This window comes from Cryptomeria japonica, chromosome 7, assembly GCF_030272615.1.
Source record: "Cryptomeria japonica chromosome 7, Sugi_1.0, whole genome shotgun sequence".
NCBI classification, from domain to species: Eukaryota; Viridiplantae; Streptophyta; class Pinopsida; order Cupressales; family Cupressaceae; genus Cryptomeria; species Cryptomeria japonica.
Window position 1 is genome coordinate 648,427,170 of NC_081411.1, and position 68,254 is coordinate 648,495,423.

At 35.3% G+C, this 68,254-nt stretch overlaps 2 pseudogenes; both read right to left on the reverse strand.

Moving 5' to 3' along the window:
* Positions 1 to 45,903: 45,903 nt before the first annotated feature.
* On the reverse strand, positions 45,904 to 51,217 carry LOC131856886 (uncharacterized; annotated as a pseudogene).
* Positions 51,218 to 54,328: 3,111 nt separating this feature from the next.
* Positions 54,329 to 60,303, reverse strand: LOC131856887 (uncharacterized; annotated as a pseudogene).
* Positions 60,304 to 68,254: the final 7,951 nt, after the last annotated feature.

A 68,254-nucleotide genomic window follows, 5' to 3' on the forward strand; every position in this document is an offset into this window, starting at 1 on the left:
GAGTGCACCTTTTTCATAATAAGTATACTCGTTATCTATTACCTTAAAATCTACCCATGTTTTTCTCCTTTAGTTTTTAATATTAGAAAAGAAAACTTACCACTTGTATGAATCAATGATTGGCATTAGTTGCACCTATCATTGTGATTTTTGTTTCTTCTTGACTATATTCACAATGTAAGATTTACCATCTAAAATTAACCTATAATGATTAGATCTTTTCCAACATCTAGCATCCAAAGGTAAAAGTATGAACTTCCAAACATAAATATGAATACATCGAACAATATTATATCAACCAACACTTCATCTTTGAAATACCTATTGAAAACTTAAATCCATTGCTTCTTCACCTTGATATCCACTCCATCTTTTAGCAAACTAAATGAGTAAGGTTACAAGTAATTTACAACTTACTTCCCAATTCATTTACCAAAATTTGAGATAATAAATTACCCATGAACATGTAAAAAATGTGTCTACCTTTTTGTGTCTTTAATACAAATATTGATACGAAGGAGCTTTGTCATCCATTTATTCTCTTTTTCTTTGGAGCTTTCACCCACCACACACATCTTTTTATGCACAAGATGAAATTTTCTATTTTAAATTGGAACCATCATCAATATATTTTCCTTTGTTCATTACCATTATGTTGGTCTCTTAATTTTCACTTCTCTAAGATGAATATATAGGGGAGAGGACCCAGTAGTTGAGTGTGTTCCAATTGTTGTGATTGTAGTTGTTGATTTAATACCCATAATTGTTGATGTAATTTTTAATTTTTTTGACAACATTGCACCAATAGTTGTGAAATTAATACCCATAATTGAATTAAATGTACCATTAGTTGCAAAAAGAAACCAGTCATGTGATGTCACATCAACTGCAAATTATGAAGCCCCTTATTCATGACTATTGGTCTCACCTTTTTTTTTGGTTGTTTTGGCCACATTGGCAAAAAGCATGCTGATGTGGCCCTAAAATCTTAGTTGTAAGTAGGGGACTTGCCACATAAGTTGTTGTAAAAAATTGGGAGTGATTTGAAATTTCCATGTAAGATTTTGAGAAGCACGAAGTTATGGTGCTCAACTACTAGGTCATCCCCCATTTATCGATGTAGCCTCAAGTATTTTTCTTCATAGCACCCTTTTCAAATATGGGCAGATTATGATTTGCCTTTACTATGTCGTTTATCTTTCTACACTATAATGTAACATTCTTTTTTACTTTACTTGTTATTGTCTCTCTCTGTATTTTTTCCTCAAGTCAACTGGTACAGAATGGATCATCCCCACCGAAACTATTTTGCCTATTCTCGTTCCCCCACTCAACCAACTTTTCTCTCTCAACCCACCCTTCAAAGCGTACTTGATAGATTCTAGGATCTAGTTCCCACCCAACCCAAGATAAAAACTAATTGCTAGTTAAGGGAGAGGGATTGATCAATAAACTGATTCCCCTAGGCAAGGATGAGAGAAGGAAGGTTGGCTCCATGACTCATCTTTACTCAATGTGTTTGGGATTGATTCAAAGGTTGATACATTGCCATTTTCATCGCCTATTGGAGCTAAAAGGACTCAAATCCACCCATTTATTCCATTAGCATTACTTTTCTCTTGACTCGAAAAAAGGATTCGACCTTCCATAATTTGCATCCAAGTGTTCTCAAAGTGTTGGGTAAAGAATAAACCTATCACCCAAAACATAATTATTCATGGCCACTAACCATGATATTTTATTTACCATATTTTAGCCAATCTAAAATCTTTACATGTTGGTTGAGAGGGAGGAGAAGTGATGTTTGTTACATATTTTGAGATCTATAATGTTACTTGTTCATATCTTTATTTAGTAGTTGTTGGGATTAAGGTGTTTCAACCTTAGAGTCCAAATATATTTATTTAATTATTTATTTTATTTTTCACCCACTTTGGAAGTCCTAAAGTTTAGGGAACTAGTTTCATAGGTTGCTAAGTTGAGACTATGACAATTTTCAATTATAACTATGACGGTTTCTAGTTTGGTGGAAGAGTCATGGAGAGTTAATGTTTGGCAACTTGCATTTATGGTTTGAGTTCACTTTTGGCAAGTGTGTGTGTGAGGTAAAGAAGGAACCTATTGGTGATGAAAACTTCTATGTTGTACTTATATTACTGTAAAAGGTGGAAAATTAGGGTTTCCACCATGAGAGGTCTAGTATCCCTTCTTGATCAGCCTCTTTTTGTATGTTTTGATTTACTTCAGTGACTGTTCAGTGGAACATTATTGTATATTGATTTAGATTTTATGCGATGTTATTTCATGCTTTATCTGGATGTATGGTATATGCTTTTATGCAGTATCTCAATGCTTATGTGTAATGCTATTTTATGGATCATTATCATGGACTAACACTTTTACCTTATATTGCAATGCGTTATTTATATGTTGCATGTTTGCTAGTGTATTGGGATGCGAGGGGATGATTTTCCTTCACTCACTTCGGTGAGATAGGGAACGCAATGATTCTCCTTCATCGGTGTGCATGTTGTGTTTGTATATATATGAATATTTGTCTATATGCACGTATGGATTCTTTTGGTGCAGGACATTGCAGGTACTAGGACCGGGTAGGTACGGGGTATCCACTCCACCTGGTTTCACAGGTCTAAGCATGCCTTATATATCTGATGGGAGTGGAGGAGATAGTTGTTGTATCCTAACTTGACCCGTAGTTACACTCATGTGAGTGTTGTCAGTCGGTTGTCTTTCTCGTCTGGCTAGTATACGAGTCATAGTGCTTTGGTTTGGTCATTTGTGATTCGTCATTTGATCATCCTTTGTTTTGCATTCTTTCATTTATTTAAATGGTTATTTAATTAAATGGATGATTCTATCTCATGTTGGCATAATTAGTTAATTATTATGCTCTATGATTATTGATTTAATTTAATTAAGGATTTGCTAGATTAAATGGTTAAAGGGCTTATTTTATTGTGTTAAGTTGCATTAATATATTTTGTGGAAGGAAATAAATAATTGCCTAGCCATTTAAATGATATATGCTAATGTTGAAAGAAAGTATTTTGGAAAATAGAAAATAAAATAAAAAGCTTTTCTTTTTACCTTTCTATTTAACTTTTTCATTTTAATTATTGGAAAAAAATTATTTTTGGAAAAAGGTAAATCTGATTGTTTTTACTTTAAAAAGAGAAAATATGATTGGTTGGGAAACTTTTAACCTAGAAAGTTTAGGTTAAAACATATTTTTTGAATCTATTCCAAAAATTCACAAAAGGAGAAGAGGAGAATTTTTGGAGAGAAATTCTAGAAAACTTCCAGGAGGAGCTGGAAATTTGACCTAGTTTGCAAGACTTGAAATTCTTCACCTCTTTGCTTGCTATTGCTTCAAGGTTGGAGGATCTCTTCTTGTGTTAAAATTTGTTTTTTGATTATTTTAGTTTCTTCTTGTGTGTTTAAAAATGCAAATTTGCTCGTAGATTCTTGTAGAATATTTGGATTGAAAGAAAGAATGCCTGATATTGTTGATTTTGTGAAGTTCTTAACATATGGTTGCATATAGGAAAGAAATGGTTCATCTCTCTATTTGTTCTGAAAATCAACTTCTTGGTTTGCTTCTTCCATTTAAAAAAAGAATGAATTAGATTCAGTTTGCTTTGTGCTTCCTGGTATCTTATTGCCCAAGAATTGGGGTTTATGTTGGCAAAGATTAGTTTTGCCCTTTGAGTCTTATGCAAGGAATTCTTCCTGTGTATGGAAGTGTAGAAATTTGGTCTTAATCCTTCTCTTTTTGGTTTAAATCTTCTATTGTTGCCTAACCGATATGTATGGGGATCATTGTGTGATTTCATACCACCATATACCTTTCTAGGAATTATCCTTAGTGTTTTGGATTTTGGCATTGTGTATGTGCGTTCCTATGAAATGATCCGGGAATGAATCATTTTCATGTTTTAAATGATTTTGGGCGTATGGATTTTTTAATGTTTTGGATGACATGTATTTTATTTGTTTATCATTGACCTTACCTTACCCCATGGTGGGCTAGTCCCACCACGCGTGTTGGTAGTGTTTGCTGCCCGCAGGTAGTAGTACTACCAGTCGGTAGGACTGTTACTATTCGGTAGCAGTACTACCCGCCAGTAGGACTGTTACCAGTTGGTAGTAGTGCTACTGGACGATAGCGTCTGCTACCGGTTGGCAGCAATGCTATCGATTGGTGGCCTACTACCAAACAACATCAATACTGTTAGGATTCCCACATATATTGAGGGGGGGGGGGTGAATTAGTATCCGACCGATAATTAGAATTTCTTAACTTAAAACATGTAGAGCATATTATAATAGTGTATCGGTATGCAAGAAATAATGCAATAAATAGAAATGAAAGCAACCATAGAAGAAACAAACCATAACACAGTATTTTAATGAGGAAACCCGATGTGGGAAAAACCTCAATGGGATTTGTGACCCACAATATTCACTTACTGGCCAATAAGAGAATACTACTTACAAGAGGGGCTTGTACATGCAGGAAGGCCAATTGCCTAGAGCTCACTGCTTAATAGGAAGTCTCACTGACTTACAATGTGGATTATACAAATCCAATGTCTTGCATTTCTTTACAATAGCATCTATAATGCCAAATTTAGTACTGGTTTCTGCTCTGCTTCTTACATAAACCCTTTAACCTATATTTCGCATAATAGGTCTGCCTAATAATTTTTCCTTCTACATTCTATCTCTTACTGAATGTCTACAATGATCTCTCTTATATATAAGAGTCACTTTACAACTTGCCAAGTCAACTTTCAAAGTTTTTACAATAATAAACAAAATATAATTTATAACAAAAATCCTGTCGGCCTCTATGCTAGTATGCTTCCTTTCTTTGTGCCAGTGCTGGTGGTCTGAATGTCGGTGTAGAGTGTGATCTATTGATGCTGGTGTAATACCTTGCCGGTGCCATAGGATTGTAAAGTTGCCATCAATGACAAAACCTTCAATCACCTACAATGTCTCATTGGAGTGTGTATATGCCAACAATCTCCCCCTTTGGCATTGATGGCAACACTCATGAGAAAATTCAAAAGTGTATCCAAAACTTGTAATCCAAAAATATGTTACCAAAAAATGTGTGTGCTCCCCCTGAGCATATGATTCCTGTGATATTGGATTTTCTCATACCACTACCCCCCCTTTGGAATCAATGACAAAGGTTGTCAAGATGTCAATAGAGTTGTAGTCTCAACCTTGTACCTGTGTGGTCACCATTTGAAAAAGATAAGCCAAAATCAAGTTTATACTATCCATAAACTTCTTTCTATCCTTTATAGCTACATCTGTTCTTTGAACTATACTGGTGAGGTGCTGCATATGCTCTGCCAGTGCTCTCTATCCCTGTACAAGTGCCTCAGATATTTCCTTCCGCATGTATGCTAGATAGTCCAATCTTGGACTCAGTCTTAGTCTCACACTTTTTGCCTTATCCACTATTCTCTCCTTTTCTCTTCCCAACGTAAGTAACTCATCCTCAAAATTTGTTATTTGCTGTTCAAAGACTGATAGTGTATCTGGTGAGTTTACAAAATTGTTTGCAAGTTTATTTATTTCAACCTTTACCTTGCCCATCCACTTATCTATGTCAGTTGTTAGTAGGTTTGTCTTGCATATGTCTTTATACAAAGTTTTGAACTCTTTCAGTAAATTGCATATTTCCGGTAGAAGTGTGTCAAATTCCCTTGTACACTTCTTTATTTAATCCTCAAAGAATTTTTGCTTTTCAATTTCCATCTTATTCTTCAATGCCTCTTCCTTTACTTGCTCAATTGTCATTGTGTTCTCAGTGATGTACTTGGACAAAATGTCAATTTGGCTTAATGAATATTTATTGTCTATGCTACAGTTAGGAGCTAGCCTCTTCAAAATTAGGATTATGTCATCTATAGCTTTGTAAGCCTGTGAACTACAATCTGTTATCCTTTTGATAGAATCTAAAAGTACTTATGTTACTTTAGTTGATTTATAGCCTGCTAATGATGAAATAACATTCTGAATACCACCGATGGTAGAAGTAACCAAGCTTGTAGTGACCTCTAGTAGGTTTGTTTGTGTTTGCATTTCCTTAAGCAATGGTTTTTGTACTTCTCTTGTTGCCGGTTGTACTGTTTCCACATGAATTTGTTCCTGTTCCTGTTTTGGAGCCTATTTCTCTTCTTGTTTCTCTATTTGTTGCTCAGTCTTAGTCTCAGTCTGAGTCTCTACCTGTTGTTCTTTGTTATCATCTACCGATTTCTCTTGTGTTTGATCAGTTTGCTTAGTTATTGGTGGCTCACTAGCCATGTCTGTCTTACCAGTTGTATCTTTATCTACCACAATGTTGATCTTTTGTGTATCAACATCCACTGTGTATAAGACTTCAGGATTAGGATTTATATCCTCTTCATTCATACTTTCAACTGTCGGTTGATCTTCAGTAGTTGTTATTACCGGTGATGTAATTGGAGGCGGTGGGAGTAAGTTATCCTTTACTTTGATACTAGGAGGTCCACCAACTTTTCTTTTACCTTTTTCCTTGTCCTTTTGATATACCTTTATAGGTTTGTGGCTCATGTACTCTTCCTATTTTTCTTTTTCAACTAAGAATATATCCCATGCATTTTCTGTTTCTTCAGTTACCTCATTGACTCTTCCAACCATTAATGCAATGTGCCAGTGTGCAGTAGAGAATACTGACCGATTGGCTTATGCAATTAAATCATCTATTTCTTTAGGTGAGTTTACTGGGAAAACAACAAGTAATTTTTCTATCTTGATTTTCTTGTCAAGCTCTACAACAACTTGTCTTCTTGCTTCCAGTCTTTTGAACAAATCATCTGGTACTTCAACTACCACTTCCATTAAAAATTTCTTATACATGCCCATGTGCAAAATAACACTGTTCGCAACTTGTTGTTTTTCATCTGCTGTCAGAGTATCATACAATTTCTCTATATTCTTTAGTTTCCCTTCCTTTGTAATTTCATTTAGCAATATGTCAAGAGGGGCCAAGTTTTGTTGAGTCCTCTTCTTCTTCTTTGGTGTCAGCTTCTTCTTTGGTGTAGTTTTCTTAACCAGAGATCTCACTACTTGTTGTTTCTGTCTTGTTCTCCTAGGTGAAGGTGTAGTTGCCAGTGAAGGATCTCTTTTCCTTACAACTCTCTTGAAAGTTGTAGGCATGTCATTCTCCAAAGAAGTAGCTACCGGTGATAGATGAGTTTCAAGTTGTAAAGTTCCTAAATCTTCCTCAGTGATATCGGTTTGTTTCATCACATCTTCTTTAATAGCCTTTGCCTATCTAGAACCTCTTCTCACAATTGCTTCAACCTTTTTCATTCTCTTCTTAGATTGAATTTGTTTTTCTATGGTCTCAGCACTACCAAATACTTCTTCCTTTGGTTCATTTGGTGCTTCTAGAAGTGCTTTAGCATAAGTTTCAATGATAAGTCATCAGTCTCATAACCCATTTCTGTTACCCAAATTGTCCTTGGGATGACTGCTTCCATCTAGATCTCATCCTTTTTTATTACAAAGCATATGTTATCCTTATACTTGTCAACAATTTTCTATGATAATCTGATTCTCTTCTTCATTTTGGCCTTTAATGCTTGAAAGTATTCATGGATATTCTTTTCTTTGTCTTCACCCATGTTATTCAATAGTTCTGTTAACTGTTTCCCTACTGGTATATCAAATCCAAGTTCTTTATAGCCTATACCGGGAACCTATTTGGTTATGTGTAGCATCAAGCATACAAGCATATTTCCAAACCTAAAAGTTCCTTTCTTATCTTTCTTTATCTTGCCTAAGTTGTCAATTAACTCATCTTTTAACCACTCACATATATCAATTTTCACATTGTCTGTAATCATGTCATAAGAACTTTTAATGCATAAACTTGAAACTGAATTAAGTCTATTTGCATGAGTAGCCTTATACCCTAAAATCACACTAATAAATCTCACATTTATGTCGGTTACATCATTGACTCTCAAGGACCTTTTATCGGATGTTGCACCAGTTAGTTTAGTTACTAGGTCATTTGAGACTTTTTTAGTCTTGTCTGGTCTTTTACTGGTTGAGGGTAACCCTGTCACTGCTTTGACAACTTCCTTGGTAATTTTGTGAATTGCATCTAACTACAAAAATTCACCATGTACCCTGCTTAAGACTATCCTAATCACATCCTAGGGAAATTCAGGAATGCTAAAGATTTCAGTAAATCCTAGGGTTTCAATGATTTTATGTTCCCGTTTTACATTTCTGGAATTATCACATATGACAGATTTATACATGGTTTTGACCTCTTCACCTCCTAATTCCTCTATGTTGCAATGGATGTAAATTCTAGGGTCTTCAACATAAACAACTCCTTTTGGAATTTGAGAAAAAGCACCTATAGTATCATATTTCTTTACTACCTTGGGAACTAGTTGAAACATAGGCCAAGGGAATTTTACAACCTCGACTACAGTAGGGTTTTCTATATATTCAAGTGTGGAGGTGGATGCCATGATGATAAATACCTTTTTCTGCCTTTGGATGGATTGATTTCTGAAATGCCTTTGCCTCTTTGCTTGAAATGCTTTAGCTCTGCAAAATTTTGCGCTCTTTGAATGTTTGAAATCTCAGTGAAGTGAAATGGAGCCAAAATCACAAATTTATAAAGTCTATTTGCCATCTACCACATTTAATGCATGCCGGTTAAGTAGTCACTTAACATTGTCTACTGGTAATGAAGTAATTTCCAACTTCTTACCATTAACCGAGGGAATAATAGCATATGTCTCATTTATTGCCAAACCCTCAAAGAAGATTTTCTTTAGTTTGATGAAGAGCTTCCTGCCGGTGGAGTACTACTCTGTCCTACCGGTGAAGCACTATTCTGTTCTACTGGTGAAGCACTACTCTATCCTGCTAGTGAAGCATTGATTGGTTCTACCGGTGGAGGAGTATTCCCAACATTTAGGTAAGACTTTCTAATCCATTGTTTTGAGAATTCTTGCTTAACCTCTTCAACTTTTTCTTTTCCTTTCAAGCCAGAACTTTTGTTGTCTGTCGGTGATCCTTTGCTTCTACATAATTTTGCAATATGCTCAATCTTGTTACATGCATAACAAGTCACATTATTTTTTTGAATATCTTTGCCATAACCTATGTCGGTTTGTGTTCTACATTGATTAGATAGGTGTCCAAATCTTCCACAAACATAACATCTTACATTCATTCTACAATTTTCAGAGTTGTGACCAACTTTGTTGCATTTTGAACATTGACCGGTGGGTGTGTTGATGTTCTGATAATTTCTAGATCTACATTGATTTGCTCTATGCCCATACTTATTATAGTTAAAGCATTTTCCATTGAGTTTATAAGCATTAGGTTGCCTTACTGGTTTGTTGTGATCCTGAGTGTTTGTAGTACCAGAGCTTTCTCCTGCTTCAAAGCCAATTCCACAAGTATCAACATTAGGTTTTTGAATCTTCAACAAGTCACCAAGTTCTTCTAAGCTTTTCTTGAATTTGTCTTTGTGTTGATTTGCAATATCCAGTTTTCTTTGTAAGATCTCTTTCTGTCTCATTTGTTCATTGGAGTCATTTTATGTATGCATCAGATCTGTCTTCAATAGGTCATTTTCATAGCTAAGTCTTGTGTTATCATTTGCTGCATCACTTAGTCTTTTGGTCAATTCTTCTTCATTCTTCTTTCTATCTTCAATTTCTTTGCAAAATCTCATGGTCATGTCTTGCATCTCATTCTTCATTGTTATGTTCTCGAGTTTCAACTTGCTTATCTCATCATTAAGTGATTCCTTTTCATCATTCTCATTTTGCAAATTTTCACATAATTCTCTTCTCTTGTTTCTTGCAATGGTAAAATTCTCTTGAAGTGCCTGAATGATATCTTGAGCTGCCTTTAGATCATCTTCAAGTTTGATGTTTTTTAATTTTTCTGCATCATAGTCTGAGAGAGTTGCTTCTAGTTGCTTCATCAGATTTTCCATCTTTACTGGTGTCAAGATCTTCCTCAAGCTGTTAGGCTTCTAAAAATAGAGGACCAAGCTCTGATACCAATTGTTAGGATTTCCACAGATACTGAGAGGGGGGGTGAATCAATATCTGACTGGTAATTAGAATTTCTTAACTTAAAACATGTAGAGCATATTATAACAGTGTACCAGTATGCAAGAAATAATGCAATAAACAAAAATGAAAGAAACCACATAAGAAACACACCATAACATAGTATTTTAACAAGGAAACCCGGTGTGGGAAAAACCTTAGTGGGATTTGTGACCCACAATATTCACTTACTGGCCAATAAGAGAATATTACTTACAAGAGGGGCCTGCACATGCAGGAAGGCCAATTGCCTAGAGCTCACTACTCAATGAGAAGTCTCACTGACTTACAATGTGGATTATACAAATCCAATGTCTTGTACTGCTTTACAATAGCATCTATAATGCCAGATTCAGTACCGGTTTCTGCTCTGCTTCTTACATAAACCCTTTAACCTATATTTCACATAATAGGTCTGCCTAATAATTTTTCCTTCTACATTCTATCTCTTACCAAATGTCTACAATGATCTCTCTTATATATAAGAGTCATTTTACAACTTGCCAAGTCAGCTTTCAAAGTTTTTACAATAATAAACAAAATATAATATAACAAAAATCATTTCGGCCTCTATGCTGGTATCTTCCTTTCTCTATGTCGGTGCTGGTGGTCTAAGTGCCGGTGTAGAGTGTGATTTGTTGATGCCGGTGTAATGCCTTGTCGGTAGGACTGCTACCAGTTGGTAGTAGTGCTACCGGAAAGTAGTGTCTACTATTGGTCGATAGTAGCGTTATCAATTGGTAGGCCTACTACCGAATGACATCAATACTACCAATAGGTAGTGCCTGTGGCCTCGACAGTGGCTCTACTACGGGTTGGTCTTGACCCCTGAAGGACCTTGTACCCTTATCGATACAAACCAGTTTATGCAATGAAGTTATTTTTTAATAAAATTAAATATATTTAAAGTGGTTTTAAGTGTTAAATGAAATGATAATTTTTCATGTGATTTTTATTATGTGGTTTAATAAATTTATCTATGGAAATGAAGGAATGAATTAGGAATTCAAATTGGTTAATTTGGAGATTCATGTTTTTATTTAGATGAGTATTTGATGTGAATTTGATCCTTGATGGAATATTGATTTGGAAATTGAATGAGGTGTGAATGTCATGAAAGAGTGTTTTATTTAATTTTCAATCAATAATGTTGCAAGTGCTTATGATGCTGATTTTCTCAAAGATTGTTTGAGTGCGGACTTAGTGAATTAGCTATCCTTGCAAGTGTATATTGTGTTATTTTTGGTTTGTGGTTCAGTCATTCTGTGGTGGCGTATTTGGTACCCTTTACCAAGTGATATATGTTGGCTTCATTGTCTTACCCATGTAGTGTCTTCGCCTTATGGTTAGGCAAGAGTCAATATGTCCTTGTTTGACCACTTGTTTCTGAAAGTGGTGTAATGGATGTCTTCTTCACCATAGGGTCCTCGGGGAGTGACCATGTCTATTTAGTGTCCTTTGAGAGAGTGGCTTCGAAGCAAGGGCTACACCTAGAGTGGTTGGCAGGTTACCCCTCAAGAGTCAGATAATAAGTGATAATCTAATTAATTAATTAGATGGGTAGTTCATAACATTAATAAAGATATTGTACCTCGCGCATAGGTGAGTTCTTGTATTGAGGCTCATAATGTAGTGAGAAGGCCTGGAATGGCAAACCGACCACCTTGTCTTCATGAAAGGCTGGAAGGGTCCACATAAGACTTAGTTGGAGCCGGAGGTTTGAGAGAGGTTACTACGACAGAGAGGCGGGACCTATGCGGGCCTACCGAGGTAACCATCAAGCTATGCGATGTCACTCTCTCTTTAGGTTCACTTGTGTGTGTGATGTCAGTTCATTTGTGTTTTGTGACATTAATTCACTTGTGTAATTATGATGATGAGTCACCTGGATTATTGTGGAGTCTCCTTGTGCTGTCATGGTATCGTATTGTTTTGTCGACCATGTCATGCCTTTGCTTGCTTGAGGATCCTCAACTATCTCCTAGCACGGTGGGGTGATTCCATTTTGGGAATTACATGGTTAGGTGGTAGTGCAACTTCCTATCAGATGTTCTTGTTCGTATCTTCATGCAAGGATTGGCTTTATAGGTGCTTTTGTGGTTCATGGCTCATGCATAATCTCATGTTGGAGATTATTATTCTTTGGAGACCTAAGTGGTCATTGTATCATGATCTTTTGTAACCTTGTAATTGATTAAGTTGTATCTTTATATGTATATTGAGAAGTCATGTATTGGAAGAACAATGTAATCCTAAGATTGAGATGTTATTTTTTAGTTTCCTTTATGTCATGTGTACATGCTTATTGAGGAGAAATTATATTATATCCTTTCATTCTTTCAATGGTGTAATCTATTATTACTTACAACTTCTTGTGATCATTAAGTTAATAATGGATATTAGATTAATCTTATTGTGGAATTTATATTTTGGTTTAATTCTTCGTTGGAAACCCTTAAGGAATTTTGGTGTTAGTCTCCTGCTTGTGTTATCATGCATGTTGTGTGTTATGCACTTATTATGTTTATACTTAAAAAAAAAATGTTTCACCCTTGTTGTGGGTTTTCCTTCGGGGTTCCTAGCGGGGCATTACAAGAGGAATAAAAACCACTAATTTACCTTTACACTTAAAAGAGGGATGAATCCAATAGATATAGTCACAAATCAGTAATGATAAGGACTGAAATATTAATTAGATTCAAGGGAATGATGTTGATTTTCCATCTTTTATGAGTTGAAATGCTGAAATTAGGGAAAAGTGCTGAAAATGAAGGTAAAAATGTGGAAACAGTGAGTTACAATCACCAAATTGAGGCACACACTTGGATTTGATTAGTATATACATATTTGGACCTGATTTTTGAAAAATCTACAAAAATGTCAGACCAGAGCGCCCGTCGCTTTGGTCCTCCTAACTTTTGGCACACTAAAGAGGGTTGATTCGTCTCTGTAAATAATTCCTATTCTAAAGATCACAGCTCTGTACTTATTTCATGCACACAAAAATAAATGGAAATAGGGGCTTGCCTAAGTCAAACCTCGGCTAGGGAATTAACCTTGATTGAAATATTGTAAATACTGAAATAAATAATAAAAAACTATACCTCAGATCTGCAATGACTAATAATGATGCTTTACTTCTTGAATGTAATCACATGTGTTGTATGAAATGGCATGAACATAACAAAACCCTAATCACACTCACATTCTTGCAAATGAATGGTGTAATGTTTCTCCACAATTGATGAATGAAGAATGCAATCTTAAAGACCTTTAGAAATGCTTGATGTTGAATGATTCAATGCTTGAATGCTTGAGGATTATAATTTTTCCCTTCTCTTATGATGTCTTGTTATGCAAATGAGAGGGGTAAACCTCCTTAAATACTTTCCCATCGAAAAATGTATTAATTTTCTGACATAGGCTGACACGGGGAGATATTTCCTGCTCATTTTTTAAGATGCAAGAGGGGGGCCAAAGAGGGGCCTAGTTAAGGGGGACCAAAGCGTGCTACCCTAGTCCCAATGAGGACCAAAGTGCCACGCCTTGGTCCTATCCCTTTCTAGGGACATGACAAGGAGGTTATGCAATGTGTGAAGTGAAAACAAGGCCAAATTTGCATGGTATAAGCATAATCAAGCCTTAATTAGGCATTGAGGGGTGCACACTAACGTGAGGGCCTAAAATGATGATTAAATTGTAAGGGAGTACAATTTAGGATTCTGCAATTATATTTGACAAGATGACCATTATGGAAGACATAGTTGTTGTTATATTGAAAGTCGCTATGTGCAATGTGTCATGGGATTAACAAGGCATTGTTTGTGACATAACTTACCTCTTGGGAATTGAAGATGGTTATGGAAACCATTGGCGCATACTTATTTGTATTGAGCTCTATTTTTATGTTGATACTTTAGTTGTTTTTGAGACTAGTTGATTATTTTCTAAGGTGTTGTTATACTACCAAAATTGTTCTCAAATTCTTTGTTATAGCTTCTCCAGAAGAGCATTGGCTATGTGAATTGTATTATAACTATTGATGTTGTGGTTTTATTTGTTTAAATATATGATTTCATATGTGTTTATCTAATCTACAATAGTTTAAGAGTTTGTAAGAAGTATTTGCATCATCTCTCTTGTTAGATTTAGCATTTGAAAGCATTATTCCACATTTTGGCTTCCTTTAAATTGGTCTTAGAGCCACCTAACCAACTTTGTTATTGTTGTTGAGCTGATGGTTTTTTTTGTGTTAATCTAGTTTTAGTGGGAGTTTTGTAAGGGGATATTTCACAAATTTTTTGCAAATTTGACATGGCAAGAACATCCATCAGAATAGAGAAAAATAAATTTAATGGTAGCAATTTTGAGTTATGAAAACTTTAAATGGAGGACATGCTTAAGGATAGAGATCAATGGGATGCGGTTGCTTCAACAAAACCTCAATATACATCACATGATGAATGGGATAAAATGGATCAGAAGACCAAATATTTGATTAGACTCTATCTAGCTGATTTAGTGCTCTTGAATGTCCATGAGAAGAAGACTATAGATGCACTTTGGAAAAAGATTGGTGATATTTATCAAGGGAAATCCTTTGTAAATAATTTATTCTTGAGAAATAAGTTGCATTCTTTGAGGATGGTGGAAGGAGGGTTTGTTGCAAATCACATGAATACATTTAACATGCTAGTTACTCAATTGAATTATGTTGGTGACAAGATTGATGATCAAGATAAATGTATGTTTTTGTTATTTTTTTGTTGAACTCATGGGATCACCTTGTGATGTCTATTGGAAGGACAACCATTTTCAAGATGGAGGATGTGGTTGGTTCATTGTTATCTGAAGAGATGCAAAGTAAATCTTCTGAGATGGCTAAAGAGACCCTCATTGCTCATGGTAGAATGATGGAGAAAGGCAAGAAAAAAGAGAAGAAGGGTAAATACAAGTATCCAAGTAGATCTAAGTCTCTTGGGAAAAAATCCAAGGTGAAAGGTTGGAACTGTGGTAAATTTGATCATTTTTTAAAAGAGTGCAAGGAGGAGAAGAAAAAGAAAGGTAAAAAGGATTTCTTCGATCCTAACTTTGATAAATCCTCTCATGAAGTAGATTCTTTTTTTGTATCCTTGGCAACACATGCATCAGAAGATCTGTGGTTGATAGATTTAGGTTCCTCTTTCCACATGACCTCTCATAGTGGTTGCACTAGTAAAAATATGGCAAATAAATGACTACGTGACCAAAATTTTTAGTCACGACAAGTAAAAATGACCAAATTTTAGTCATTTTTTACAAAAAAGCTATAAATGACTAAATAAATGACTAGTTTGGTCATCGGGTGAGATCACACAAATAAAAATGACTAATTTGATAGATGATAGAGAAATGACTAGATAATTGTCTAGATCTTCTCTTAAAGAAATTAGGTACTTGTGGAAATGATGTAAAAAATTGATCCTAATATTTTTGTTTGCAAATTATTTATTATTAAAATACTATTATTATTTATAAATAATAAATTATTTTATTAGCAGATGTATTATATTATATATTTTTATTTCTATTAAAAATATAATAAGAATACAAGTATAACAATTTCACTTGGATTAAAACAATTTTTGAAGACAAAATAAACATTTTACCTTAAATATTTAAATTATTCTTTATATTATCTTAAATTAAAAATTAAAAAATATTCTAATTGTATATATATATATATATATATATTCTAATAAATATATATGTATATATACATCTTACTGTTTATCAAAATTGCATTATATTTTTTTATTGCAAATTACCCCTTTTTTATTGTCACCCATTTTTCATCTATCTAGATTAAAAATAGCCTATATAGATTTCAAGGTCATAATTGAAATTTTAAAAGGTTTTGAATTTTTTAAAGAATAAATAAAAAAATTATCTCCAAAGCCTAAGACCTCAAAAGGCTAATTTGTTTCCAAAAAAAATGACTCCTGCCAAGGAAAAAATTAGCGCGAAATCATAATTTCGATCGATAGTCGGAGTAAGAGGAGCTATGGAAACCATACCAATGGATGAAATGTTGTAATCAAAACTTTTTTGTGGAAAAAATAGGAAAACAGAAAGTGGTCTTTATCTACACTCTGCAGAATGCGCACGGTAGAAGAAGACCAAAGGAAGACATTGACAAACATAGTTACTGTACATTTCTGTGTTTTTGAATTATAAAACTTAAAATAAATTTTTTGTATCAAATAAACTACCCACCTAGAGAGGAGATTAATCATTCTAGCACGCCCTCCTATATCAGTTGGGTTCCCTCAAATTCAATCATAGCAGGGAGTCAAGGTCTTGGAAGAGAGGAATCAAGGAAGGATCTTTGAATCTGCCCACCCCTATCCATAGTCGATAGTAGGGAAACAACAAACCCCAAAAATAATACCACCATAAAAAGAATAGTAATTTCTCATTTATGTTTTCTCTTTATCTAACCATGACATGAAATAACTATATGGCCATGAATGCTCTTGTTATTGACAAGAAGAACCATTATATCTACAGTTTATGAAGGCTCTATTTATATGTGTTAGACTATCCTTTGGGCCACTATCTTGGTATGTATGACTCTTTATATAAATAGCAAACTCTTACTTAATTCTAGAAACTTCAGTGTGCTGCTCTCTTTGGGTTTGACAATATTGCTCTTTAAGGTTGAGAATCCCTTGTGACTTTTCACTATTATTTTGTGCCTTGATTGAAAATAGTTGTCCTTTTCTATTGTCATTTTGGCTTCATGACTGTAAGATTACTAAGAGTCTTTTGTCCTAATGACTATTGCAATTCTTGTTCTTATGGAATTGTTTCTCAGTATTGCTCTAGATTATTCTAGTCTACCCTTCAAACAAAGAGACCTTACTAAAACATTCATATAAAAAATTAATAGGCAATCTTTGTTGTTTACAATTGTCAATAACAGTGATTGACTACTTTAGACTTGTAAACCAATATAATATTACTACCATGATTATATTGCTTGTCCCTCTTGAGCAATCAACGCTTAACTGCCCCTGTATGCACTACAATAGATATCTCTTTTATGCCTTTAGCTATTTTTCTTTTTAGTTGTGATGTCCATTGTAGATGCTATAGGTCTCAACCTTCATTACTTGATCATTGACTCTTCTCTTCAATGTTTTGAGTGTCTTTGATCATACCTAAGTGTGTGCTGCCCTATGACCTCTATTCTATAAAGATAATGATCTCCTTCTTCTTGCTAACTGAGTGTTCTCTCTTTAATATCTTGACTACTCCTTCTTTGTCTCGTGGGGCTGAGTGGTTCTTTTAAATCATTAAATAAATCTCCCTTATGATCGTTCTATGGCTTCTCTTACTGTCTTAATGGTTGTAACTCTGTCCTAATACTGTCCTAACCTTGTCTACACCTTGAGTAGACTTGATCATGACCTCGTATATCTCTTTTGTCACCACTGGGTCTGTCTTGGAAGGACCATAACACTAGTAGAAATATGAAAAATTAATGACTACGTGACCAAAATTTTTAGTCACAACAATTAAAAATGACGAAATTTTAGTCATATTTTACAACAAAGCTATACATGACTAAATAAATGACTAATTTGGTCATCAGATGAGATCACACAAATAAAAATGACTAAATAAATGAATAATTTGATAGATGATAGAGAAATGACTAAATAAATGACTAGATAATTTTCTCACTCTTCTCTTAAAGAAATTAGGTACTTATAGAAATGGTAAAAAAAATTGATCCTAATATTTTTGTTTGTAAATTATTTATTATTTAAATATTACTTTTATTTATAAATAATAAATTATTTTATTAGCAGATGTATTATATTATATTTTTTTATTTCTATTAAAAATATAATAAGAATAAAAGTATAACAATTTCACTTGGATTTAAAATATTTTTTTAAGACAAAATAAATATTTTACCTTAAATATTTAAATTCTTCTTTATATTATCTTAAATTAAAAATTAAAAATATTCTAATTGTATATATATATATATATATATATATATTCTAATAAATATATATGTATATATACATCTTACTGTTTATCAAAATTGCATTATATTTTTTTATTGCAGAGTACCTTTTTTTTAATTCTCATCCATTTTTCATCTATCTAGATTAAAAATAGCCTATATAGATTTCAAGGTCATAATTGAAATTTTAAAAGGTTTTGAATTCTTTAAAGAATAAATAAAAAATTACCTCCAAATCCTAAGACCTCCAAAGGCTAATTTGTTTCCAAAAAAAAATGCCAAAGAAAAAATTCGCGCGAAATTAGAATTTTGATCGACAGTCAGAGTAAGAGGAGCTATAGAAACCATACCAATGGATGGAATGTTGTAATCAAAACTTTGCTGTGGAAAATAGGAAAGCAGAAAGTGTTCTTTATCTACACTCTGCAGACAATGCAAGGTAGAAGAAGACCAAAGGAAGACATTAAGAAACAAAGGTACCGTACATTTATGTTTTTAGAATTATAAAACTTTGAATAAATTTTTTGTATTAGATAAACTACCAACCTAGAGAGGAGATTGATCATTGGCACGCCCTCCTATATTAGTTGGGTTTCCTCAAATTCAATCTATGTAGTAGGGAGTCAAGGTCTTGGGAGAGAGGAATCAGGGAAGGATCTTTGAATCCACCCACCCCTATCCATAGACGATAGTAGGGAAACAACAAACCCCAAAAGCAATACCACCATAAAAATAATAGTAATTTCTCATTTATGTTTTCTCTTTATCAAACCATGACATGAAATAGCTATATGGCCATGAATGCTCTTTTTATTGACTAGAAGAACCATTATATCTATAGTTTATGAAGGATCTATTTCTATGTGTTAGACTATCCTTTGCGCCACTATCTTGGTATGTATGAATCTTTATGTGAATATCAAACTCTTACTTAATTCTAGAAACTTCAGTGTGCTGCTCTCTTTGGGTTTGACAGTGTTTCTTTTTAAGGTTTAGAATCCCTTGTGACTTTGCACTGTTATTTTGTGCCTTGATTGCAAATAGTTGTCCTTTTCTATTGTCATTTTGGCTTCACGACTATAAGATTACTAAGAGTCTTTTTTCCTAATGACTATTGAAATCTGTGTTCTTATGGCATTGTTGCTCAATCTCACTCTAGATTGTTCTAGTCTACCCTTCAAACAAAGAGACCTTACTAAAACATTCATATAATTAAAAATAGACAGTGTCTCTTGTTTACAACTGTTCAATAATAGTGATTGACTAATTTTATCTTGCAAACCTTTTAGACTTTTAAATCAATATAATATTACTACCATGATTATATTGCTTGTCCCTCTTGAGCAATCAGCTTAACTGCCCCTGTATGCACTGCAATAGATATCTCTTTTATGCCTTTAGCTATTTTTCTCTTTAGTTGCGATGTCCATTGTAGATGCTTTAGGTCTGGACCTTCACTACTTGATAATTGAATCTTCTTTTCAATGTTTTGAGTGTCTTTGATCATACCTAAGTCTATGCTTCTCTATGACCTCTATTCTATAAAGATAATGATCTCCTTCTTCTTGCTAACTGAGTGTTCTTCTCTTTGATATCTTGACTATCGTTGCTCTGTCTCATGGGGCTGAGTGCTTCTTTTAAATCATTGAATAAATCTTCCTTATGACCATTCTATGGATGCTCTTACTGTCTTAATGATTGTAACTCCATCCTAACCTTGTCTACACCTTGAGTAGACTTGATCATGACCTTATATATCTCTTTTGTCACCACTGGATCTATCTTCGAAGGACCATAATGATAGTCATAATAGGACTGCATGTGGCCCTTGTACATTTTAATGGTCTTTGGAAGCTCGTTGATGGTGGCTTTGTGTTTCTTGGAATCTCTATTGCTCCTTTGGGTAGATGACTATTATGATTGTATTTGCCTTTCCCTTTTGAGCTTTAACTGCTTTGTGTCTCGAGACTTTTTTATGACTACCATTCCTCTTGGGATGTTCATATCATGCTTTGACAAAGACTATCATTAAAGTCATTGTGATCTTTGAGCCTTAAGGCCTATCACATTGATGTTTGGTTGTCATTTTGAATTTGTGTTTACCAACAAGATCTTGGATCAATCTTCTCATATCTTTTCCTTGACTTTCAACAATAAGGATTATCATTTAACACCCCTAGATTCTATCTATTGATGAGTGTCAAACTAATTTTGATTGCTTCTTTGTGCTTAGACTGTGTTTCTCTACAACATTATTTTTGAGGGAGGAAACTCTTCAAACCTTCATAACTATTCTTTATCTTTTCTCTCTGTTTTGTATAGATCATGTTGTCGCCCCATGTAATAATTAATTGATTACCTTGATTCTTCTGTCAAGCATGACTACATTTTTTGTATGTTGCCATGTGACTATAATATGTCTCCTTTATACTTTGCAGATTTCCATCATGTCTATCATAGAAAATCTATTTATGATCTCTGTCACTGATTTTATGTTATTTAGACTTAAGCTCTCCATATTTTGAAATTGTAATATTTGTAGGTGCAACTACTTTATGGAATCTCTGCATTTTTTTACAAGTTTAGATAAATTAATCAAGTTTGACAGAAATTGTGTCAAGATTAAAAGTAATAGTTAAGGGATGAAATTCTTTTAACATGCATAGAATAATCATCAAGAATCTTCCCATTCCCCAAAATGTACAATCTATCGATAAGTTCTCTCCTGAGTGAAACAAAAATCATTATATCTATTCAATATCCAAGTACACTTTCCAATCTTTACCACTTCTTTCACCTGACAACTATAGTAGTATTTACCAAGTGCAATGACCTTCACATCTCCAATGCAGATGCATAGTTTTCAAATTTTGCCACATTTGCTTTTATAATTTGGCTAATGCTTTTTGGTGGAATATTTGGATACTAAAAAAAATTTTGGGAAAGAAAGACAATTGTGAACAAAGATCCCATAAAAACTACCCATGTATGAAAAATTTCATGCAGACACCCAAGGGCTACGATTTAACAAGAGTAATTACATGAAATAAAAGAACAAAAATATTGTGAATGGATCAAATCACGTACCAGACCAAGGAGGAGGAAGTGTTGAAGTGATTTCATCATTGTTGTTAGACACTCTACAAGAAGGAACCCTAGTTTCACATGAATGAACTACCATTCTTGCAGTAATGACACCGTAATTCAAATCTTGTCCAGCTATGGGATTATACCTTCCCTACACCACATCTTCAGCTACAATTTCTAAGAATGATGGAAAGACTTGAAAACATCATCTTGTTTATATTTTTTGATAGGCCTTTCCCGAAGCTTAGGATTAGAAGCAACCATAATAAGTTCCTTCTTTACATCAATAAACACATTGTCTATTTCTATATCTTCCATGTCCTCAATGCGATAAGTTCATAGATTACATAAAGCATCATTATAACCATCCTAGTTGATTTTGCAGGTCCCCTCAAAAATCTTACAGTACACTCCATAGCTACTTTGCAACACAATTTCTACATAAATTTTTCACTGTTAGAATCTCTACATATTTTCCTATTAAGATCCTTGAGCGACTGTAGAGTTTCTATGGTTTTCTCAGAAATGATGCCCTTTGAAAGGTATGAGGGAATACTCTTAAGCAAAATCATTTTCTTGAGCTTAAAATTTTCATTTGAAATAGGAAGAACTCTGATGAGTCCATAAATAATCTAATCCTCATTGTAGTGCCTGATAACATACTCTAAAATCCACTCTGCACTTTTCTTCTCGCTTCCAAATTAAGAAGGAGAGGCCATCAAACATTTGGAAGTTCCCTGTAAATTGCATAGCTTTCATCTACTTTCCATTAGTCATCCACAAAAGCCAAATATGGAGTCATAACATGACCAAACTCCATGATGTCCCATTATCTGTGCCTGCACAATTGACTCTTTGTGAACATATGAGGAAATACTCTTCAACATCATCATTTTCTTGAGCTTAAAATTTTCATTTGAAACAGGAAGAGCTCTGATGAGTCCAACAATATTCCAATCCTCATTGCAGTACCTGATAACATACTCTAAAATCCACTCTGCACTTTTATTGTCGCTTCCGATTTCAGAAGGAGCAACCATCAAACATTTGGAAGCACCCTATAAAGTGCATAGATTTTGTCTTCTTTCCATTAGTCATCCACAAAAGCTAGATATGGAATTATAACATGACCAAACTCCATGATGTTCCATTATTTGTGCCTGCACAATTGACTCATTGTGAACATATGAGGAAATAATCTTCAACAACATCATTTTCTTGAGCTTAAATTTTCATTTGAAATAGGAAGAGCTCTAATGAGTCCAGAAACAATCCAATCCTCATTGTAGTGCCTGATAACATACTCTAAAATCCACTCTACACTTTTCTTGTCACTTCTGATTTCATAAGGAGCGGCCATCAAACATTTGGAAGCACCTTGTAAAATGCATAGCTTTCATCTGCTTTCCATTAGTCATCCACAAAAGCAAGATATGGAGTTATAACATGACCAAACTCCATGATTTGCTATTATTTGTGCCTGTACAATTGACTCATTGTGAACATATGGGGAAATACTCTTCAGCAACATCATTTTCTTGAGCTTAAAATTTTCATTTGAGATAGGAAGAGCTCTGATGAGTCTAGAAATGATCCAATCCTCATTGCAGTGCTTGATAATATACTCTAAAATCCACTCTGCACTTTTCTTGTTGCTTTCAATTTTAGAAGGGGCGGCCATCAAACATTTGGAAGCGCCCTAAAAAGTGCATAGCTTTTGTCTGCTTTCCATTAGTCATCCACAAAATAACTAGCACTTGCACCAAATAAAGTGCAATGGTTACGTCGATAGTAAGATATATAAAATGTGATTTCAATCTTGTATAAATTTATGTATTAAACAAAACTTTCATGATTATGTTGTATTTGAATTTCTTTGCATCAGAGTATAAATCATTAATGCGTCATCATTGAATATCACTAGTTACTTGAATGTGCCTTGAATGTGTCATATTTGAATTATTTTTTACATTTGTTATTCTCATGGAAAGGCATTGAAGCACTTGCATGGGTGATAAAGCTTGTTTGGATAGGGCCTGGAGACTTTTGAAAAGGTGGGCAAGGAAATCGGAGTTTGCTGCAATGAATTTGAAGTCAGCAAGGCCCTCTACAACAAATTCAAAGGTAATTTGAAACCCTCATTGCTGAAAGTAAGATGATAGGAAACACACACATATTTCATTCTTAGTAGGTAAACTTCAAATGAATGTAAGATAGATCTCAAAAAAATAACTCATTGTATCCTCTTCTTTCTATTACGGTCTCTATTAAAAGTGACTATCAACAATGTTTTGGGATCTCTTTTTTCAAATTTATTTATTTTTCTTGGAATTAGAAACTAAATTAATATGAGAATGCAGAATATTACATATGGATCAGTGTCAAAGGTTAACTACAGAGAAATATCATGCACATGATTAAAGATTAGCTAATGATAGGAGCTTGGACAAATATCCATGTCCATGTAATGATTGTCTTGGTGGAAAGGTGAAAAAAGGAAATATGATTTATTGACATATGATAAGCTATGGGCATAGTGGTATAAGCCCTCAGGATTACAATTATTATGAGGATGTGATAGAATTGCAAACTGTGAGAGATGAAGAGGAAACAAACATAGATGAAGTGGCAGAAAACATAGATGAAGTGCCACCAAACATAGATGAAGATGCATAAGTGTTTGATGAAGGGTTTGAAGTTGATAGAATGTTGAATGAGGGTCTAAGAGATGATTGGGCCAAGCCAATGGAGGATGCTTTAAATCTTGTTTTTGCTAATTGTAAGTTAAGTCATTTGACAACAATCCTTCAAATTCTTAACTTGGAAGTGGTGCATGGTTGGACAAATGAGAGTGTAGATCAGTTATTGGCATTATTAAGTTCATTGTTACCAGTTGACTCCACATTGCCACCAAAAATAAGTCAATGTAAAAAGAAAATCAATAAGCTCGGCTTGGGGTATGAAAACATCCACACATGTGTGAATGGTTGTGTATTATTTAGCAAAAATCTTGCAAGTGAAAGTGAATGTCTGAAATATCATGAAGTGAGGTATAAACAAGGGTTGAAATCAGCTGTGGTTCCTAGAAAAGTTCTTTGCTACTTTCCGATAATCCAACGATTACTTTGAATGTATAGGAGCAAAAACATTGTTGAACTTATGCAATGGCATGCCCAAAATAAGAGCACTGATGGAAAATGAGAACTAGACCATTGTGGCCCAATAAGAATGAGATGGATGTATCCTATAGAATGATATATGAAGGTTTTGAAAAAATATGTCCGTACTAGGGAAAAACCAGAAGGTAGCATGTCTGAGGGATATTCAATGCAAGAGGCCATGGGATTTTGCACAGAATATATGAAGGATTTTAAAATTGTCAATAGATGTGTATGGGATGATGAGGAAGATGATAGAGTTGTAGGTGAAGTTTTAGAAGGCAATGGATGTCACTTCAAGCTATCATATCAAGAAAGAAGTGCAATACATGCCTTTATTCTTCAAAACACATCTTCATTCGATATGTGGTGCAAGTAAAAAAGAAATTACACAATAATTTATTTACTCAATTACATTTACACATTTATATTATTAATCTTACTATTTGTATGTCATGAATTTATGTAAAAAATATGAAGAAGAGAATCAAACTTGGATGTAACATCGACCTCAAAAGTGCAACTGTCATGATTTGATTGGAAGTGATTATTTTCCAAAATTTGAAGAGTGGATTGCTAATGCAATCAATGATACAAAAGAAGGAGGTCATGATATAACAACAGAGGAAAGTGAACTTTCACAATCTCCACATTTATGGGCTATGCATTTTAGTGGAATGTGGACCTATGGTAGTCACTTAAGAGTGGAAGAAAAAGACAAAGGAAAGAATAATTGTGATTGTGTTGTTAGTGCTGAATTTCTTCATGGAAATGAGAAGAAATTTTATCTTGGATTCATCCAAGATATTATTCAAGTGGATTTTGGTGAAAAAAGTCCTATATTATTAAAATGTAAGTGGATCCGACCATCTGTGGTACAATTTGATGATCATGGATTTGTGCGTGCAAATACATGACAATTTTTATCAGAGACAGATGAGTTGGATGTTTCCCGTCTTCAAATTAACTAGTCATTTCTAATTGATGATGTAAGAAGCCTGGGATGGTCTTATGTTATTCAAACATAGTCTCATTCAAAACTAAAATTCATGGAAGTTGTCGATGTAAAGCCTGATGGGTAATATGCTAATTTACAAGAAACATTCGAAGAAGTGGATGAAGACAATGATGTATTGTTTGAAGAAGAAATTTTGATTATAAATGAAGAAATTGGGAGAGAGAATGTATTACATTTCTCAAATGACGACAAGGAAGAAAATCAAGTAGATGCAAATACTAGTGATCAAGATTGTGATCTCGCTAGAAATGTAGATGATTATTGATGAGCCCTATTTTATGACTTTTTATTTAAGACTTTTATGTTGTTTTAAGACTGTTTTATGTTGTAAGGACATGAACCTTCTAACTAATACTTGATTTAAAGATTTAATGTTGAACAAATTTTCTATATGAATATGTTATCTTTAATCTTTGTAACCATGCTACACTATGACTGTCAGTTGTTCCTTATAACAGTAATGACTACAAGACAAGCATTTGATGAAATGTCTTTGTAGATAGCCATTATCTTAGATTGTACTTTACTCTATCTTTGTATCATGGACTGCTCTGCATCTATTGGGACTGCTATATAATGACAATCTTTTATCTCTATGACTATCATGGTATGGTTTGTTACTGCCTTATACCTGCTCTAGATGATTCACTATTATATGTAACAAACAATGATTCACTAAGATATGCTTTGTGAACTGAAAAAGTTCATTGTTGCTTTGTATTATCATTGTCACATTATTCAATCAAGATATTTGACAATAATAATCCCCCTTTGGCTTTGTTCTCATGAAGTTATTGAAGTCTTTATAAGCATGATGATTGTACTTCGTGACAGTGATATGCTTTGGGTTTACAATATATTGGTCTTTATGATAGTTAATTCTCACACTACAAACTTATTTGTAGACTATTATTGTTTGTGGTGTGTGAAACATAACAACACATCTGAATTCCATTTTTTTGTGTGAAACAGAACAACATATGAGAATAGAACAAAATTATCTACACAAACTTATTTGTAGACTAATATTTTTTGTTTTGAGGAAAAAAAGGTATATGGATTCCATTTCTATTATCTCTTGTTAGATGTTCACCTCTACTAAGAGAAGCTTTTCTTAGCTGGAAATTCGGCAAAGAACTAGTTGGAAGTCAAATTTAATTACCAATTAGAAGTAAGAATATTAAATTTTAAAGAATGCTCTAAGACCCTCTTTTGGCATGATTGTTTTTGTGGTATGACTGATTGACTGTCTAAATGCAGCTCTTTTTTCTCGTAATGAGATCTCTTTGGTTTGATGAGCTAATTATACATTATTGTTTATTTGGACATTAGGAAATGAGGAAAAAGAATTTAAGGCATAAATTAGATGATAGTGACCATATTTACAAAGTTCCAATCACAGATAATGAGTGGTCTCATGAAGAACGTGTGGCAAAAAATAAAGATTTTTATTGCATCTAGGTTTGACAAACAAGCAAGTTGTAAATCCACTAAGTAGTATATTATTTGTTTAATACTGTTTAATTAAATTTTATAGGAAAGATTTTTGTGTACATAATACATGATATGATATATTTTTTTGTTTTTCCATAAAGAAAAACAGTGCAGAGAAAAAGTAGAGAAAAAATAAAAAGAAAGTAAAGATACAATGCGACCAACTTGTAGAAGCCAACGTTTTTGTGACTCAACAAATGTACTTGGTGAAAACTATAGTTGTGGTGATGTGAAATCTCACAAATCACATGGTGCTGTGCAAACTGATATACTACATGGTGATGTGCAGCCTAACATACCACATAGTGATCTCTTAACACAAAGTCTAAGAGAAATTATTGAAAAATAAGAGAGCAAGGGAACAATGAATTTGCAGATGATTTATTCAAGTTTAAAGGATGTATTTGAAGTGAAATCTACAGAGACCACTACTGATCTATTTACTCATGGCACACATAATATGACAGAGGGGCATGAAGTTCCAGTGGCTCAGAGTGAAGCTGTTGCATCTGCAACTTTTGATGGAAGTATTGGATCAGCTAGAAATATTGGTATTGGTGTAACATAAGATGTGACCACTTTTGTTAAAAGAGAGATTGAGTCAAGATTTATATAGATCTGTAGAGAAGGATGCAAAAGAAAGAAAATTAGAAGGGAAGAAGGTGTTCTTGGTTGAGGTGTCAAGAGATGATAAACCCATTGGGCAAACTGCTGCAAGGTGGGCCACTAAGTTGGTCATAAGATGTAGGCCCCATTTGCATATATGTAAATCAAATTTTGTAGACCAAGATCCACAAAGTGTGGAAAATGTTATTCAAAAAATAGAAAATGCCTCTGACACTATTGGTGGACAAATCTGAAAAAATATTATAAAAACAAGATGAGACTTTTGATGAACAATTTTAGATACAATTGTAGAAAAGCAATCATGGAGGGAAAAGAGAGGTCTGACTACTCCACTCTATCTCCAAAATAGTGGGAGGCATTGAAAGAGAGCATGCATTCTGAAGAATATTTGACAATGAGTCACAAAGGCAAGAGAGCAAGAGATAATGTGAGCCCTGAATATATGTCATTTGGCCGAGGTGGGTTGCAAGCCAAAATGGACAAATTAGGAGTAAGTGTATGGATTTTTGGTTCAATCTACATTTTTTTATTTAATTAAATTTGTTTTGGACCGACTATATATTAAAACTGACATTGTATTTTAGGTGGAAAATAGTAATAGAGAAGAAGGTAGTATGAAGTACACATCTAGTTCATCCACAAAGATTTCACATCCATATGTTGAACACACACTAAGAGCCTCACAAAATCATGTCAACTCAAATGAAGGGTTACAAGATATAATGAGTTGCTTACACAGTCTCATTGAGAAAATTTCGCAGTTGGCTGCCTCTGTTAAGCTTATAATTTCTACATGGAATGACCATGATTCCATGGATTCAGATCACTTAAGAGTCTATCCTTCAATATTTTGATTCTCACCTATATCATCTTTATATTGTATTTTGAATATGTATGCAAATGTATTTTCTTGACTATTCTTTAAATGAATTACTCCTCATATGGATAACTTTTTAAACTACATGCAAAGAAATTTTATCAAAGAAACCAAATAAAAAAACACCTTGATGCCAATAGAGTTGTCGATATTGATAGTGATGATGGTGAATTCAAGCAGTATGTGATTGATATTCATAGTAGTAGATGTGCTCAACTTGAGGTCAGTGCTATGAAACCTTTACTTTTCTTTTGTCTTTTAGTACTTGTTTTTTCTTTTGTGCCAACATACTTCTGATGATCAAATTGAATATTTAATCAAATTAAAGATAACATTCACTCTAATGTCCCTACCTTGAAATATAATTTAATAATAAATAATAATAATATATATTCATAATACATAAGAAATTAGTATGCTTATAGTCTAAACCATGTTATTACTACCAGTACTTAAGAAAATGGGAATGAGATGTTCTAAAGAGGAGTAGTCTAAATCCAAGCAATAGGTTAAGTCCCAAGAGAGGGCGAGGATCAACAACCCATAAGCCTTGAGGGTATATACCCAAGATAGGTAAGGGCTTGGATCTATAAAATTTGAGGGAACCTATTGTATTTGGTCTCTAAGCACTTTGGTAACATACATATCCTCCTCCTTCCTTAAAGCTGAAGTAGTAATAGAGGTTGGTACATTGAATTAAGAATTGGGGATGAAAGAATTAATTATCTAGTATGATAAATTGATAATTTATTCTTTAATGATTGATAAATAATTTGAACTATGATAATATCTAATAGGGAACATTACAAAATCTCTAGCCCCTATGCACAACACAAGTTTGCAACTCGGTCCTAGAGCATGATGACTGGGAAATTAATGGACATGTTGTATTTAAGTTTGATCATTTGACATATAACAAAGACAATATATATGAACCATTTAATAAACAATAATTTTTATACTTTTTTTGACTATTAGATAAGCTTCCATACATGAGGTTGATCACAAATAAGTGATCTGTGCAGTACAAATAAGTTTTTTTTGATTATTTTTACTGGTATTTATGGTTAGATTGGCCCAATGTAAGTAATTGTTATTTGCATATTCAAGTGGCACGATTAGAAGTCAACAATTAGAAACAACACCATTATTTGCATACTTCAAAGGAATAATTAGAGACACCAATTAATCATCATCCCTATAAGAGATAGTGAGAACACTGATAACATAAGTTTATAGTTGTATCAGGGACAACAGAATAGTATTTCCATTAAATTAAAACCAGAACATTGTCATTGCATAACCCCCATAGTTATTTCAAACATAGAAAAGATATTATATGTTATCAGTTTGATAGGGACCATACATTATGAGTTTTGAGTATCACTTTCATCATAACCCAATAATAGTTGCAAATCATATATTGCTTTAGATATCAACTGTACCAATTAGAGGGATACATATATCGATATAGTAGATTATAGCCATCATTCGTAGTGTAAGTGGTAACTACTATTGTACATATCAGTTCTCATGATGGTTTTGAGTTAATTACTTAAAAAAAGAAGTCATGTATGATTAAATAATTCCTTATTCTTAAGAATTCATAAGAAGGGTCATTAAATTCACTAGCATTCAACACCAAGAAATTCAAGCAACTTTATCTATTGTAGATAATATCACAAGGAATTGATACCCATGACAATATGTTCTACAACTTGCACAAAAGAAAGCAAAGTCTATTGTATTGCATTAACAAAGTCTTGATAAATTCTTGCAAAGATCTAAAACTATCTGATGATGACTACTATTAAAAAACCTTCTCATATATATGAGAATCACGAGTCTTTTGAAATGAAGGGGTGTGCCCCTTTTGAACTAAACTATCATTTGTTAAACTTGGACACAAACACATTAAGTATGCCAATATGATTGATATAATCATCATTCTGGTAACACTGGAAGTCTGAGGTCCATTTCTTAATTACGCTCTCCATGGTATAGGATCTCTCTATCATCCGGATCACATATGGAGCTATATCCCCATCCTCATCAACTCATCCTCTAGCTCTTCTCATGAAACCTATCAATTGAAGTTTCCAGTCTCCCAACAAGGTGAGTTCTCCATCATAGAATATGGATGGCAATTGGATCGATTGTTCATTCTCTAGGAATTGGATGACATTTTTCAACTTGTCCCCGAATTCATTGTGTGCCTTCAGTAGGGTATCTGCTTCATTCTTATCCTCTGGAGTCATAGGGTCATGAGTGGTCATGATCTCCTGGATCCATTCGTGCAACGCCATATGCTCTATGTATGCTTTGATGGTACCTGTGTGCATATTCCAAAAGTCTTCAGAATACTTTAGCATAACCTTAAAAGAAGCATCAATTATGTCATCAACAAGCTTGATAGTGTGAGCCTGTGCAACTTTGATCAATCTATTCCCCTTCTCGCTCTTATACCTCCAATATGAAGCATCCTAGATTGTTTCAATTATATCTTTATTAGTTTTATAAGTAGCAAGTCCAACCTCTGTAATCCTTAGGGCCGATTCCAACTATAATGCCTTATCTTGCCAATATTGTTTCTCTTCCTTGCTTTCTCATAAAGGCCTTTGACAGTTTGGTTTTCCCTCACCAAGAACTCAACTTGTTCTTTGTTTATCTTCGTAACATCAAGGTTTAATTAGGCAATGATCCTAGGGTCTGTTTTTCCAACTTGATGGATCATGAGGTGGCCAAATGATTCATTTATGTCTACTAGTAGGGGTCTCTTGTCTCTTGGATATAGAGCCCATAGAAACAAGGCCTTCTGCTCTGGATCATACCCTGAACCTATAAAGATCCTATCAACTTCCTTTGGTAACAATTGCTTCTCATTGTGCTTCTTTCTTTTGAAGCTATCAAACATAATAGCAACTTTCATTTCCCACCCAGGTTAAATTATCACACCAACATCCTTGAGGAGCTGTCTTCCTCTTTCAAGTGTCATTTATCTTTACTTAGCATTGATTTCCTCCTACAACATTCATAAAGTGTCTTCCTCTGTCATGTTTCCCATCTGATGCCTAATCATCCTACCTTTGTATTGATATAAGAAGGTTTCAAACTCAGGAGTGTTAACAAACTCCTGATTTGAAACAAATTCCTCATGCTCAAGGATTCTGACATCATCAATTTCCATCTCGTAGGGCTATCCTGTTGCTAGATCCATGTGGTGATTAAGTCCAAACCCAACGGGTGGCATATCTTCTTCTATGTTAACAAATTCGATAGTGGATTCAGGGGATAAGCGGGCAATGTGAGTAGTCTCCCTAGGATCTTTAATCCTTTCTCTAAAGACATACAATGGAACTACATTATCTAGAATCTCTAATTCATAAGATATTAGTTTGTTCTCTTTAGCCATGGGATCGGCAATTCCTTCCAGGATTTCTTTGTTTATCTTGCTCCTCAATTTCCATTCATATGCTTTAGCTACCTTATCGTGTATCGACCTTTTCTTGATTTATTCCTCCCTTTCCACATTCCTGATGAAGTCATCAATCATTAATGGCACATGTTTTATGGCTTTCAATCTCTGTGACATTCTAGCCCCCTGCATATATCCTTCTAAATCAAATTTGGGCCTGGGGTCTCCTTTCACAAGGTGGAAATATTCTAACTTATTTTGTAGTAAACCATAACTTTTTGAACCCTTAACAAGAAAATAAAAAAAGGAGAACAAGCCAGGCACAATTAACTACTTCCCATGATCTGTAATATTTTTGGCACTGGCTATAGACAATTGCCTAATGATTTCCAAATAAGCAATTCTGTCTCGGACAGTCATAGGCAATAAGTAAGGTTCTCCCTCAAACCCATACACCCTAATCTGTGTGTAATCCAAGAAACAATACCAATCCCCCCCATTATGGGCAATGTGGCTTTCTTCATCAAAATCTTTAGGTTGAAGGAATTTTTTAATCTGACTAGAAAGTGAAAAATCGCATGGATGTTCAAGCAATTTGTATATCGGTTTCACAAAATTTTCTTCAAAGTGCATGTACTGGTTGCTAATGTATCTTTGGTCCCAGGCTAATAACCATAATTGCACTGGCTTGTAGATTCCTTCTCTATCATACTCCCTAATGGATAGACCTTGAGTCCACAGCCCTATATCTTGACCAACGTATAGCAACATATGCATAAGATGAGAGTAGTATTTGAAATTCACATTAACCCCATCTCCCTTTAATTTTTCTAACCCATGGTTGATGACACGAGCTAAGTAAGAAGCATAATCAAAGGTCCTTGGGTCCTTTGATTGGATGTTGGCATAAATCACCATAGAAGCAATGTCCATTAATGGGGAGGCTTCCATGCCTAACAATTGTTCTAATACAATAATAAGTGAACTTAAAGTAGGGAGAACACAAGTTAACATCAAATGGGGCTTTGTCAGTACCTACAAACAAAGTCACAGTTCCTTCGGTCTTTGGTCTGTGTGGTGGGAGTCTCCATCATTTATACATCCTCTCCATGTTTAAATACTCGTCCACCAACTTTTTGGTGTCAACTTCATCCTCATGCCCCCATTCTAGACCAAAAACTTGCTCAAAGTACTCTTTACTAATCGACAATAGGCGGTTCCCTTTATAGTCGCATATGGTTTATGTTTGTGGGTCATACCTATCTACCAACGTTGTTATTAGCTCTACATTCACAAAGACATTGGGAATGACAAGTCTCCCTAGATTCAACTTCCAAATATTGCACACCGGTTCTATTGCAAACGTTCTAGCATAGCTGAAAATGAACAATTCATGCCCTTGAACCTCTGCCCAAATGTTCCCTATGTTTTCAAATCTATCTTCCAATCCCTCATCATCATTCTTAATCTTTCTATACCGGTGACTTGAGAGAGGGAATTGGTCTATTAGGTCCTAGTCTAAGGGTCGACCTTCCTTTTTTTGTCATTTTGGCTTTTCTTCTTTGGTTTCAGGAGGGTGAGGCTCTTTGATCTTCTTTGTTTTAGCTTTCCTAGATGATGAAGCTTCCATCTTTATGTTCAATTCAAAAGAAGACAAGAAATTTTGAGAAGCACTTATAGTTTTTACTTCTTTCTGTGAAGAATTATGTGACCCCTGATGCACCAGTTCCTTCTTTCCTTAACAAATTTATCAGCTTGAATAATTTTGGTATCTGAGTATTTTGATTACTTCTAGTACTGCAATGGTTATTAAGAAATATGTTTTGAATTTATGATGATGTGACTTGTTTGGATTCGTGTAATATTTCTCGGCAATTTATTGAGCTTTTTTTGCTGATTTCTACCTTTCGATGGATGAGCGTGCCACATTTCCTGAAGGCAACTCTTATTTTGATGAAATATACCCCTTTGATGACTTTCTTTTCATGTTCTTCGACGCCCTAGTTTCATCGATACCCATCTTCAGTATAGACCCAACACCATTTATTATGTTTTGATGAAACTCTCTCTTCACTCAAGTGTTTTCACCTTTTATCGATATGCATTTTCTATTGACAACCATATTTCAATGAGTTATCCATTGAATTCATCGATATTGGATTTTTTATGAAAGGTCCCATTTCACCATGCACTCTAATGCTTTACTCTATAGCTTATTTTCATAGAAACCCCTTTTACTTAGATGAGATCTCACTCCATTTCATCGATCTGTGACTTTGGCTAGAGGGCCCCACTTCATATCCACTTCGATGAGTCTCGTTCTTTAGCATATACTTTTGGGATTTCACTGATATGTCCTTTTCATTGATGAGACCATCTCTATGAGATCGTGCCCATTTTCATCGAACTAGATACTTCGATGGAACTCGGTCTTTCAATAGATACTCTGAGGGTCAAGCTGATGTGCTTGTCTCACTTTCTTTTCATTTCGATGGAACATGCTGCTTCAATAAGTTGTTTATCCCATTCATTGAAACCCTTGTTTTATCGATGAGTTCCTTTCGCTGAAATTTGGCATGATTCCATCACAATACATATTTCATTGAAACTTTGCCTTCGCCAAGAGTTCATTTGATTCCTCCAACATCATCCTTTCATCAAAAAAGTTTACTTCAACAAGACCATTGTTATTTTCATCGATGTTGGGCTTTGGATGAAACTTTAGTGTGTCTAGGTGCCTATTTGATTTCCTTGACATCACTCTTTCACTGAAAGGCTTTTCTGGTGACATTTCAATGCCTCTCGGGTTACCCTAATGAGGGTTTTGACATCCTTCCACTAAAATGTGAATATCTCAGCCAATACTTAATGTAATTAGGTGATTCGAAATCCAAAATGAAGTGGATTCACGCCTCCATCCAACCCAATAGGTTTCAGAACCTGACACTGATTCTATGGCATGAAATAACGTCTATAATCAGACTATTATGCAAAATAATATAAGAAAATGTGTGCAAAAAACTACTTTTACTAACATTGTAGTATTTCTTATAATTGTATGACTATTGCAGTGAATTCATAACTTTGGTAGGCTAGATGTCTTTTTTTTCAGCTGTAGAATCATTGCAACTTTTTTTTGTAGTTATTTTAACACACGTACTATTAAATTAATGGTTGTTTTATTATGCAAATAAGGGTAATCATTACATATGTATTAATATAACATGTTATTTTTTCTTTTTGTAGAAACAAACTGATAAATTTAATGAAGGTGATAAAGTTAGGTCATTGGATCCATTTGATAGTGTTGTTGTTGGCATTGGGAGGATTCAATCCCTATCTATTCTACATGGAGTGAACTTAAAAGGAACAGGTGATGTAAATGTAAATATTTTAATGGTCACAAGTAACATACCTCTTCCTTATGAAGACAAAATAGATGGATTCATCCGTCTGAAAGAGAAAGAGGGAACCTTCACAAGGTGGCCATTAAAATATTTGCAAAAAATGATATAGCTGAATATGTTTATCATGTTTCTTATTGTTTTATGCAGTACTTTGAATATTTTGAAACAGTTGGAAGCTCTTAGACAACTTTGACATTTTTTTATTATATTTACATATATACCCTTAAATAGATTTGACATCTTAAAACTTTATATATATATATATATATATATATATATATATATATTTGCATTATATTTTTTTATTGCAGATTACCTTGTTTGTCATGATGTTCAATCAATCTTTTAATTCTAACATGTAGCTTGTTCGTATATGTAATATTTTTATTTGCTTTTATGATCTACTTCGAGTTTAATGTTATATTATTTTTGCATTATAAAATGATTAAATATACTACCAATGGATGTAAATATATGACTAAAATAATGACTATGATGACTAAATAAATGACCATTTAACAACAATTAATGATTAAATTAATGAATCAATATATAACAAAATTAATGACTAAATAAATGACCAGAGAACAACAATCAATGACTAAATAAATGATTAAATTAATGATTAAATATATGACTAAATTAGTGAATAAATATATGACTAAATTAGTGACTAAATATATGACTAAATCAATGAGCAAATCGATGACCAAATCAATGACCAAATCGATGACCAAATTGATCAATCAAAGAAACTAGTGGTCATGTGACCAAATTGATTTATGACTGGCAATAAACTACCAATGGTCACGTGTGTTCGCCATTTGGTGGAATTGATTATGTGTTGCAGTGATGTTTTGTCATTGATGTCAACACTAGCTATTTGGATGATTTACCGACATCCTTCTGGTCCCGGTAGGTTAAGTGGTTTCTGGTTAACATGGACCTAACATGATCCAGTAGGCTCCGATATAGTCTGGTGATGGAATTGGCTTGTTCATGATACTTATATTTGGTCTGGTGATTGGATTCTATCCTGCTTGCTTAGAAGATTGGTTTCTGGTTCCGGCAAGGGTTTCATTGGTAGAGATTTTGGTGGAGATATTTGATGAATTTCATAAGTGGTATTGGTGCATCTTCTGATGGAGTTTCAGGATGTTGTTGGTGATCATGTTTGAGACTTGGTGGATGGAGATCATTGTTGAAGCGTGTGGATCTATACTCGGTCCCAATTGATCTAGGTTATGGACCATTAATTTAACGTGTGGATAAGACCTTGATGTATTTACAGGATGTCTTATGTGTTCATATTATTTATTTGGTCTAAAGTTGACATGGTTTGTAATTATGTAATCGGTTTATTATCTGATGGCTAACCTGATTGTTTATGGTCAAGGGTTTGTATAAATAGATGTAAGATCTCATTGTAGATCATCATGGTTAATGTAAGAGGTCATGGTCAAGGAATGTAATGTGTGAATAATGTAATATCATTGAGGCAGAGGAGTTGGTCGATCATTGGAGATTGAATTGGGTTTATGTAAGAGGATTTAGTCCTCCGATATTGAGCTTAACCATAATTGTACTCTGGCATAGGAGATGCTATATTTTGCAGTTCAACACTTCTTTGGATTGTTGTCTGGATTTCTATGTAGTCAGTGAGGCTCCTTTTGTGATGAGCAGCATGCTCTAGGTTGTTGGCCTTCCTGCAAGTGTAGGCTCCTTCATTGTAATTCACATACTTACTACAGAAGTATTATTTGACTGTGGGTAGGCTTCCCACCGTGGTTTTTCCCTTTACCGGATTTTCCATATACAAATCTTGGTGTTGTGTGGATAGATTTTATTCTATGATTATTTCTTATGCTTAATTGATTAACTATTATTCCGGTATTATTATTTTGGGTTCAGTATTAAAGTTTTAATTGCAGAATGTTTCTGTAATCTGTAACAACTGATTCACCCCCCCTCTTAGTTGTCTTCCAATTATCTGAATTGTCTAACAATTGGTATCATAGCTCTGGTCCTCTTTGTAGAAAGCTTAACTGCTCGAGGAAGATCTTATGGTGACTAATAGTTCAAGTTTATCTAGTTCTTCTGGAGCTATCTTTCGGAGGGATATTTCGAGGCTTGATGGAACAAACTACACAGTATGAAAGATTCAGATGGAGACTCATCTGAGATGTCTTGGCAAGGAGATTTGAGAGATCACACAGAATGGTGTCACACCCTATAATCCAAGATCTAGCAATCCTCCATCGGAAAACTTGGACAAGGAGCTTGAGAATGATTGTAAAGCAAGAGAAGCCCTCTTGTGTGCACTTTCTAGTCAACAAATAATGGGGTTGATAGACAAATCATTTGGAAAGACTATATGGGATAAGTTGGAGACTCTTAATGAAGGTGACCCTACAGTGAAGATTGCTAAACTTGATGGTTACTGGGTGAGATATGAAAACTTGAAGATGGAAGAATATGAAAGGATTACTACATTCATGGAAAGGGTAAATGAGATTGGTATGGGAATTCAATGTTGTGGTGGAACTCTACGCGAAGATGAGATTGTTTCTAAAGTCCCGAGAGCCCTACCACTGACTTACAAAATGAAGGCTATTGCTATTAATTAGTTGAGAAAAATGGCTGATACATCTGTCAACAAAGATACTTTGGTTGGGAAACTATCTGCTTTTGAACTTGAGGAATTTGGACCTTCTAGAGTTGTGAAGACATAACCTTCTTTTCATGCATCTACATCTGCAACCGATAAGAAAGTCTAGAAAGCTTTATATGGAAAGGAGTTGGAAGATATGAAGAGAGAAGATGATGAGTTTGAGCAACTTGAAGCACTATTTTCTAGAAGAGTACCTAAAGGACCAGTAAGAAGTAAGTATGAAGGAAAAACACCTTTTAAATGTTTTGCATGTAACAAGATTGGTCATTTTGCATCTAGATGTCTTGAAAGGAATTTAAGATTTGAAGAAAGAGTTAAAATATCATTTAAGCCTAACCCTGGATATTAGAACAAGTTTAAATATAAGAAAAATAGGGACAAATCATGCTACATAGCGGATGAGGAAGGTATCATTGATTTAGATGATGAATTGACAGAAGACTCTACTCATGGATCTAACAATGGGAAGGAATGGGTGTTCCTAGCTATCAAGGAAGATAATCTGACACTAGAAGAGAATGTAGTTGAAGAGAAGGCACTTGCTGCTAAAATTGAGGACAAGGATGAATGGGTAATTGACAGTGGTTGTTCACATCATATGACTGGAGATAAAGGGAAGTTTCTATCTTTGCATGAATTTGATGGTGGACTAGTTAGATTTGGAGATGACAAGGTATGTATGATTAAAGGAAAATGAACTATATCATTGGATGGTACAAGAAATACTGGCAATGTTTATTATGTTGAAGGTTTGAAGCATAATCTTTTGAGTGTAGGACAATTGGTAGGTAAGGGATTTCAATTATAGTTCAAGGATGGGAAATGCAAAATCATTAACAGATCTGGCTTGGAGATTGTAACTGGTACACAAACAAAAGTTAATACATTTCATTTGAAATCTAGTGAGAAGACATGTTTGACTACACAGATTGATGAGAGTTGGCTATGGCATAAAAGGTTGTGTTGTGTGAATTTTGATTGCATTGTGATGATCAGTTCAACGAAGGCAGTTAGGGATATACCTAAGATTATGAAGCCCTATAATCCAGTATGTAAAGAATGTCAAATGGTTAAACATGTTGGAACCTCTTTTAGGAGTATACAAGATAAATCAAATGATGTTCTTGATCTTATTCATACTAGTTTATGTGGCCCTGCTAGAGTTAAAGGTTTTCATGGTGATAGATATTTCATGCTAATTATTGATGATTATTCTAGAATGATGTGGGTTACTTTTTTGAGAGAAAAATCTGAAGCATTTGAAAAGTTTAAAATCTTTAAGGCTAAAGTGGAAACTGAGATAGGATTAAAGATTAAATGTTTAAGATCAGATCATGGTGGAGAATTCACATCCGGTGAGTTTACTAACTTTTGTGACAAGCATAGTATAAGAAGACAATTTTCTACTCCTTGGACACCTCAGCAAAATGGAGTTGTGGAAAGGAAAAATAGAACTATCTTGGATGTTGCTAGAACAATGATGATGGAAGCTAATCTACCTCATATCTATTGGACAGAAGTAGTGACAACAATGGTTTATACATTCAACAAAGTACATATCAAAGGAGAAACCGGTAAGACACCTTATGAATTACGGTTTGGCAATACACCTACAGTTAAGTATTTTAGAATTTTTGGTAGTAAATGTTATATCAGGAGAGATGATACTGTTGGGAAATTTGATCCTAGCAGTGATGAAGGCATATTTCTTGGTTATTCTAATGAAAGAAAAACATATAGATGTTATAACATGAGATTGCAGAGAATTATGGAGAGTGCTAATGTCAAAGTAGATGAGCTGAACAAAAGTCAAATCAGAGTTTATGAGAAGGAACTGACAGTGGAAATGATTATATCTGAACCAGTAGCACCTTTACCAGAATAGAGAGTTGAACTAGTTACTCCGACAATATCAGAGAATTCTACAATAACTGAAGAATAGGGAAGATGAACAGAGAGTCAGAAGACTCCTAGGTATGTGAGATTGAATCATCTTGAAGATCAAATCATTGGGGATAAGAGCAATGGAGTGATGACAAGAAGGAGATTGGAAACTAATGAGGTATTTTTAATTTCACAAGTTGAACCAGTATCAGTAATTGAGGCATGTAAAGATGAACATTGGTTGAAATCTATGGAAGAAGAATTAGATCAAACTGAGAAAAATAACACATGGACTTTGGTTCCTCAGCCTAAAAATAAAAATGTTATTGGAATTAAATGGTTTTTTCAAAATAAATTAAACGAGGATGGTCAAGTTATAAGGAATAAGACTAGATTGGTTTATAAAGGATATTCTCAGAAGGAAGGAATTGATTATGGAGAGACTTTTGCACCTGTAGCTAGGATTGAAGCTATAAGATTATTTCTTGCCTATGTTGCTTATAAAAACTACAAGGTTTATCCAATGGATGTTAAATGTGCATTTTTGCATGGGCATCTTAATGAGGAAGTTTATATTGAGCAACCTAATGGTTTTTCACTATCAGATGATACAAATATGGTTTGCAGGTTAAGGAAAGATTTATATGGATTGAAACAAGCACCTAGAGCTTGGTATGCAAGGTTGGATAAATATCTTTTGAAGCTTGGTTTTACTAAGGGCAGTGCTGGCAGTAACTTATATTATAAAATCATTGATGATATACTAATTGTTGAAGTATTTGTTGATGAGATTATTTCTGGACGTGAAGACAAATTATGCATAGAATTTTCTAAGAATATGGAGAAATAATTTGAGATGTCTATGATAGGTGAGATGAATTTTTTCTTAGGTTTGTAGATTACTCAGATTGACAAAGGTATTTTTATCTATCAAACTAAATATGCTAAGGAATTGTTGAAGAAATTTGGTATGAGAGATTCTAAACTGGTAAGTACACCTATGGTTACAAGTGATAAATTGACAAGAAAAGATGTTTCTACACCGGTAAATCCTACAAGATACAAATCTATTATTGGAGGTCTTCTCTATTTAACTCAGACTAGGCCTGATATTATGAATGTTGTTTGTATTGTTTCAATATTTCAGAGTGATCCTAGAGACAATCATGAGATGGCGATGAAAAGGATTTTTAGATACTTGCAAGGTACATCAAAATATGACTTGTGGTACCCTAAAGATGATAACTTTACTTTATGTGCATATACAGATGTCGATTGGGCTAGATATCTTGATGAACATAAAAGTACTTCCAGTGGAGCTTTCTTTCTTGGAAAGAAGTTGGTTTCATGGATCAGCAAGAAACGGTCATGTACTTCTCTATCTATTGCTAAATCCGAGTATGTTGCCATTGCTACTAATTGTACACAAATTTTATGGATGAAGCAAATGTTGAAGGATATAAAGGTGGATTGTGATGCATCAGTATTTATTCACTGTGATAACTCTGCTGCTATTGATATATGAAAGAATCTGGTATTTCATTCTAAGACAAAGCACATATCTATCAAGTATAAATTTTTGAAGGAGAAGGTGGAAGCAAATGACGTTAGACTAGTTTATGTGAACACTGAAAAACAAATTCCATATATTTTCACTAAACCTTTATCCAAGGAATCATTTGAGTACCTGAGAGACAAATTGGGAGATTTTGCCCCTCCGATAGAGAATTGATTGATGCAATTTGGCATAAGTTCAACATGCATTATCAGAGATACTATTCATTCTAGCACTGATGTGGGAAGCTACTGCTCAGGGGGAGTAGTTAGCTTTGAGATTTGGAGGCTTATGTTTTTGCTTTGATATTTTTGTCAGATTTCTGGCATTGATGTCAAAGGCGGAGTGTTATTGATGTGAAAAAGAAAGAGAAATTCAAATCTTTACAGAGATATTATTCACAGGGGGAGAGATATTATATTCAGAGCTATATGCAGGTGATTGTTGGCTGTCTTCTATAGGGGGAGATTTGTTTGACATTTTTTGGTACTTAGATGTTTTTCACATCTAGTGTTGCCATCAATGCCAAAGGGGGAGACTGTCGACCATTTGGTGGAATTGATTATGTGTTGCATTAAGGTTTTGTCATTGATGGCAATACTAGTTGTTTGGATGCTTTACCGACACCCTTCTGGTCTTGGTAGGTTAAGTGGTTTCTGGTTAACTTGGATCTGACATGATCCAGTAGGGTTTGATATAGTCTAGTGATGGAATTGGATTGTTAATGATACTTATACTCATATTTGGTCAGTTGGTTTTGGTCTACTGATTGGATGCTATCCTTCTTTCTTAGAAGATTGGTTTCTGGTTCCAACAAGGGTTTCATTGATAAAGCTTTTGGTGGTGATTTGATGAATTGCATAAGTGGTGTTGGTGCAGCTTCTGATGGAGTTTTAGGATGTTGTTGGTGATCATGTTCGAGACTTGGTAGAGGGAGATCATTGCTAAAGCGTGTGGATCTATACTTGGTCTCGATTGATCTAGGTTATGGATCAACATTAATGTAATGTGTGGATAGGACCTATTGATGTATTTTTGGGATGTCTTATGTGTTGATATTATTTATTTGGTATAAGGCCGACATGGTTTGTAATTATGTAATCGGTTAATTTTCTGATGGCCGACCCGATTGTTAATGGTCAAGGGTTTGTATATATAGATGTAAGATCTCATTGTAGATCATCATGGTTAATGTAAGAGGTCATGGTCAAGGAATGTAATATATGAATAATGGAATATCATTCAGGCATAGGAGTTGGTCGATCATTGGAGATCGAATTGGGTTTATGTAAGAGGATTTAGTCCTTCGGTATTGAGCTTAACCAAAACTATACTCTGGCATAGGAGATGCTATCTTTTGCTGTTCAACACTTCTCTAGATTGTTGTTTGGATTTCTATGTAGTCAGTGAGGCTCCTTTTGTGATGAGTAGTGTCCTCTAGGATGCTGGTCTTCTTGCAAGTGCAGGCTCCTTCATTTTAATTCACATACTTACTGCAAAAGTATTATCTAATTATGGGTAGGCTTCCCACCATGGTTTTTCCCTTTACTGGGGTTTCCACATACAAATCTTGGTGCTGTATGGATGAATTTTATTCTATGATTATTGCTTATGCTTAATTGATTAACTGCTATTCCAGTATTATTGTTTTGGGTTCCGATATTAAAGTTTAATTGTTGAATATTCCTATAATCTATGATAGTTGATTCAATCCACCCCCCTCTCAGTTGTCTTCCGGTTATATGAACTATATAACAACGTGATCAAATTTACTCATTTATCTACAATTTTTGGTAGTTTTTTTAGTCATATATTGTTTTTTTTGTACTAGTGTTGGTTATTGAAGTACAAAGAGTTTGATGGTGGGAGGGCATATTTGGGTGATGACTCTCACCTAAAGGTTGTTGGTTGTGGAAGAGTTAAGATTCAATTCCCGGATGGTAGAGAAAATGGGTATGATGGTGTCCTACATATCCTTGGTTTGACACATAGCTTACTTTTAGTTAGCAAGCTAAGTGATGCAGATGTGGAGGTTGTTTTCTCACAAGGTGGATGCAAGATGACAAGAGGCTCTATGGTGCTTACTAAGGGTGTTTGGATTGACACCTTGTATACGTTGGATGCATGCACAGTTCAGTGTAATAGTGCTTGTATGAAGTCCAAGAATAGGGATTTGGATTCTTTATCCTCACCATCAAATCGAGAAAAAGGAAGATTGTTATTTCAACATCTGATGGTTGTTCTTTTTAGGTACCTAAAGGTGCAAATTCTTTGGATATGAAGCTCCCAACTGAGAAGACAATTCTATGACACCAAAGACTTGGTCACATTGGTGAGAAGGGTCTTAGAGCCCTAAAAAATAAGAGCCTTGTTGGAGGCTTTGATGATTGTAATATTGAGTTTGACTTTTGCTAACATTGTGCTTATTGTAAACAACATCATGTTTCTTTTTATTGCAGGTCTCATAAGTCTTCAGGGGCTTTGGATTATATTCATTCAGATATGTTTGGTCTTGTTAATATTTCTTGAATATGTAGATCTATTTATTTTGACTCTTTCATGGATGGCTATAATAGTTAAGGACATTTGTGTATTTTTTCATAATTAAATTAAATTTTTTTATTTGGTTTAAGGAATTCAAATCCTTGGTTGAAAATTAGACTACTAGAAAAATTAAGTGTTTGAGGACTAACAATGGCAATGAGTTTTGTTCAGCAGAATTTGATAGATTTTGTAAGAACCATGAGATTGAGAGACATAAGACAACTCCATACACCCCACAACAAAATGGAGTTGCATAGAGGATGAACATAACACTGATGGAGAGGGATATGAGTATGCAAGTGGTGATGGGATAGAACAATTTTTTTGTGATGAAGCTGTTAAGACTCAAATTTGCACCCTACTAAACTACAAGTTTAGTAATTTGGCCTAACATGGGATTCACTTCTGCATGTGGGCAATGCGCAACTTGAAATGAAACCTCCGGTTCCTAGGCCGGTTCCTATTGGATAAATCGCCTATTTGCTCTTCTAACAACTGAAAACTTGGTAGGAAAAGGGAAGAGAAAAGGGAACAATAAAAATAAACTAAGTAACTAGGTGATTCACCAAACTTTGAGGGAAACTAAAATGATAATGACAGGTCTCTTATTGCAAAAAATTCTATTTTAGTGGGTAACACTTCTGTTCTATATAGGCCTGCATAAATGTTTCAGAGAAAGGTCCTAGACTGAGCAATCAAGGAAAATATATATTCACATGAAAGCTCCATGTTCTTGTGGACACAAACTGCAACCTGCAAACAAAATACACTTCTGCAACTAGGCTCTTGATGAGACAAAATAACAAGGAATAATACAATTCACTGGTTACCTCTATCAATCATGCTATGAACACAAAGATACAGAAAGAAAAGAAGGCTTGAAAAAGAAACATAATAAAACCTTGCTCCAAAAGATGCTGTCATCATATATTCAGTCTCCAAGATTGAGTTACAGAAATTATACAAGAAAATATGCTAAGGACAAAATGTTGTCACAAGAGCCTTCTCTGCATAATCAGAACTCACTACAAATGAAGTGTCTTCAGGCACTAAGTACAAAAAACCCCAACTGATTTGGGTCGGATGCAAGAAAAATGCCTCAAAAAGAGGAGTCTAGAAGACACCAAAAAGGGCTATAAACCTGGAAAAGTCTTCCTTAATAAATAATCAACCCAAAAGAGCACTAGAAACAGCCTCAAAACACTTAACCAAGTAATAAAAGCTCCCCAAAATGGTGGAAAAGTCCAACTTCGACCCTTTACCTAAAATTGCTCCAACCTCCCTAGATTTGCTCCATTTGGTTTCAAACAACCTCATGTTCCTATAAAGATGCTCTTGTCTCCAAAAATATCTCAACTCCTTTTGAATGCTTCCCAAGTGGTTATGAGTGATCCTATATGCTCTCCTTATGTCTCCAAACTGAAAAGACTTCTTCTTCAAAACTAAGTCAAAAGACTTAGTCTCCTTCTTGCATATGAGTATACCTTTTACATTTCGAATAATAATATTTAATTACAATTTATAATTGCATTGTAATTAAATACTTTTTACAAATAAATACCAGTCTTGGACCAAAAATGAAAACAAAAATATAATAAAAGTAAGACATATTTGATATATTAATAAACATTTATTTATCAAATATGTTTGATTTTTATCATATTGAATAAAATAAAGCCCAGCGGACTTGAGGAAGAATTATCAAATATAACAAAGGGTTTTATAACCCTAAAAATATCTCACTCCCATCGCATTTTTCATTTTGCAAAATGAAAACCATTTAGAAGGTTCTCGAGGGTTTGGTGCCGCCATGGATGAAGGTGCTGGGTTTTCAATGGGCTTCTTTCTAAATGCAAATCTTTTCTCTACAGGTATGCTCGCACCACATTTACCAGGAAACTGACTGTGTTCATTTTTCACATCTTGCATACACTGCATTTTGCATATATTTTTACCAGAAGGATAACGCGCTGTGTCTGGTTTTTAACATTTTGCACACATTTTTTGCATACATTTTGCCACTATAGTAGTTGTTGAGTGCACATAGATCTCATCCATGTCTAGATGACCATCAATTAATGATCCCAATGACATTGCAGCAACCTGAGCAACTTTAACATCTAGTCCTTGTCCAAGTTCACATCCTGAATGATAAATGCTAATACTACAATCTGGATGAACATTCACCAAACAGATCATTTGCTGCGCCTCCCAGAAGGCATTAAACTTTACAGGTACCAAACTTATTCCTCTTTTCACCCATTGGTTCTGATCATTGAAAGTCTTCACGTCTTTGGTGCGGTTTTCATAATTGCTTGATGCCTTCACAGTATCAAAAACTAATTTTGCATTACAGTATATGAGTTCTTGACCAGAAAGTGCCATGTCTCCTTTAGTATACATATTGAGTTCCCGGACAATATCAGGCAGAAATCCTAGTGCATGTGCTATGTGCTCCATCACTGTTTCAATCATGACTGCTGTCTCAACAAATACCGGTCCTCTCATGTAGGTACATGCAGGCAAGTTAGTCTTGGCTATTTTTCCTTCAATTCTCCAGTTGGCAATGTTATATACCCCATCAATAAATAGTGGGATTGAACTCAAATCTGGATACTCAAAATCAAAGTGGGCTCCCTGGTTATTGAACACTTCCATCTGAATTGCTGAAATTTTTCCATTTTTCTGAGAAGCAACTTTATACTTGCACAAGTATGGACTTCGACCACCAACAAGCTGCATATTTGTATTTAGAGCAAGCAAGAGACGAACAGGTTTTTGAAGTTTATCAGCAGCCATTGCACATGCCATTGCGACTGGGGGCGTTCTATTTAACTTGGCACCATAAGCACCTCCAACACGTGCTATATTTACATTTACTTTGTGCTGCGGCCTGTTCAAGGCTACTGCAACACATTGTTGAACCTGTGAAGGGTTCTGAGTTGATGAGTAAACAGTCATACAACCCTCCTCACCAGGTATACATAAGGACCTTTGTGTTTCCAAATGAAAATGGTATTGATGACCTATACTAACCTCTCCTTCAACAATGACTTCGTCAGATCTAAATGAAGAAGCTACATTTCCTCTCTGAAATTCAAGAGCTCTGCTATCAAAGAATGAGTTGGACTTTATAGCATCTTCAATTGTGAGTATAGGCTTCACTACATCGGTATAAATAACATGTACAAGCTTTGAAGCTGCGTCTGCAATGGACTTTGTTTTTTCTACAATTAATCCCACAGCCTGGCCATAGTAGTGAACCCGTTTAGATGCAAAAACTAGTTCATAATCACTAACAAGATTACAATATCCATCTGCAGCTATTGTATCAGCAGAGAGAAACACAACAGCTCCTTTCTTTGAAAGGGCTTCCGAAGGGTCTATCTCCTTGATAGTTCCATTTGCTATTGTTGAAAGAACAAAAACTGCATGTAATCCATCTCCAGGTTTTAAATCATCTATGTACTCTACTTCCCCTGTGACCTGTGCTTGAGCTGATAATTTTGGGAGTGGCTGTGACACTGGATACTCTGATGGGTCCCCCTGATCAAAACTGATGGATCCTGATGAAATTGGTCGGATTTCCTTCTTAATTGCTGAACAAAGTCGGGCAGGTAGGAAATTTTTTGGGCCATAAAGAGAGGATAGCTTTGTAGAAAAATGTATCCACTAAAAAGGATCGATACTTTGAACGACCAAAAGAAGGATCGGGCATCAATTCTGTCTGCAAGAGCATTAAACATTCTTCCAATACCTTTGGATCTTGAGAGGATTTTCCTGTAAGCTTTTTTTTTTACTTGATGTACTCGTTGTGGGAATGGCTTGATGTCTCCATAAACAATGATTGGAGAGCTTAAAATTTTATCTGTCTGGGGATCAACTTCAAATTTAAATGCAGCAGTCACAATAGCATGAGCATTTACTCTTCTCAGAGCAACCTTCTGCCTAAAAAAAATGAGAATTGCTAGGTAATGCTGGAATATTTATCTCTGTTATCACCTTCCCATCCATGTCCATGCCAAAAAAAATTGCTCAATATTAACAAATTCAGGCAATCCGTTGCAGTAAGCAGAACATATTTTCATTCTTGTTTCAGCAGTCGTCACGATAGTTGCAAGGTCTGAAACAAAATCTGGATGTTCATGTGCCATCATCAAGTTCCCAACAACACTTCCAATATTGCGTACTTGAGGAGAAGCAACCTTGGTATGCTTAAGATCGGGATGAATCTCATCACCAAAAAAACGTGCCTGTTCTCCATAAAGAAATTTATATATCGAGTCCCCACCCTTACCCTTTCCACTAGGATCACCAGTCTGGGCAATGAAGTCCTTTTGCACTGAATGGAAAAGACAATTGTTGTAGTACTTGATTTTATATATTAGATTGTGTTTTATCCTTATTGAATTTCTGACTTTGGCACATGCTGGGATTGATCTTATGTAGAAATGAAGTTCGAGCACGGGCTCGTGACACTCATTCCTGTACCAGTTAATTCTGATTTCATTCAGCTCACTGTTTGAACATGCATTTAAGATTCAAATACTCTTTTTCTTTACCAACTTGCTGCATTGGATTGTTTATCTTCACGATGTGGTATTGACCCTTTTTTAAGTACTGTAAGGTTTCACATTGAAATAATATGTCCCTTAAAACAGTTTATTCATTAATATTTTCTTTTATGCATATCATGGATCGTAAAGTAAAAGATTTCATATTTAAAACAAACATGTCCCTTTAATGCTTCAGTTGGTTTTTTCATCATTCCACTTGATATTCTGAGATTAGTTACTCTAAAGGGTATGTCGGGCTCATACCCGAAGGGAGCCTCGGTCAGGGGCACATGCCAATTAGAGTAACTAATTATCTGCACATGAAACAAACACATTAGCATAAACATTTCTTTTTTCTGAAGCAGTGATTTGTCTTTATCTTTCCCGCCCTTTCAAAACAGAAATATGATAGGCTATAATAAATGATATGTCGTAGGATAATCTTTCATTTCTTAGATCGGTTGGATCTAACACCTCTTCTTTTTTGTGCAAGAAAGTAGGAGTTTTCAAAGTCTGAAGATCGAGAAAACATTCACAAGAGCAACGGGGCAATCAATAACCAGTCAAAGCAACCCAAGGCAATGACTGGTTATCCTCACACTCATTTTTTAATTCTATCCTTTTTTGTTTTGGATATGTAGGAAAGATAAGAATGCTAAGCTCACGGCTTGTGTGAGGTTTTAAGAAACTCAGTGTATATAAATATGCTTCAGATGCATGAACTCAATTTGTAATCTATCATTGTTTAATACAAATGAAAATATCCTCTTTTCCCTCTTTTTTCAACACTGCGATGTATCTTTATGTAAATGCAATCATTCGATAAATATGCATCCTCTGGCTAAAATTACATGGGCAATGAAATTTTAGATAACAATTTGGCGACTTCTACTGTATGTATGCCTGCTATACAGGATCCAGTAGCCTTAGAAATCCATTGGGCAGTGAGTCTTCTAGGAACAACTCTGGACTAGGGCAAATAGCTGAGATAAAATAGTGTAAAATAGAATTCCGAGTGTAGATTTATGGCTCTGGATAGCTTGGCTCCCCTATCCTGAGGGATAGGTGTACATTCATAATCTTATATTCTACTATTTTGTCTCAGTTATCTATCAGATTTGAATATTTAACAGCAACTTGTGTCAAAACACTTATTGAAAACAGGGAAACTAAAAGTTAGCTAGACATTACAGATACTAATAATAGGCAAGGTAGTATTAGGTGAGTGGGCTGGGTAATGAAGTTCTTCATGATGTATGCATGTTGAGTATACTCCAGCATATAGAATGCAGGATTTGATTACACAACCCCCTTAGTTGATATGAGCCTACTATTATTAGTATTTCTACTGCCTAGTCAACTGCAAACTGTGCAACAGCACTTAGGAACACCAAAACTGAAAGCAAATAGTGCAGCAGCACTTTATTCCTCCACTAATCTATTACTTATAAAATAGGACAGACCTCAAAACAAGGTTTGAGGTAAATACCGTTTACCGGTAATGGCAGATTTTCCCCTTCCAGCGTGGCCAGCTGAAAAGCATTGTGTTCCTTGCATTCTGTTATAACAAACGGACCTCCCCAAAACGAATCAAACTTGGTGTGCTTGCCTGGTCTGCTCTTGAGCTCATCCCACTTGAGTACAACATCTCCCACATTGAATTCCCTGGCTCTAGCTTTCCTATCAAAACTCTTCTTCACCCGCAACTGTTGAAACTCCATTGTTTGTCCCGCTTTTCTCCTACTTTCCTCCAATTCCATTAATTGTGCATAACGCACTTGCATAGGATCTTCTTCTTCAAATAACACCATCTGAGCGACCATATCTAGTGCTGGAAATTCTGTTTCTATTGATAACCTTGCTTCCTTCCCATAAACCAACCGATAAGGTGAGTTTCCAATAATTTGCTTTGGTGTGATTCTGTCCACCCACAAGGCTGCCTTCAGCTTTGAATGCCAATCACGTTGATTCTCTTGCAAAGTCCGTTTGATGATTCTGATTAAGTTCTTATTTGTGGACTCTGCCAATCCGTTGCCTTGAGGAGAATAATTTGAGCTAGTATTGAGATATATGTTGTGTTTAATAGCCCAATCAGTCACCCTTAAGCCTACAAAAGCGAGTGCATTGTCTGACATTATGGAGTCGGGAACTCCAAACCTGTTCACAATATCATCATAAAAATTAAGAACGGCTGTCTCATTAGCATCTTTCAGTGCTGCAGCCTCAGTCCATCTAGTAAAATAATCGGTTGCAGTAATGATCCACCGGTGGCCTGCACTTGACGGTGGATTAATAGGACCAATGAAATCAACACCCCACCTGTCAAAAGGTTGTTCTTCTTTTATAGGATGTAACGGTAGTGCTGGCAACCGTTCTTTTCCTGCAAACATAACACACTTAACACACCTCCTTACATATGCATGACAGTCCTTGAAAACATCTGGCCAATAGTAACCAACCCTTAGGATTTTATATGCATTAGTCCTGGGAGAGAAATGACCTCCCGAATGGCCATCATGGAATTCATGCAAGATCTTTGTAATCTGATTTGAATCAATGCATCGAAGGAGGACACCATTGTGATCTTTCCTATACAATATATCATTAATCAAGACAAAAGGGACTGATTGTAACCGATAGTACCTTCTTTTTGCCTTATCTAGGTTTGCTGGACACTCACTAGTCTTTAGAAAGTGAACCATATCCTGCAACCAGCTTGATGTACTGTTATCATCAGCCATCAAATCAATCACCAAAGCTGTTTCTACTCCTTCTTCTTTTCTTGAAATTTCATTTGTAACAATCTGTTCACACAAGCCTCTTCCTCTGACCAATTTAGTGACCTAGATGTCTAAGTCATATTCCATAACCCGTGTTATCCAACCAGCTCTTTTCTCATTGAGATCTTTACTGAGGAGAAACTCTTTTACACTTGGATGAGCAACCTTCAGGTGTACCCTGTTATGAGACAACAAGTGCCGAAACTTTTTAAGGCTCTTTACAACAGCAAGGACATGTTTTTCAACAAAGCTATACCTCTGCTCATAATCTTCCAATCCTTTGCTAAAAAATGCAATAGGCTGTTCCAATCCTTCTGTGTTTTTCTGGACCAGCATTGCAGAAATAGCCTCATAACCACCATATGCATACAAAATGAAATCTTTGCTAAAGTCTGGATTTACTAGAGCAGGTGCTGTTGCAAGTGATTCCTTGATAGTTTGAAAATTTAACTTTGCTTCTTTTGTCCAGTGGAAAACAACATTTTTCTTCAACATGGCTGTAAGTGGTTTCAATAAATCTGCAATATTAGGCAAGAAACGCCTAACAAAATTAATCCTCCCAATGAAAGATTTTAATCCCTTCTTATGATGCGGCAGGGATATCTCCAAGATTGCTGCTATTCTTTCCGGATCCACTGTGACACCTTGCTTAGAAACAACATAACCCAACAAGTTTCCTTCATGAACAGCAAACATGCATTTCTTAGGGTTGAGTGAAACACCAAACTCCTTGCAACGCTCAAAAATCTGCCTTAAGTGCCCAAGATGATCTACGGCCTTCTTAGAATAAACTGTGATATCATCAAGATAAACCAAAACAAACTGGTACATCAGATTACTAAATGCCATATCCATGGCTTTCTGGAATGTTGACCCTGCATTGGATAAACCAAAGGGCATTCTTTTGTAGGCCATGGTACCCCATTTAGTGGTAAAAGCTGTTTTATACTGATCTTCATTTCTGACCAGAATTTGGTTATATCCCGAATAACCATCTAGAAGTGAGAATCTTTCCGAACCAGCCACATACTGCAATATTTGTTCCATTGAAGGAAGGGGATGCCTATCCTTCAAGGATGCTCTATTCAGGTCTCTAAAATCGACACATAATCTAAGCTCTCCATTCTTTTTCCTAACAGGTACAAGATTGGACACCCAGCTGGTGTGTTTGATGGGAAAGATAATGCCACTTTCAATCAGCCTAAAAACTTCCTTTTGCATTAATGGTTCTATCTTTGGGTTGATAGGACGTTGCCTTTGTCTCACTGGCTTAGCATTTGGTTCTAACTCGATGGTATGCTGCGCTAATTCAGGATTGAAACCTTTCAAATCACCATATTCCCATGCAAAAATGTTTGCAAACTCTTGAAAAAGCTGAACATATGACTCCTTTTCAGTAGAGGAATTCACTTTACCTATCTTTAAGCTCTTCCCAGGTGCAACCTCCAACTCTTCATAATGCTCTTGCGAAACCATCAAACTGGTCTTATTCTTTTTAGCTTGATCATCTGAATTAAAAATTGACTCCAAGGTAACAAGAGCTTTAGGCAATTTATTTGACTTCAATTGAATGACTTGATCCTCATATTGTTGCTGAATTCTATTCTGATTTGAGGCAGCGAACATATCTTCCTCCAGCAGGAATTGTAAAATTTGTTCATCCGACTCAAACACTTGCCAATTAATATTATTATCCGGAATTGAGGGCCGGATAATAATCTTGATATGCTGCTGATCACAGGTCCCTTTTATACTGTTTGGTATATCATATTGGGCTCCAACTGCAGCTAACCGATCAGCATGCTGATTTCTACTTCTTGGAATAGCTATAATGTTAAATGCATCAAAAACTTCAATGGAATCCCAAACCCTGAGCTTGTATGCTTTTAAAGTATCATTTTTTACTGCATTCAAACCTCTAACTTGGTTAACAATTAGCTCGCTATCACCATGCACCTTGAGGTTTTTAATTCCACGTTTTCTTGCCCACTCTAAACCTTGAATCAGCCCTTCATACTCTGCTGTATTATTGGTACAGGCAAAACCAAACTTGAAAGCTGCATAATATTTTTCACCCTTAGGTGAAACAAGCATAACCCCACCTCCTGAACCATTCCTGCTTCGTGACCCGTCAAAAAACATCTCCCAAACATCATTCTGGGATTCAATATTAGCTTCCTGTCCTTTAACCAGATTAGGCATAATTAAACCAGCTTCTTGAAACATATAATTTCCCAAACCAGCATCCACAAGGATGCTAGTTTCATCTTCCAAAACATTCTTTGCTGCCCATTCATCTAACAGGACATCCGGTATTTCACTAACCTGAGTTACAGGCTCATGAACAACTGCATACTCATCATGCTCAAAAATCATACAATTAGCATTAATGATGTTAGGCGTATAAGGCTCTATATGATTCTTAGACAACAGTTCAGATTTGATAGTCACTTTGGTTCCATATCTAGTTCGGAACAACATGTGTGACCAATCGGATGATAAATATCCTCCTATTTTGGCAGTAAATTCTCTTGACAAACACAGGGCAAAATATGGGGGCAGATCTATGACATAAATATCTTGAGATATAGAGAAATTAGGACAAGCATGTAAGGTTAAACTAGCATCTTTGATAAAGCCTATAGTCCTAACAGCCGAACCATCAAGCTGTACTACGCCTTTCTCTAATAAATCATATTTTAGACCAAGTTGATCAGCAATCTTTTTAGGCATAACAGAGCATGTAGCTCCGCTATCCACCATGCAATTGTGTACCAAATTATCACCAATAATAAGAGAAACGTAAAACAGAGGAGGTTTCACGCTCTTACCTTGGATTGAAGTTGTTTCTTTCTTGCTGTTCCCCTTTTCGTCATTCTGGACGATAGTATTAGTCAACACAGCCTCCTTACCAGCATCAGCAAATGTCACCTTAGGAGGAATTTCTTCGTTCAATGCCTTCTTCAAACTATTGACTTGTCTAGGAATAGCTAAAGAATCCCACATGCTCATGGTAACATTCATCTTTTTCATGGTGTCCACAATGCTGTAAGGTACAGCTGAGTGTACTTTCTATTGTGTCTTGACAACAGACGTATCTGCATCCTTTTGAGACTGCTCCTTAGCTGCTGCAACAGGTACTTTCTTTAGAATGCTTGGTATTTGCGTTGTTTTGAATGACGATTCTTCGGTTGCAGGTCCTTTATCGTTCTCTGATGTTTGGCCTATGTCAAGAGCTCTTTTCTTAGCTCGAGTATTGGCTGCAATCGGTGAATCACCATTCATGCCATTAAATTCTTCATCTTGCCAGTTAAGTAAACCAGTTTCCATAGTATGCATATCCTGCTGTTGTTCAGGCACAGTTAGAGGTATATTCGGTTGTGAGCTTGCAGCATTTTGTACCATGAGAGCTTGATTTATCATGCCATTAGAGCATGTAGACTGATTATGAGCTTGGTTGCAAGGATAACACCAGTCTACCTCTGATATTAAATTTTTTTGAGCAGGTACAATGTCTCTTACTGCATTAGCAGCATTCAAAGGTGCTGGATTGTAAGGCTGATAAGACCTTTGATTAATATTTTGCCTCACACCTTGGTAATTATTCTGATAAGGCTGTCTATTCTGCTGGTACTGCTGATTGTAGCCTTGACTTGGTTGCTGAAAAGTTGGCCTTGGAGCTTGATAATGTTTCTTAAGACTTGTCAACTCATTTCCCAGAGTCTGCAAAATATTTTCTATCTTTTGCTGGCTGCTCCTTATCTCATGTATTTCATTTGACGTGCCTGCCACCATTGTTTCTTGAGGAGCAGCGATAGGCATTGCTGGTATAACAGGCAAAGAGGCAAGAGGTGGTATATTAATTGGCATGTCAGGTTGAATAGCCGGAAAATAAGGCATTGGAGGCCTAGGTGCTATCTTACCAGCCTGTATAAGGCTATTTTCTGCTCTAATAGCAATGCCATTGAATCATAACCGAGATATCACTATTCAAACTTTTTAGAAAATATAAAAATGCATGATCTGCACTTGGTCTTACCGCTGCTGGTATTCTTTTCCATGTTTTTTGAAAACGAGAGTTGAAATCTGTCATCTGCTCTTGAGGAGCACGCTTGATAGTTGTGAGCTGTTCCACCAGGGACAAGTGATCAGACTTGTCTTCAAAAAACTTGGTTAACAGATCCCCAAGTTCATCCCATGAGTTAACTGACCCCACAGCCAAAGTTCTGTACCATTCTAAAGCTTTTCCTTTCAAGGATGCTGCTAACAATTTCACAGCAACATCTTCTTCTGTAACGTGGTGCACATTACATAAACTTGCCACATCACGGATGTGGTCTATTGCCAGTGTTTGGCCTTCTCCAGTAAAATCAGGTAAGCCCTTTAGTGCTGCCAAAGGCACGTCATGATGCTGGGCAAAATTCAATGGGCTTCCTTGATCGAAAGGCACGAAGGCAAAGGCTCTTGGTAAGGCCATAGCACCAAGCTGAACTGATGTATTTGCTGCAGCAACTCTACAAGTAGGTGAGGCTGAATGTCTATCTCTTCGATTCTTGTTTTCAGCTTTACCTTTTCTTTGATAAACTCTTGTAGGAGGTAATGACTTGCCTCTTTTTGTATATACGGTTCTTTTGGCTCATCTTCCTTGTCTTTTTGGCGAAGAAAGCTGTAAGTATTCAAAGTCTTTGGAACTTCTAGTTTCAATTCTTCTCATAAGGCAAAAAAATTATGCTCACTTGATCTTTTCACCAGGGAGTCGCCAGATACACAAATTTATATCCTCTTACAGGTCTTATTATACTGACAGTGCATCAAAATCAGCATAAAATATGAAAATGAACCTCCTTTAAGGTCCCACCGGGCGTGCCAAAACTATTAAGGCTCAAATTTGCACCCTACTAAACTACAAGTTTAGTAATTTGGCCTAACATGGGATTCACTTCTGCATGTGGGCAATGCGCAACTTGAAATGAAACCTCCGGTTCCTAGGCCGGTTCCTATTGGATAAATCGCCTATTTGCTCTTCTAACAACTGAAAACTTGGTAGGAAAAGGGAAGAGAAAAGGGAACAATAAAAATAAACTAAGTAACTAGGTGATTCACCAAACTTTGAGGGAAACTAAAATGATAATGACAGGTCTCTTATTGCAAAAATTTCTATTTTAGTGGGTAACACTTCTGTTCTATATAGGCCTGCATAAATGTTTCACAGAAAGGTCCTAGACTGAGCAATCAAGGAAAATATATATTCACATGAAAGCTCCATGTTCTTGTGGACACAAATTGCAACCTGCAAACAAAATACACTTCTGCAACTAGGCTCTTGATGAGACAAAATAACAAGGAATAATACAATTCACTGGTTACCTCTATCAATCATGCTATGAACACAAAGATACAGAAAGAAAAGAAGGCTTGAAAAAGAAACTTAATAAAACCTTGCTCCAAAAGATGCTGTCATCATATATTCAGTCTCCAAGATTGAGTTACAGAAATTATACAAGAAAATATGCTAAGGACAAAATGTTGTCACAAGAGCCTTCTCTGCATAATCAGAACTCACTACAAATGAAGTGTCTTCAGGCACTAAGTACAAAAAACCCCAACTGATTTGGGTCGGATGCAAGAAAAATGCCTCAAAAAGAGGAGTCTAGAAGACACCAAAAAGGGCTATAAACCTGGAAAAGTCTTCCTTAATAAATAATCAACCCAAAAGAGCACTAGAAACAGCCTCAAAACACTTAACCAAGTAATAAAAGCTCCCCAAAATGGTGGAAAAGTCCAACTTCGACCCTTTACCTAAAATTGCTCCAACCTCCCTAGATTTGCTCCATTTGGTTTCAAACAACCTCATGTTCCTATAAAGACGCTCTTGTCTCCAAAAATATCTCAACTCCTTTTGAATGCTTCCCAAGTGGTTATGAGTGATCCTATATGCTCTCCTTATGTCTCCAAACTGAAAAGACTTCTTCTTCAAAACTAAGTCAAAAGACTTAGTCTCCTTCTTGCATATGAGTATACCTTTTACATTTCGAATAATAATATTTAATTACAATTTATAATTGCATTGTAATTAAATACTTTTTACAAATAAATACCAGTCTTGGACCAAAAATGAAAACAAAAATATAATAAAAGTAAGACATATTTGATATATTAATAAACATTTATTTATCAAATATGTTTGATTTTTATCATATTGAATAAAATAAAGCCCAGCGGACTTGAGGAAGAATTATCAAATATAACAAAGGGTTTTATAACCCTAAAAATATCTCACTCCCATCGCATTTTTCATTTTGCAAAATGAAAACCATTTAGAAGGTTCTCGAGGGTTTGGTGCCGCCATGGATGAAGGTGCTGGGTTTTCAATGGGCTTCTTTCTAAATGCAAATATTTTCTCTACAGGTATGCTCGCACCACATTTACCAGGAAACTGACTGTGTTCGTTTTTCACATCTTGCATACACTGCATTTTGCATATATTTTTACCAGAAAGATAACGCGCTGTGTCTGGTTTTTAACATTTTGCACACATTTTTTGCATACATTTTGCCACTATAGTAGTTGTTGAGTGCACATAGATCTCATCCATGTCTAGATGACCATCAATTAATGATCCCAATGACATTGCAGCAACCTGAGCAACTTTAACATCTAGTCCCTGTCCAAGTTCACATCCTGAATGATAAATGCTAATACTACAATCTGGATGAACATTCACCAAACAGATCATTTGTTGCGCCTCCCAGAAGGCATTGAACTTTACAGGTACCAAACTTATTCCTCTTTTCACCCATTGGTTCTGATCATTGAAAGTCTTCACGTCTTTGGTGCGGTTTTCATAATTGCTTGATGCCTTCACAGTATCAAAAACTAATTTTGCATTACAGTATATGAGTTCTTGACCAGAAAGTGCCATGTCTCCTTTAGTATACATATTGAGTTCTCGGACAATATCAGGCAGAAATCCTAGTGCATGTGCTATGTGCTCCATCACTGTTTCAATCATGACTGCTGTCTCAACAAATACCGGTCCTCTCATGTAGGTACATGCAGGCAAGTTAGTCTTGGCTATTTTTCCTTCAATTCTCCAGTTGGCAATGTTATATACCCCATCAATAAATAGTGGGATTGAACTCAAATCTGGATACTCAAAATCAAAGTGGGCTCCCTGGTTATTGAACACTTCCATCTGAATTGCTGAAATTTTTCCATTTTTCTGAGAAGCAACTTTATACTTGCACAAGTATGGACTTCGACCACCAACAAGCTGCATATTTGTATTTAGAGCAAGCAAGAGACGAACAGGTTTTTGAAGTTTATCAGCAGCCATTGCACATGCCATTGCGACTGGGGGCGTTCTATTTAACTTGGCACCATAAGCACCTCCAACACGTGCTATATTTACATTTACTTTGTGTTGCGGCCTGTTCAAGGCTACTGCAACACATTGTTGAACCTGTGAAGGGTTCTGAGTTGATGAGTAAACAGTCATACAACCCTCCTCACCAGGTATACATAAGGACCTTTGTGTTTCCAAATGAAAATGGTATTGATGACCTATACTAACCTCTCCTTCAACAATGACTTCGTCAGATCTAAATGAAGAAGCTACATTTCCTCTCTGAAATTCAAGAGCTCTGCTATCAAAGAATGAGTTGGACTTTATAGCATCTTCAATTGTGAGTATAGGCTTCACTACATCGGTATAAATAACATGTACAAGCTTTGAAGCTGCGTCTGCAATGGACTTTGTTTTTGCTACAATTAATCCCACAGCCTGGCCATAGTAGTGAACCCGTTTAGATGCAAAAACTAGTTCATAATCACTAACAAGATTACAATATCCATCTGCAGCTATTGTATCAGCAGAGAGAAACGCAACAGCTCCTTTCTTTGAAAGGGCTTCCGAAGGGTCTATCTCCTTGATAGTTCCATTTGCTATTGTTGAAAGAACAAAAACTGCATGTAATCCATCTCCAGGTTTTAAATCATCTAAGTACTCTACTTCCCCTTTGACCTGTGCTTGAGCTGATAATTTTGGGAGTGGCTGTGACACTGGATACTCTGATGGGTCCCCCTGATCAAAACTGATGGATCCTGATGAAATTGGTCGGATTTCCTTTTTAATTGCTGAACAAAGTCGGGCAGGTAGGAAATTTTTTGGGCCATAAAGAGAGGATAGCTTTGTAGAAAAATGTATCCACTAAAAAGGATCGATACTTTGAACGACCAAAAGAAGGATCGGGCATCAATTCTGTCTGCAAGAGCATTAAACATTCTTCCAATACCTTTGGATCTTGATAGGATTTTCCTATAAGCTTTTTTTTTTACTTGATGTACTCGTTGTGGGAATGGCTTGATGTCTCCATAAACAATGATTGGAGAGCTTAAAATTTTATCTGTCTGGGGATCAACTTCAAATTTAAATGCAGCAGTCACAATAGCATGAGCATTTACTCTTCTCAGAGCAACCTTCTGCCTAAAAAAAATGAGAATTGCTAGGTAATGCTGGAATATTTATCTCTGTTATCACCTTCCCATCCATGTCCATGCCAAAAAAAATTGCTCAATATTAACAAATTCAGGCAATCCGTTGTAGTAAGCAGAACATATTTTCATTCTTGTTTCAGCAGCCGTCAGGATAGTTGCAAGGTCTGAAACAAAATCTGGATGTTCATGTGCCATCATCAAGTTCCCAGCAACACTTCCAATATTGCGTACTTGAGGAGAAGCAACCTTGGTATGCTTAAGATCGGGATGAATCTCATCACCAAAAACACGTGCCTGTTCTCCATAAAGAAATTTATATATCGAGTCCCCACCCGTACCCTTTCCACTGGGATCACCAGTCTGGGCAATGAAGTCCTTTTGCACTGAATGGAAAAGACAATTGTTGTAGTACTTGATTTTATATATTAGATTGTGTTTTATCCTTATTGAATTTCTGGCTTTGGCACATGCTGGGATTGATCTTATGTAGAAATGAAGTTCGAGCACGGGCTCGTGACACTCATTCCTGTACCAGTTAATTCTGATTTCATTCAGCTCACTGTTTGAACATGCATTTAAGATTCAAATACTCTTTTTCTTTACCAACTTGCTGCATTGGATTGTTTATCTTCACGATGTGGTATTGACCCTTTTTTAAGTACTGTAAGGTTTCACATTGAAATAATATGTCCCTTAAAACAGTTTATTCATTAATATTTTCTTTTATGCATATCATGGATCGTAAAGTAAAAGGTTTCATATTTAAAACAAACATGTCCCTTTAATGCTTCAGTTGGTTTCTTCATCATTCCACTTGATATTCTGAGATTAGTTACTCTAAAGGGTATGTCGGGCTCATACCCGAAGGGAGCCTCGGTCAGGGGCACATGCCAATTAGAGTAACTAATTATCTGCGCATGAAACAAACACATTAGCATAAACATTTCTTTTTTCTGAAGCAGTGATTTGTCTTTATCTTTCCTGCCCTTTCAAAACAGAAATATGATAGGCTATAATAAATGATATGTCGTAGGATAATCTTTCATTGCTTAGATCGGTTGGATCTAACACCTCTTCTTTTTTGTGCAGGAAAGTAGGAGTTTTCAAAGTCTGAAGATCGAGAAAACATTCACAAGAGCAACGGGGCAATCAATAACCAGTCAAAGCAACCCAAGGCAATGACTGGTTATCCTCACACTCATTTTTTAATTCTATCCTTTTTTGTTTTGGATATGTAGGAAAGATAAGAATGCTAAGCTCACGGCTTGTGTGAGGTTTTAAGAAACTCAGTGTATATAAATATGCTTCAGATGCATGAACTCAATTTGTAATCTATCATTGTTCAATACAAATGAAAATATCCTCTTTTCCCTCTTTTTTCTACACTGCGATGTATCTTTATGTAAATGCAATCATTCAATAAATATGCATCCTCTGGCTAAAATTACATGGGCAATGAAATTTTAGATAACAGAAGCTATAGCTACTACATGTTATTTGATTAATAGATCTCCTACTTCGACACTAGGTGAAAAGACACCAATTGGTGGAGGCGTGGTCTGGTTAGAAGCCCTCATTGAGACATCTTAGAGTCTTTGGCTATGAAGCATATTCACACGTGTCGAGTGAGAAAAGATCAAAATTAGAGAACAAGGATTTTAAGTGTATCTTCATCAGCTATGGTGTTGGTGTGAAAGACTACAATTTTTGGGATCCAATTGTAGAGTAGGTTCTCTATAGTAGAAGTGTGAGTTGAAACCTTCCATTGTTGATTTGCAGCCAAAGAAGGAAGAGAAATAGAAAAAAGGAGGTAGTTCAAATTCCATGTACTCCAATAATAAATGAACTATGCACCCTAGTTGGACCTGATAATGAGGAGAGCTCAAATAACTATAATTTTTAAAGAAGAACAAGAACATCAACCTTAGTAATTGAGGAGGCCTACCCATGATAGACAATGACCTAATAGATATGGTTATTCACTAGAAAGGTTTGGATATTCTATGTTGGATTCTAATTTCATATTTGCTTTGATTGCTAACATTGATGAGCCTAGGGCTATTAGAGAGGCTATGGGTATGTGTGATGCAAATTCTAGGATGGAAGCCATTAATGAAAAGATGGTTGAATTGAAGAAGAATGTTACATGGGATTTGGTACATTTGCCTGAAGGCCGAAAACCATTTGGATGAAAATGGGTGTTCAAAAAGAAATTAGGTCTAGATGGAAATGTTGAGAAGTACAAGGCATGGTTAGTCGTGGAGGGGCATTCTCAAGTGGAGGGAATTTATTATGGTGAAATATTCTATCCTATAGATAACTTGACATCCATCTGATTCTTGTTATCACTTGCAACAACTTATGACTTGGAAGTCAAGCAAATATATGTGAAGACAAAATTGCTTCATAGTGATTTCGAGGAGGAAATTTACATGTCACAACCAAAGAATTTCATTGAAAAAATTAAAGAGAACCTTGTTTGTAAGTTGAAGAAATATCTATATGGTTTGAAATAGTCTCCTAGAATATGTTGTCAACAATTTGACACCTATGTGTTATCTTTGGGATTCCTAAGATCTAAATCTGACCACTGTGTGTATTATAAATCTAAAAATGGTCACATTCTTATCATAGTCTTGTATGTGGATGATATGTTGTTTATTGGCAATGGTAGAAGAATGTGTTTAGATTTGAAGTCTTAGTTAGCAACATAGTTTGAGATGAAAGATCTAGGTACAATGAGATATATTCTTGGAATTGATATCATCAGAGATAGAGCTAGAAAAAATTCTTTGGATGAGCCAAAGTAAGTATGTTAACTATGTGTTGGAGAGATTCAACATGAAAACTTGCAAGAAGTTAGCACTTGAATCCAATGTTACAGAGGATGAAGCTTTCTATGGACAATTGTCCAAAATATCTTACTAAGATGGAGGACATGTCTAATGTACCTTATGTGAGTGTTGTTGGCAGTCTAATATATGTTATGGTTTGTACTAGGCTAGATATTACCCAAGTAGTGAGAGTTCTTAGTCAATATATGCCTAATCTTGGTAGGGTGCATTGGGATGCAGTTAAGAGAATGTCTAGATATTTGAGGGGTACTTCCGAGTATCCCTTGTATTTTCATGGTTATCCTTCAGGACCTCGATATTCAATTTATATTCATGGATATGTGGATTCAGATTGGGTAGGTGACATTGACAGTAAAAGATCCACGAGTGGATATGTTTTCACAATGTTTGGTGGTGTTATCAGCTGGATGAGTAAGCGACATGATGTAATCAATTTGTGCACTATAGAAGCATAGTACATGGTAGATCCTCATGCTTGTAAAGAAGCCATTTGGATTGAGAGATTATCCTCAGATTTTTTTTTTTGGTGCAGGAGAAATTAGTATCTATTGTGATAGCCAAAGTGCTATTTGTTTAGTGAAGAATCCTACTTTCCATGAAAAAACAAAGTATATTGATGTACAATTTCATTTTGTTTTTGATATGGTAGAAAATGGAAAGGTGAAGATGGATAAAGTTGATACTTTGGCAAATGTTGCAGATGCATTGATGAAGCCAATGAGCACTAAGAAGTTTAGATGGTGTGTCAGTTCTATGGGCCTTGAGGCCTTGAGTAGATGACAGAGTTTTGACTCTTGACAAGCCTTTGACAAGAGAGACAATGTTGGGATTAAGGTGTGTCAACCTTAGAGTCCAAACATGCTTATTTAATTATTTATTTTATTTTTCACCCACTTTGGAAGTCCTAAATTTTAGGGAACTAGTGCCATAGGTTTCTATGTTGAGACTATGACAACTTCTATTATGACTATGATGGTTTCTAGTTTAGTGGAAGAGTCACGAAGAGTTAATTTTTTGGCAGTTTGCATTTATGGTTTGAGTTCACTTTTGACAAGTGGTGTGAGGTTTGGAAGACACCTATTTTGTCATGGAAACTTCAATGTTGTACTTGTAGACATGTAAATCTGACCATCTAGTTAAATAAATATTTAATATTTATTTAATTCATCAATACCACATTCCTCTATTAATTAAATTATATTTAATTAATTTCCCCACTATCATCTATTTGGTTAAATAAACTATTTAATTTATTTAATTAAATTCATATAGCCAATTTCTAGCTTTTAATTAAATAAATCACTTTATTTAATTAAATTGCCTTCCCTTTTTAATTAAATTCACATTTAATTACAAATCCCCTTCCAATTTAAATAAATCAAAATTTTATTTAAATTAGGCAAGTTGTCATCCACTTTTTGGAATAAATCACTTTAAACTAAAAATAAAATCCAAAATTACCTCCCACTTGCATTCTCCTAATAAATCAATTTGCATGAATAATCCTCTTCTAGAGCCTTCTAGATTCTTCTAATCATCCTAATTAGCTTAATTCATCTCTTGAACATTTGCACATTCCTTAAGAGAAGTCACTTCTCAAAAATGCCTCAAAGTCTTTGAAATGCATTGAAGGCTTTATGTCCTCAACAAGTTAACCTTCAAAATCTTCCTAACCATTAATGGTTAATCCAACTTCAACTCATGGTTAGAGACTTTCTCTCTAACTTAACCCTCATTTAACCTAGGGGTTTCATCAAAAGCTCATTGCTTTGACCCTAGTTATCTTAATAACCCTTGCACAAGAGTTTACCCTTTCGGTAAAATCTTTTACCCACTGGTTAATCCTAATTAACCCTAACCACACTCTCCTAGGGTGACCCTCATGTCTTTTCAGACATTTAATGCCTCTTATATCTCCTCTCAAGCCACCTCTTGTTGACAATTGTCACCATTTCATTGGTGAAAATTATAAACATGGATTGAGTAACTTTCAATCCTAGCCCTTGTTAAGATTATTGAATCTTAACCATATATTTCCCTATTTTATCTATAAATAGGACTCACTTTCTTCAATCACTAGATCTAAGTTTTTATGCATCTACTCTATAGTTTAATTACATCAAGCATTTTAGCCTCTCTTTGATAATAGCATTTTAATCATTTAGGAGCATTTTAATATAGCATTTTAATCATGAATCATGTTAGCATAGCTAATTAGTTTCATTATCATATTATTATCTTTATCATAGCTTAAAATCATATCTAAATAAGCTTTATTAGATCTAGAATGCATTGCATATAGATCATTATCATTCACTATCACTCATTCTTGGAGTTGTCATTCCTAAGTCATTTGCTCAATAATCTGAGAGCAACCATTGGCTTGAGGGATCCTGTGAGATAGAGAACAATGAGACACATCTTGGGAAGTTAACTTGTTTATATTAGTTTAAACTAACTTAGTCTTTATACTCAAAAGTTTCAATGGTATGTTAGCTTTTGATCTCAATTTTTCATATTTTGATCACATTAAATCTTGCATATAGTACTTACATTACATTTGGTAAGATGATCATTATGGAAGAGATAGGTGTTCTTGTATCAAAAGTTTCTATGTGCAACATGTCATGGGATTAGCAGGGTGTTGTTTGTGACACAACTTACCTCTTGGGCATTGAAGATGGTTTTGGAAACCATGGGTACATACTTCTTTGTGTTGAGTTCTATTTATATGTTGATGCTCTAGTTGTTTTTGAGTCAAACAAGTTGATTATTGTCTAAGGCATTGTTATGCTACCATAATTGTTCTCGAATTGTCTGTTGTAGCTACTCTTGAAGAGAATTGGCTTTGTGCATTGTATTGTAATTGTTGGTGTTGTTGACCATACAATTGAGTCTATCTTTTGGAGCGTGGGTTTTTTCTTGAAAGGGGTTTCCCTCATATATTTGGTGTTGTGGTTTTATTTATTCAAATATGATTTTATATGTATTTATCTAATCTGCAATAGTTTAAGAGTTTGTAAGAAATTTATGCATCATCTCTCTTGTTATATTTAGCATTTGACAGTGTTATTATGCACTTTGGATTCCTTTTAGTTGTGTATCCAATACTAGATCTTGTGGAAGTACCAGTAGCACCACCAATATTATTAGCAACATCTATGGCTAAGATAGGAGTACACCTAGTCTAAGATCCAATAGTTGTAGCTTATCTACCAATGGAAAAGGAATCTACCAGTAATACCAAGAACAGAGGCATTAGCAAAGCCATAGACTCTATATGCCACTAGCTATTCATTGGTCTCTTCCTTTATGAAGATATTTCATTCACTGAGTGGGAAAATATGTAATTGAACCAAAAACCTATGATTGGAGAGGGACGGGTGCAGGCCATTCCAACTCCACATAATGAGCCCAAGAGAACATGCCTTATCATTGTCTTGAGGCTTTGTCACAAGTATTGGTGTTTTTTAGGTGACTAAACAACCCACATATATAATTCATGTGCACATCTTTAATTATGACATTTATTTCCAACTAAACTATCCTCTTCCATTAGTCATTGGTATATTTCCCAAACCTCGTCCTTGTTTCTTGAGGCATTTTAGGGAAGGGGGACATCCCCTAGTTGTTCCTCTGTCTCCAAAATCGAGGAATTAGGAAACATATAGGGGATGCATGGTCATCCCCAATATGGTCGGGGATGTTTAAGACATACCTCGATCCGTTTCAAGACAACCAAGCATCCCTTAGAGAAAAGTAATTTTGTAAAAAGTTTTAAAAATATTGTTCATAACATTAAAAAAGTTTGTTATATATATATTATGATAGCATTATAACAGTAGTGTAACATGACATCATTTATAACATTAATAATAAATAAATCATGACAACATTATAAAAACAACTAAATTAATCATGACAATATTGACAACAACGATTGTATATATAATTGGTACTAATTTATGAGCCCAATGATTGCCATTGCCGCTTTTGTTGTTTCCCCTGTATTTGTTGGTTCAACAACTATCTCACCTGTTTCTAAATCAAATGGGGATATGGGGAACTACCCTATGAGCCTGCCTTCCTCGGTGGATCCACCTCATGTGCCTACACCTTTGCCTTCACCTTTGGTTGTGGGTGGGTTATTTTCTACTACTAATGATGGTGGTCTAGTTAGGGCTTTTGCGGGTGTTGGGGTCCCCCCTCCCAGACCTTTTTCCACTATTTCTGGGTGGAGCTTTGCTTGTGTGGCTAGGTTTGTAGCTGCTCATCCTCCCAAGGGGAAATCTCGTCCTCTTCCTTGTGCCAAGACCTCCCCTGTTGTGGTTTGTGGCCAAGATATCGTAGAAAGTGATGCTTTCTACCAACTTTGTAGGTTGACCAGATTTACTGGGTTTTGGCCTTCTCTCTTTGATCTACATTGTTGAGTTAGTGATTTTTGGAAGCCTTTGGTTGCTAGTAACATTGAGCTTTTCACTTTGTGCTAAGGGTTTTTTCATTGCTTCCTTTTCTTCTTCTAATGATCATGACTTGGTGTTGGGCAAGTTGTAGGCTTGGGGAGTTAACTCTCTTTTGGTCGAACCCTGGACAACTTTTTTTAACTCTCTGACTAAACCACTCAATATGTGTTCGGTATGGGTTTCCCTTCCCAATCTTCCTCTTCATTTTAGGGAGCATTCTTGTTACGAGGCCATTGTCAACTCTATTAGTCGATTCTTGAAGGTTGATGATTCCACATCCTTTATAAGTCATTCTACTTTGGCTCACATTTTAATCAACATTGACATTTCTATGCCTCTCCTTGCAGACGTGGTTCTTATGTTTGGGGATACACCATGGACTCAATCACTAGATTATGAGGGCCTCCCCTTTTGTTATCATAGATGCTTCTCAACTGGTCTCTTAGCTTTCATTTATTCTCTCTCACTCCATAAAGGTGCTAGTACTTGGCAGAAAGACGCTAGTGCTGATCATTTCATTGTTGAGGCTCCTGATTTGATGACTCCTCCTGGGATGAGGTTGTGTCTTTTACTGCTATTCTAGCCTTTGTTTCCCCCCTAAATACTATTGGTGTGGCCTCCTCAGGCCTTGAGGTTTTTACTTTTGTTGCTCCTATTCCATAGCAACAATTTACTCCTAGTGAGTTTCCTCTAGGTGTTCTACAACTATTTGTTCTAGGTGATGACAAACACTCTGAGGGGATCTCTCCACTTGATCCTACTAAAATTGATGTTACTAATAATAGTAAATTTCCTAGACTATTGTTTATCGTAGGTAAAAAGGTAAGTCTTCACCCCCCGCCAAACTCTTCTGTGTCAAGTTGTGAGTGTTTCTCCCCTCTTGAGTTGGGATCCTAGCTTTCTGCTATTGTTTCCTTGATGGTTTGGTTGACCTTTTAACAATGGCCTGCTGACCTGTTGTTAATGTCTTGTTTCACTTGAGCTTGTATGGGGTTAGCACCCTTTTTTTGTTGCCTTTCTTTTATGTTGCCTACAAGTTGTTTGTATACAAAGTCAACACCCTTGTTTTGTTGCTTTTAATAATAAAAAACAACGATTGTAGTATATAACAGTCAACACCAACAACAATAATTTGGATTTTTGATTTCATTGTTAAAATAATGTCACTAACTTCAAAATTCTTG